At 36.7% G+C, this 72089-nt stretch overlaps 3 protein-coding genes and 1 long non-coding RNA gene across 5 annotated transcripts; 3 read left to right on the top strand and 1 right to left on the bottom strand.

Moving 5' to 3' along the window:
- Window positions 1–20322: 20322 nt before the first annotated feature.
- Window positions 20323–27910, top strand: SPON2 (spondin 2). Of its 2 annotated transcripts, none has more exons than XM_027662722.1 (6): window positions 20323–20685; window positions 21475–21707; window positions 22075–22298; window positions 22566–22757; window positions 23771–23945; window positions 25959–27910. In XM_027662722.1, the coding sequence occupies exons 1-6, from the start codon at window positions 20525–20527 to the stop codon at window positions 26135–26137; spliced, it is 1164 nt and encodes a 387-aa protein (XP_027518523.1). In that variant the 5' UTR covers window positions 20323–20524; the 3' UTR covers window positions 26138–27910. The 2 variants fall into 2 exon arrangements, with proteins under 2 accessions (XP_027518523.1, XP_027518522.1); XM_027662721.1 differs by having other exon boundaries at window positions 20385–20691; window positions 21482–21707.
- Window positions 27911–31307: 3397 nt separating this feature from the next.
- Window positions 31308–36880, top strand: LOC113956319 (transmembrane emp24 domain-containing protein 11-like). The gene is made up of 5 exons (XM_027662724.1): window positions 31308–31517; window positions 32404–32504; window positions 33254–33379; window positions 35571–35717; window positions 36598–36880. Exons 1-5 carry the CDS (start codon window positions 31388–31390, stop codon window positions 36745–36747), a joined length of 654 nt encoding a protein of 217 aa, XP_027518525.1. The 5' UTR covers window positions 31308–31387; the 3' UTR covers window positions 36748–36880.
- A 729-nt stretch (window positions 36881–37609) lies between these two features.
- On the bottom strand, window positions 37610–40836 carry LOC113956320. Its single transcript, XR_003530806.1, has 3 exons — window positions 40421–40836; window positions 39776–39880; window positions 37610–39274 (listed from the first exon to the last, which is right to left on the bottom strand). It is a non-coding gene; the product is annotated as an uncharacterized LOC113956320 (long non-coding RNA).
- On the top strand, window positions 40149–59758 carry RNF212 (ring finger protein 212). Its single transcript, XM_027662723.1, has 12 exons — window positions 40149–40374; window positions 42090–42151; window positions 46120–46194; window positions 48821–48877; window positions 51843–51901; window positions 52593–52657; window positions 52747–52816; window positions 53672–53717; window positions 54964–55027; window positions 56590–56662; window positions 57327–57514; window positions 59599–59758. The coding sequence occupies exons 1-12, from the start codon at window positions 40263–40265 to the stop codon at window positions 59634–59636; spliced, it is 909 nt and encodes a 302-aa protein (XP_027518524.1). The 5' UTR covers window positions 40149–40262; the 3' UTR covers window positions 59637–59758.
- Window positions 59759–72089: the final 12331 nt, after the last annotated feature.

Genomic DNA, 72089 nt, shown 5'->3' with positions numbered 1-72089 from the left:
ACAGTGAGGAGTGTGACAGGGTGGTTTCTTCTGTGTGTTTTTAAACAGGGAGGTTTTGGAAGTGTCACTGTCTGTGGAGACAGCCCCTTTGACTGAGGCAGGCCAGATGCTTTGCTGTCAGACAGCTAAAGTTAGACAAGAAGAACGCCAAAGTTGGCATTTACTCATAGCACTCCATGTAACATCTCCTTTTCAATCATTTAGAGAATGACATCAATGATTATAAAGGGAACATCTGCTGATGGCTTTAGGAGGTATTAAGTTTGGAATGACTAATTCAGTCATATAATTAACAGAAATGCGGTTTGTTTGGCAGAATAGGAAAAACACACTATAGAGATACTGATGATAATTGTAAAGGCCAGTAATAGAAATCAAAATGTATCACTTCAGTACATTACATCTCTGAGTCTGTCATTCCAAAGTAAGTGCCTCTTAAAACCAGATGCTCCCCCTGCAATATTTGATGTGTGTTTATAATGGATGGACAAAGAAGATATATCTTTTGTTATCACTAAGCACCAAGGTCAAATTTGGTAAGCAAGCCAGTGTTTTCAGAGTTTTAATTATATACAAAATAACTCTGTTTAATTTCTGCAGAAATGTATCTGCCTTTGAGGGTTGTTCTAGAAGGGAGCATTTTAAAATTGGCCATCTTTTTTCATTTGTCAGGAGATATAAATTTTAAAGTATACCTTTTTTTTTCTTAACCTTGTAAATATTAGGAACATAATTCAGATCTCCCCTCTTTTGGCTGATGAAGGGCAATGCATGTGGCTAGTTTTCACACTATAACACAATGAAACTAACAAAGATGTATTTTCTCTGGAATATTAATCACTGAAATTATAAGATGTATTAATACAGGACAAAATGTGATTTTACTCTATCGAAATATCTTTCATATTTTATCTTTTAAAATTTTTGTTTCTAGAGTCTTCAGAATGTCTTATTTACCAGTGGTTCATTTATTATTTGATGTATGATTTCATTCCATTCCATTCAAATTTATAAACTAAACTTGTAACACCGAACAATTTCCGGTACACAGCTAAGAGCTGTGATTAAGGCTGTTTATCTGTGGCTCATTCTTTTCCATTCTCCACCCCATCATTTGTAGCATTTTGTTTTGCCAAACTTTTAAAATTTATTTTACTTCATGTGTTCTAATTAGGCAAAAATGCTAAGAAATTGATCTTGCATTTGGAAAAAGAATGGCAGAAGTCTTTCTTTCCCTTACTTTTCAGAACTTCCCTATAGAAAAATTTTTGTTTTGGGCCAGTTTTTTTGACTTTGCAAATCAACTTTTCGTTCAGTCTCATAGAACTCCTGCTTTTGGCAGATTTCTGAGAGTCTGGTGCTGTTCCACTCATCCCAGGAGGAATGGATTCATGAGCAGAGCAAAGGTGAGGAGTTGAAAGTTCACAATAGTTGAAAGTTCACAATAAATGAATGTTCTTGTATTATTCAATAATTCATCCTGCAGATATTACTTCTATCTAGATGGAATCTTTTGGTACACATGTAGATGTTCAAAAGAATTACATGGAGGATTTTTTCCTCTGTGGGATCTGAACTTCTGCTCATATAGCTCTTTATCAGGCAGGTTTTCCTGATGCAAAGGAGATTGAGCAGAAAAGCACATTACAAAGGGAGAAAGAGGAAATTGGACATTCTCAAAATTACTGAAAAATAGTTATTTTCTTTTCTAGAATTTGGTTCACTGGCAATGATTTAACTATATAAGTTAATGTGGGTTTGTTTTGGTTTTGTTTTTAGTGAAAGTTTTTTACTAGAAGGGAAACCGAGTCTAATTTTCTTCCTGTCTAAATTTTCCATTTGTATTTAGGAGGTGATAAGTTTGGGGTCATAGTGGCTATTACTGTTCTTTCTATGGCCTTTGAGATTTCTAACTATGAAATGGAGCCAAAGCTGCAGCTGCAGCAGCAAACATGCACTTTTTTTAATGAGAAACATCTTGCTGTTTTCCCCTTCCCCACCATAAAATTTTGCGTAAGACGAAAAATAAAACATCGTGTTGCAATTAGGCCACAATCTATTAACATTTAATTTGGTAGAGATAAAATTAAATGCAGGTATAGCAGACATTTTCATGGATTTTGGGTTTTGCACGTATTAGCAGACACGAACCATTGTGTGTGGTACAGTGCATTCAGAAAAAAAAAAAAAACCACTTTCTGTCTTTTCTGTAAGTTAACCTCTCATTCTTCAGTTTTACATGAATATTCTCTATTGGTAGCAGTTTTACAGACAAACATAATCCTGATATAAAATTTTGGTTCTATTTCATGTAAGACTTTTATATAAACAAAGATTAGATTCAGTGTGCTGAATCTAAGCATTTTTCAATGTGTGATGTCAGCTCCATGTACTTCTTCAGCTTTATTAATTCGAACATTTGTTCTTTGAAGGGGTAATGATTTATTGTGTGTGGAAATTCCACAATACCCTATTTTGCTTTGACAGCTGTATTTATTCCAGTGAGTTAATTAATGGGAATCCCAGTTGTTAAGATGGTTTTCTGATGTGTCGACAAAACCCAAAGAAACAGCTGACAACTACACACTTTGGTTTCAAGAATTAAAACTGGCTAATTTCCTTTCCTTCCCTGCTCTTCAGATATAGAATACAGGGATTGTCCTTTGGAAAGAAAAATTAATCCAGGCAGATATTTGAGTTTCACTTTAAAATGCATTTTTTGTAATAGTTCCTTTTTCAGATACATCTGTAATATTGCTAAATTAAAAAGGAAAACAAAACAATTGAAGTGAAAATAATTCTATTGTTTTCTTAGCTATCTCAACTACTTTCCACAGTGACTTAAGTGATGTGATTAAAGTGATTAATTTTCTTTCCCAGTCTCCTTTATACAGCAATCTATGATCTGAGATGTAGAAATCTTTAATCTAGCAGTTAAAGGCATAACAAGATATTACTGTGGCTGAAAGTAGAACTCAGAAACATTTAAACTGGCAATTAAATGCAACTTTTAAAAACATAATGAATCTGACCTTATTTTCCAGCATCTTACTACATTGAGGGCAATTAATAACTGACATTTCTTCCCACGTAAAGTGACAGATTCATCATCATTTGGAATCTTGAAGTCAAAATTAAATGTTTGAAAAGAATGTTCTTTAGACCAATAAAAAAAATAAGATTGTTAATGCTAATTTATTGTAAGAAGAGAAAATAATAATTTCCCAATATGAAATAGCAAGAAAAAAGTTTTTGGTCCTTGTTATTTAGAAGTCAGATAATATGATGATAGTGGATTCTTATTGTCTTAACAGTCTGTGGGTCTACAAAAAACTGTTCAAATAATACACGATAAGAGTATAAGGAGGAGATAGAACATTTTGAAATGAAGGATGACATTAGGGAGGCAGTCTGGTTTAGCAATTAGTGCACGGATTCACAAGTCAGAAATTCTACATTCTATTCCCATACCTGACATTGATTAGCAAGTCACATTAGGACTTATTATCAAAAGTCAGATATGCAGCTGATCATCTAATTAAGATCATCATGCTATTAGCATAACTGCATTTGCAAATCATGCATGCAGAGCTTTAGCCTTTGTTTAACCTTGATCTGTGATACGAAAGCAATCTATGTTTCTACTATCTTATTCCATAATTTGAACAGCTCACAATTTTAAATATATTTATCCTCATCAGATTCTGTCAAACTGGGTATTATTATTTATTTTAAGAAAGTGGAACTGCAGCACAGAAATAGCAGGTCTTGATTTTCAAAGATACTTAGGCATTTAAAGATGCACATAACCAATTAATGAAATTTTCATAAGTCCCACAGATGATCACATCCTTAAGCCCTATATACATTTTAATGACATTTTAGGTGCCTAAATGATATTTGAATCTGGTTCTATGTCTTGTGAGGGTCTATGGAATCAAAGTCCAGGAGGAAACTGTGTCCACATTAGCAAGTAGCACAGACCAACATAAGCAAATTAATAAAATTAAATAGTTTGTACTAAGGATCTGGCTGTCACACATATAAGGAGGCTTTAATACTGGGCTAGGTCTACTTGTGCTGTGGACAGAATGCTTGCCAAAATTCACCTTCTACTTACTTTCACTCTAGTTTGTGTGGGGATCCAAAACCAGTTTGTAATATGACTGAAAGCATCATTGAATGAGAATGATCAGGGAATTTGCTTCAAAAGATGACAACTGAGTCGAAATGTTGAATTAAGCTCATTCTGTGATTCTTAGAAACAAAATCATCGAAGAAGTGTATAAGTAATTGAATTTGTCTCTGAAAAGGTAGAGGATATTGATGCCCTTGCTTGAAAAGTTAATATTAGTAAGCAGATTTGGTCATCTGAAAAGTATGGTAAGATTTTTTGAAGTAGTTCAGTGAAAAGCTGGACAGAAACTGTTAAAACTAACTTTGGAAGAGATACACTTGATTTACGGAGGGTTAGCCAACCTAACAAAACAAAACACTTAGCACCTGTCCAACTTTGAAAATATTGCTGTATTCTGGGATTATTTTAGTAAGTATCCTGAATCTCTTGGCCAAGTTTATGAAAGAAAGCAATAATTTTCCATCCACTGCACTGCTCTCACATTTTCATGAATTTTCCATATAATGAGAAAATGGAAGAAGAAATGTCTCATTTCAATGTCATCAAGTATATAAACAACATGAAAAAAAGTTTACGAAATTAAATAAATTTACATGCAATAAGGCTAAAGGAGATTAAAATTTCAAAGAACAAATATGATTGAGAGTTTCAGTGTGTCATTCTTTTGAATAAATTAATTTTTTCACTCTTACATTTCCCACAGAAATATCATGACCATATCAGAGGTGCTCTGTAAACTGATACTTCTAACCTAAATATTTTAATTTTTCCAAAAGATGAAATGCCATCACTGTATATATGAAAAAAAACTCCATAGGAAGCAGTTCTTTTGACAACTGCATGTGAACAAGATTTCCTAAGCTATATAGATTTTGTCCCTTTTTTTCTTGCACTTTGGTAATGCTGACATACTTCAATAATAAATACACATGAGCATTACTCAAGAGAGGTCAGCAAAAGAATGCTGGAAAAAAAGAAAGGTCCCCTGTTACCATAATAGCCTTTTCATGCTCTGAAATATTACATCAGAGTTAAAAATGCAGGGCATAAACAACAGCTATTGAAAACACCCAAGTGAACTGAATAGAGTCAAATGTTAGTAACACAACATGAAAAATCTATACGGATTCTAGAAAGGAAAAAACCACTTCTTTGAATCTGAATCTTATGTATTTATGTATGCATTTAATTATTTAATTTCTGGGGCCTCAGTTATGAGGTCACTACAGTAGGTTTCTAGATTTTCCTTGCCATGTTCCTGAGTAAAAAGATGTCTTAATCCACATCCTTTCCCTACCTTTACGTTTGAGTGAAACCTTGGAACCCTCATGACTTGTACCAAATACTGTGGATGACTCAAGAGAGTCTTTTTTCAGTCTAGAAAATGAAGCAACTTCTAGAGATTTTCCAGATGTTACTGCCAAAAGGATTTGTGATATGTCCCTTCAGACTCTTCTAGTCTGATGCATAAACTGAAGGAGGTAGCCTTATAAAAATATTCTCCTTTGATTTCAGTATTGTATATGCAGAACACCTCAGCTGTCTTTTTAGTATAAACATGACTGTGCTTATAAGTATTCTCATTTAGATTATTAGTATAACTTGTCATGTAATTTACAAAGTCCAAACCTAACACCCCACATCACCCTGTCTAAGAAAATATTTTTAGCTGACATGTATATATAGTTTTCTTTTATAATTAGTGAGAATACTCACTAATTTGCTAATTAATTAGCTAAGTTTATAACATTTCCTAGAAATTATTTTCATGGTGTCTCTTTCCCACCTGTTTAAAATCTGTGAGGACTTTCAAACTTGGAGGCAAGTTTAGTATATTTTTAATCACGGTTGTTCAATTTCTTAGCCACATTGCCTCTTCTGCCACACAGTAAAGAGGAACTCTAAGCATCTTGGAAATGACTACTTATAAAGCATAAAGCTTCCTAGTATGCTTATCTATCTACCTGTTATCTTGGAAGCTATTTAAAAATTTAAAATTTAAAACAGAAAACAGAATTTTTTGTGTTCTTTCAGCACAGACTTCCACTGTACTTTCTCTAGAGAAAGGTTGTCTCCCTTTTCTGAATACTAACAATAAAAGGGAGGACATGTTCTATGTCCTGCAGTCTGATCTCTGAAGCATCTGTCTGGGATTTCCCTTGTGAAATGGGAAGAGTGGGAAGTGAAATGAATTCATTTCCTAGTGAAGTGAATTCACTAGGAATCTAGTCTACAAATCTTGGAAACATCTACCTATGAGGAATTTATTTTAATTTTTTAAAACATGGTCTTTATCCCCTCAGGAATTTATGGAGTTTATGAATGGCTGTTATAAAGCAAAAGTTTGAGTTGGAAATCTGTTTCATTATGGGCTGATACAACCTGACATATATCCTTAATGCTATCAATGGCTTTATAATGGCAGTACCATAGTGGGTTTTAGTGCAAAAGCACTGTCAATGAAGAGCCTAAAACCAGTGAGGGATGGTTATGGGAAAGCCTTTCATAAATTACCAAAAGAGTTCAACTCCTAGTTCTTGTTTATATTCTCCCACAACATCTGACAGTGGCACACCCCAAAGACTGTTGCTGCTTCAGAAGAGAACTTCAGCTCATACTAATGTCACATTCCTACAAAACCTACATTCGGTAGTGGCCAGCTCTTTCACTGAGCTTTGCTGAAGTAGAAACTTTCTAATGTTATGCTTTTTTTCCCCCATACGCACATATTGGAGTTAATCTTGTATGTTATTACTTTAGGAGTCAGTCAGATGCCATGACAACAGGTAACAGTGTTATAAGCCAGACAGGCAATTATTCAACAATTTTGAGAGGTGACTAGAGAGTCAAAACAAAGAGTCAAAACATTTTGCAAGATCTATCCATCTGCTCTTTTCTCTACTGCCTAATACAAATACATTCATATCATCCTTGTTCCAGACTATGTTAGTGTAATCCAGACTCTGAAAGATGAGGATGATCATAAGCCTGAACCATTCTGGCTCATATATTTGCATCTTCTCTCCTCAGAAACCAGGGCCTAAGGAGAGTCGATTAATCCAGATCTTACTTGAGGTAGAAAAATGAAAAGGCTGCACATCTGAGCCTGAAAACTGGGAAAGGCTTTGCAGTTTAGATGGAGGCACTACAGAGCGTCTCCAGTTTCAACTGCTTTTTACCTTTATGGCAGATGACAAAGCTGATTTTTCCCTTTATGATTTAGTCTCTATTTTATAGTTGTTGGGTTTTCTTTTTCTTCTTGTTTGGTTTAAAAGGGTGTGACCGAAGGGCTGCCTCTGCTTTTCCTGGCTGTGGCAGTCTGTGTCAGGTGGATGGGGGGAGAGGAAAAGGAGGAGATTGCAATGTCTGCATGCAGATGGAAAGACTCCTGACAAAGCACATGGCTTGGTTGTTGCAAAGGAGCAGATCTATGGCCAAGCCTCAGAGGTCAAGGAGAGGATACATTCCTAGAGACCCAGAGGGAGACTGACTGCAACCCAGGAAGGAGTGCAAATTGCTGGACTCCAGAGCATCTGGAAGGAGAGGCTCATTCTGAAAGGAAATCGCATAAAAGGGGAAGATTTGTTCTCCAAACTTTTGTTTATCTGCATCATCTGCAAGATGTGCATTTGGTGTATTTTAATGGGTTGTCTGTGCTCTAACAAAGCACAGAAGTTAGAATGACTTTGGTGTTTCGGGGGGCTTGGGGGGTTGTGTTCATACTGCAGATAAAGTCGGTTAGTACTACCTCAAGGCTCAGACCTCCTCAGAATCACACTGAAACACCACAAAGGCAAATGTTTTCATATAATCTTTCTGGGATGGAGGGCCTCTCTTCCTTATTTGGCAATTACTACAGCAACATTAGTAAATTATGTCTAGTGTAATTTATTTGGCCATTTGGCTGGTAGAAGAAGACAAACAGCTACCATAATGGACTAGAAACCATGGAAAAATAAGCTTTGTGTTTAATCTGTTGAAGTTGATCTAATTAGTGATGACAACTTGTCTTTAGTTAGTACAAGAGATTTAAGAGCACACTCTAATGCCAGTTTCTGTTTCCCTCAATTTTTGCCTGCTTTTCTACCTCTAGGTGCTAAAATCAAACATTTCAGTCTTCCAAGAAAGCAGTTATCATATAATACAGACTGCAAATAAATTATACTTTCTATTCTGTTTAAAACATCATTTATCTACAAAATATGTGGCTTGACATTAAAAATTCATGGATATGTGGGCTCCCATACAGTCAGCCAAACTCTGCTGTCCTATATCCTCAAGCTATCCCAGGACAATCCAGGAAAATAAATGCATAAGCTATAGGACCTAACTATCAACAAAAGATATTGATCCCTCTGTAAACTGAACATAAAGCATTATGCATTTTTTTATATTGGCACTGTCACTGAACATGAACAGAAATCCAAATATCACATGCTTTGTAGAAGTGTTGTAACCTAAATAATATCCACATAATATTGAACAAGTCTGCACCATGCTTTGCTTTGTTAATGTGTTTTATTACACTAGCTAGCTGAGATGCTAATGGAGTGGTGTAAGAGATTAATGGTTGGCCATAGATACAAATCTGATCATCTGATTTACTGTATTTGATGGGACTTTGTTGACATATACAACAAAGCAAGTATGTAAAAAGTTTGATACCATGAAGTGATGGGATTCCTGTTAATAGTTTGATAACAACTGGTAAAAGTTTGAGGTTTGTGATATAACATATGCATATAACATAACATTACCTTCAGAAATTGCTATGAATTGCACAGTAGATTTTACAAACTGCTGTTATCAGAAATGTGTTATTTTATTATCATGGGGAAAAAGGCAGGTCAGGAAATACTGTCACCATTGGTAGCATCTGTAAAGGTAGCATCTCATGCTAAGAATCAGGAAAGACATACTTACCTGTAGATGCAATGAAATGACTGCTTGTATTTCTATGATGTTTTATAACATTGTGATAGTTATTAAAGGAAAAAATATTTATATTGTTGCAGAGGATGATCAAGTTTGACAGCTAGATGCTTCTGACAATTCTCTCACTGTTGGAATCATTGTATCTCTGACTATTTTACTCACAAGTTGTAAGCTGCTTCCACACCTAATTCGCCAAAAGTTGGGTAACCAAGAGAAGAGTCAAAATCACTCTTAAGATAAAGACATCTGCTTCTGCATTAGAACAGCAGGGATAGAAAATGCTGATGTAGTTTTCAAATTTGTGACCATGAAAATAAGGAGATGCCTGTTAAAAGAAGTTCCAGAAAAAGACTTCAGGAAAAGGCAGAGGATCCACACTTGAAAAAAGATAAAAGTCTTTTCTTTATATCATACTACTGTGTGCTATAAACACATAGCACTTGATGAAACAAAGAACTGTTGGCAAATTTATGACAATTCTAAATCAACAGAGTGACCAACAAGGCAAACAATGAATCTGCTCTTCAGGCGAGTCTTCACAACCTTGAGGAGGCAGCCAAAACTTCAACAAGGAATACATAGTTCTTCCTCTGGGGCAAAATAACCCCAAGCATCAACTCAGGATGGGAACTGACTGGTTGAATAGCAGCAGTACTGAAAAGAATCTGGGAACTGTTGTGAATACCAAGTTCTATGAGAGCAATTGGTGTGTCCTCATCGTGAGTAAAGCAAAATGCATATGGGGCTGCACAGGAGCTGCAAGGCCAGCACACTGAGGGGAGTTCTTTTCTTATACCCAGGACTCACCACTGGTGAGGCCCCACTGAACACTGTATTCAGTTCCAGGATTCCCAAATCAAGAGGGATATTGAGAGACTGGAGAGGGTCCAGTGGAGGGCTATTGAGACAAACTAGACTAAAGGATATTATTACATGTGAGGAGAGGTTGATAGACCTAAGCTCACTTAGTTTAGTGAAAGGAGGTCAAGGGTAACCTAAGGGCAGCCTGCAATCCCTCAAAGCATGTTTTCTGTCAAAGACAGCAAATCCAGAACCCCACTTGGTAATGGCAGATGATGTAGTAAGGGACAAGAGCCATATATTGCACCTTGAGAGGTTCAGTCTGATAAAGAGGAAAATTTCCACATGGAGAGTGGTGTGGCACCTGAACTGATTACCCATGGAGGTGGTGGGAATCTCCCCCCTGTGCTTTTCATGACTCAGCCAGACAAAGGCAGAACTGGCCTGCCTTAGTTAGGTGATAGCTCTGCTTTAGATAAGAGGCTGAACAAGAGATCTCCAAAGGTCCCTCCTAACTGGTGTTTCTATTAATCTAGAAAGTAAATTGATATATATTATTGAATATATAGTGAATGTAATTGAATACTGTTCACAAAACACCTAGGAATAAATTCACTCATTACAGAATATTATTGACATGAATAAATCAATGCTTTTTAATTTCTGGTTTTGATTGTTCTGGCTTTTCCTATTATAGCAATTCTAGAGACAGTTAGAAATGTGCCATGTCATAATGATCATGTAGGGCTATTATTGCTGATATAGTGAACTAAATGCAGGGACAACGAAAGAAAAGTATGTAAATGATTACTGAGGTCTTTCCCCAGTTCTGTGCTTACGTATCCTTAAAGGTAACTGTAACATGCTAATGTAAATTCCCTTTTTTTCCCGTTCTTCTAATCATGCATTTTATTCATAATTAAGAAAGGTTATTCAAACAACTGCTAGAATAGTTTCTCAGGACCCATAACTTATAATATATTCAGTAAACTGCACTGTAACTTTGAAGAACAGGTTAGGACAAGAAGTGAAGAACATCTTTCCTTAAATGAATCTGCAAACAGAATTTAGAGTAGTTAATTAAAATGTGATCTGGGAAAAGGTTTTTCTATTGACAAAAGGAATTACAATATGAGCTTTACATCTTTCAAAAGAATAGGTGAGATTTCGATTATGTTCACATTGACATAATTGTAGAGTGTTTCTATTGGTGCTAATCCATATTTATACCAGTGCTTCAGAATTAAAAATCTGTTCAAGCATTTCTAGCAGTACAGTGTGTCCCAGCATGATGCTTGACACTGATACAGTTTTAGAAGTAAAAGAAGTAAATGAGCAGCATAACTTCCTGAGATATAAACTGATATCAATTTATCCTTAATTTGTAGTTAGCGCAGAATATAATGGAGAAAAATTAAATTTTTCATCTCTTTGTAGAGTTCACTTTTTCACTGTAATAATTGATAAATAAAATTCGCACTCGGGTACTTATATTTATTAATAATGCAGAGATTTGAAATATCAATAAAAATTGCAAGAAATTATATAACCCATTATTTAACCAGCAGTTTTCTTCAATTTCAAAACAGAAAACTCATTTTTTTAACATAATGTCACTTTCTTCATGTTGGCAAAAATACTAACTTAGAAAATATTTGTTCTTACAGTTCGCATTCCCCTGAGTTTTGTTGAGAACCAAAGGGTGAATAGAGCATTTTATTTCATTCATTATTTCTGGAGAAGACCAAGTTTTTTGTTGTAGACAAGTGATATTGGCCAGTGGTCAGAAACAATAATGTCTTACATAATAACACTTGTTTCTTGTGCTCAATACTACTTTTAAAATCTTCTGTGCTCTCGGGTATGTGTGTCATGAAAGATACTTTTTTTCTGCTGTCAGGGTGGGTAATTCTGTTGAAAGTTTCTTTCTGTGCACTGGGGCATAGATGTACAGACAAACAATAAAACGAATATTTCTATATGCAACACAATATATCTATGATAACCTTCCAAATGGTTTAAATGAGGATGGCTGACAGCATAATGATTGGAGTATTGTTAATTAAGATTACTCATTTGATGGGTGTTGATTTCATGACATTTATAAAAGACTGTAAAAAAAAAAAGGCCTGGTTGCTTATTGTGAGGAGGTCATAAAAGACTTGAAAGTTCCCATAATAAACTCTCTCTGGGCATGAATTTAGTGTTATTTGTGTTTCAACCAGAGATCCTCTACAAGCACACCAACACTTCTGTGGAAGCTGCTGTCATTGAACAATGTGCAGATGATGAAAGGGCTTTCCTCAGAACCCAAAAGAAACATAACTATGTTTGTGACCCTCTGCTTTTGAATCTATAGATCCCATCTCTCAGTCAGATCCATATTCTCCATGTTCATTTAACTGTAGTATCTTGAGTTTTGGAGAGAGATTGGTTCATGCTAACTCAAGCAATTCTGCACTGAATTCCATTGTATGGCACAGACGTATTCATGTCATCAGCTCTACGTTCCCCTCCTCTGCAAACCTTAATTTTGCAATTATATTTCCTTTATTACTTATGAAACAGAAATCCCATATGTGGGCAGGGCCTATGAGATTATTAGACAGGTGAGAATTTCTTGCCATTACCCGAAGCATTGAAATACTATCAGAAACAAATTTTCTTCATTATATAAGATCACAGGATAGTTGAGGTTACGAGGGACGTCAGGAGATCTCTCTTCCAGGGTCAGCTTTGAGATTCAATCAGTCTGCTCATGGCTTTATCCAATCTCATCTTAAAGCCTCCAAGGAGGGAGACTGCTCTGCATCTTTGGGCCAACTATCCCACTATTTGACTGTTATGATGGTGAAAACATTTTTCCTTATATCCAGTTTGAACCTCTCTTACCTCACTGTATACCCACTGCCACTTATCCTCCCAGTGTCTGCCACTGTGCAGAATCAATCTTCATTCTGGTGATCTCCTTACAGGCACTGGAAGGCTCCTATCAGGTTCCTTTGATCACCTTCCCTTCTCCAGGCTGAACAAAACTTTGCTCACTATCCAATGAGCTCACTCAAGTTTATCAGTGTCTTTCTTGCATGGATTTTAAGTGGGGTTGGAATACTGGAGACAAAATTCTAGATGAGGTCTAACAAATGCTGGAGGCAACACTGCCAGTGCTTGAGGTCTGTACTATAAGATCTTCTTATGCCCTTGAACGACATAACCTATTATTTATCATCTGTCATTAAATTGGAAATTCCTAGTTTTTCTTAGTGTCATTAGATCCTATTTATAACCAACCTTAGGAATGATGACAGAATTATATCTATAAACAGGAAAGTTTTACTGATTTTCCTATATAATTTCCATGGTAGAAGGTAAAAAATTGTATCTTGTTCTCAAAAATGTGGTACCACTCTGCCAGTGGACCACAACTCTTCATTCCAATGTCACCTCTATTCTGCATTGACTCCTCACCAGTCTTGGGGTGGGAAAAAGATAATGTGCTATGGTGGCAATTAATAGATCTTTTACTGAATTAGAGCTATGTGTAAACTGTGATATATGGATGACTTCCCAGAAAAGACCAATTCATTTTTTCAGTACCTCATTATTCACATGAATTAAAGATGCAACTCTAACAATTCCACAGCAAGCATTTAATAAATTTAAGACCTCTGAAAAAAAAATACAAGATAAATCAACAAAACTGACTGTGAAGCAGGACATAATATAAGCAAAGAGAGGCCTTGATGGCGACTATTTTAGAAATATAATTTGGTGCCCTTCTGCAGTGTTGCCACAGAGATAAAGGACTGACATTTCTACAAGGCAAACAAAGCATCAAATTTGTCAACACTTTGAAAAGTAACTTTGTAGTGTTTAAATCTTTTTCCAGTGGAAATTCAGTGGCAAACAAGAGTACAAATGTTAATGCCATTCATTTCATTCACTTCATTTCACTTTAGAAATGAAGTGAATGACATAATAGGAAGATTGGACTTGTTGGAAGATGCAATCCATATTTTTCACAACAGCGAGAATTAATTTTTATTCTTTTAATTATACTGCTTAGTTTTGTTCCTTGTTTCCATAGTCAGTTTTCAGCTCTCTTCTTAAACCTTTGTATAGACAGCTATATTAAATATTCTCTATGATATAATAGAAAACTATTGAATTTATTAACAACTGAGGTTTAGAAGTAATGACAATTCCACTAGCAACAAAAACATGTGAAAAGAATGAAGCCCAATCAAAAAATCCTACAATCCTTTACATTAGAAACAGAGGAATAAGAAACTAAAACTGGTAAAATGCCATGTTGAAATAACCACAGGGATTTCTACACAGGCTGTCTACTCAAACTTACTGAAGAATGATGGAATGAAATACTATGGAAAACAAAACATTTTTCTTTTTTTTTTACATTGTGTGTGTGTGTGAAATTTCATAAAAATATTCTGCCTTCTACTCTGATGAAACTATAGTGCAATACACACTAGATTCTTTATTTCAGACAGAGGTTTTCCTGCAAATATCTGAAGCAAATTTAAAAGCAGAGATTCCTTCAAGTGTCCAGCTCAGGTCTGTAAGGTTTGCCTGCAGGATCTTATAAACATTCAGCTTGTTTCAGAGTTTTGTGAAATCATGCAGGCTCTACAGTCCAGTGAGCAAAAACTGCTGGTGCAGGCATGCCACAGGTTAGCAGAGTGCTCTGAAAGCTGACCCTCATCCACAACTCAGAATATGTGATGAACAAGTCAAAGAAGCTGGTTTTTTTCCCTCAGATCTGTGGAGTTTTGGTGGATTAAAAGATAGCATGAATTCCTTCTCCAGTATCCTGCTGCAAAACCCTCTGGAAACAAGAAGAAGCAGTGGCACTACCAGCTGGCTGTTGCAGGTATGCAGTGAAGGATGATGAAGTCCAGCATAAAGGAGCTGCCTGAGTGTGTAATCCTTGTGAGTTTGCTTCAAACCTATTCTAAGCATTAGCCATAGTATAGGCATGAGGTTCCCAATTTGTGATTTAGCTGCCGAGCTGGCAGAGAGGATTTAAATTACTTGTTTCCAGATGAGTTCATTGCTGCCAAGATAGCTCTTACTTACACATAAAGGAGCTTACAAGATTTCATGGTTTCTGCTACAGATGAATTGGATAGATAACCTTGATGGTTAGGGCATAAGGATGCATTTGTGAGAGCCAAGAATGACCAGCTTTACATATTATGCCTGGAAGACTGTTGTGAAACAGGAGAAAATGGCTCTGTAGTTGATTTCTGAAGGATACTGATACAGTGGAAGACAACTTCTGTATTCATATGTGATATGGTTTGAAGCTGGCTCCCTGCCAAGTCTCCAAACCTTACCACCAGAAGTCCGTCCCCCCCCCCCCAAACCTCAGGGAGAAGAGGGAGAAAAAAAACAACCAGCTAAGAAAACCCGAAACGAGAGAGACAGCTAAAGTGATATATATAAATATATTTACACTTATGTTACAACTGAAATATATACAATGTAATATATATATACAATTTCACAAGGGAAGGGGAAGGGGAAAGGGGAAGGGAACAAAACCAAAATAAAATATATATATATATTTCCCAATCAGTAGCCCGAGATCTAGTAACTAAAGAGTTAGCAAAGAAAAATATCCCACCACTCTCCTTGGGACAACCGAGAGTCGCTCCGGGACAATCGCCGGCAACCTCCGCCTCCCAAGGTTGACAAGGCCTTACCAGGCCTCGCTCCCCAACACGGCAGACTCAACAGCAGGGAACCTGCACCTCCAAGTCGCCGGAAGGAAAGAGAGCGAAGGCCTCTCCTCCTTTCTTCTTATAATCTGGTTTACGTAAAAATCATAGGGAATACTGGGTAAATCTGGACCCTTCCTTGGTTACAAACTGGTCACCAAGGAAGGCCTAGCCCAAACCACCACAATATGATAAATGATATATTAGGAAACCAAAAGTGCTGGTGAAGGTGACTATCCAGAGAAGTCAAACACATTGGGTACTAGAGAGCTCAGCAACCTGCAGTAGCCAAAGAACCCTCAGGTTATGGATGCACTGACAGATCCTTAGTCTCACTGACAGATGCAATCCCAAGTCTCACTAACTAATGTATAAATCACATTTTCATGTGTGAAACACTTTCATGTCAATTGAAACCCATATCATGGGAGCTCTCATCTTCTTTTCTGTTGGGAGCTACTTGTTCTAGTCTCTTCCTTGTGTCTAACAGTGAGTCAAGTGAAGGAACCAATTTGGCTGAAAGCTAAGTTAGAGAAATTTGCTATTAACTGGGTCAGTTCTACAGTTTGTCTCACTGTATGGACAACTTTTACTGGTGTAAAGGAGGAGAAAATAAGAAGCTGCGATGCAGAAAAGGGTGATATTCCAGGATCTTCCTGAAAAATGTTTTCGAAAGCAGAAAAGATGATATGTTTGCTATTTTTGCACACGTTGGGTGAACCTAAGATGTGGGTAGGGGAAGAAGCGGAAAGAGAAGCATAATCTCTGGTCCTTGTCATAGGGAATCTTGACTTGGTTAGCTAGGACTGGCCTAAGTTTTTTAGTACAAGAAGTTACTCAAATACAACTGACAGAAGAATGCAGAGAATGACCAAAGGGCTTTTTGTTGCTGATCAGTGTCATTGTGGTCAAGAAGACTGGTACTTTTCCTTGTCCTTTTCCTTATCTTGGCTTGAATTCTCAGCGAGCCCTGAATAGAGATGCCTGAATCTGTTACTTAGGTGCAGATGCTTTCATGAGAGCTGGGATCAATGGAGACCTTATCAATATAGTTATTGGAGACCAGAGAACTACTCATGAGCTATTAATTTGGTCAAGTATTTATATGGATTAAAGGGTGAGCTGAACAGTTCTCTAGATTCTATCAACTAAAATGACCGGACCTCCATTATCTATACTGGCAGTTTACATATCTAGTTTGCATGTTTGTACTTACTTTAGGTGCCTTAATCTGCAAACTAAATTTTTATTCCAAAAGGGTAATCAAAATTAAAGCTGCCCTCACTACTGTTGTACAATCCAATATCAGGAATACTTTATTCCCCTATGTAAAATTCATTATTTTATAAACACTTCCAAACCAGCACCACAATTTCTCCATCATAAAATATTCTGCTGTTTGCCACTCTGGTGCTAAGATTTTACAACTTAGTGCTCAGAGGATTTTGACTGAATGTAAACCTTTGGCATTGCCATGGTAACTACAAGAGAGGAAGTATGGCTGTATAATCCTTCTTAAGTAATACAATGTTGTGTTTTTCTTGGTAGACAAAGAGATTCTAGGTAGTCATAAGCATATTAAACAGCCTGTGAATATCAAAGTTGCACATATACTCCTTTTCAGAAAAATGGAAATTGTTTTAGCAAAATTGTAATGTGTGGTAATACCTCAGGAATATATATACAAATTTTCTGGAGCTTCTATTTTGAGTAAAGGTGGGCAAACTAACTTCAGAACAATCACTTTGGTAAAATTTCCTTTGCCTTAGTCCTACTGTTTAATAGAAAAGTAACAAGTAATCATGTCAATCTGGTTGCTTACCAGAAAAAGGGCTAAATTATTCTCTGACTAATCAAAGTGGAATTTACACCTTTTAATGTGATATATTCCTGTGTGATAACCTAAACATGTTCATGTAAGTGTTTTTGTACAGTGCAAATGATACCAGAGCCAACCTGATATTGATGATACTACTGTATTTTTAAGTAGATTTTTTTCTCTAGTTTTCTCGTTTCTTTAATTATTTTTGTTAGAAAAATACAGAATATTGTAGACAAGGTTATGACTGTTATTTAAAAACCAAAAATATCTGGACATCCTTTTTGTTTTATGCTTTCCAGCTTTCATCCTCTGAATCTTGGTAAAGACTGCAGGAACTGTAAAACTGTTGTCTTATTGACAGGAAACAGCAGAAGTTGCACACTTCTGCAAGCAAAACTAAGCCCAAGGTACATTTTGGCACAGTTGCTTACATAAAACAAGCTTTATATACCTAATCCCTGTAGCATCCGGGGTCTGTAGAGGTACATACGTGGATAGAAAATACCTATACCTGAAGAGACACAAACTTGAAAAACAAAAGCTATTTTCTGTAAAAGAGAAAGAAAAAATATGTTCTGAATGGAAAGGGTTTTTTTCCAGTTTTCCACGAGTTTTCAGCAGCTTCCTAATGGGACATACAAACTGAAGAAGGAATGCAAGCATAGGTTCTGATCCCACAGCAATTTTTTTCTCTAACTGCTGGCCCACAGAAATTTGGCATTTGTGGTTCTCAGTCATGAAAGTAACCCATTAGGTGGAAATTTTTTTCTGTTTTTTTTTTTTCCTTCCCATCTATGAGATACATTTGGTGTTTTGATGTCCTTCACAATGTCAGAGACTGATTACACTTAGCACAGTTTCTATTTAAAGAAACAAGACTGTGAATCCTCAAATTAGTATTTTCTGACAACATTACTCTGCATGTTGTTTATTTTTTTCTCTTCTTTCCTCTCTCCCTCACCCATGGGAGGTAGGGAGAGAAGATAATTAAATAAATTTACAGTATTTTGTCCAACAATTTCATTAGAAATCCCACAAAGATAAGAGTAGGGCTCTAGGTCCTGAAGAATTTAATCCTGAGAAATCTGTCATAGTAAACCCCTCACTGTAAACAAGGAAAAGTCCGGTGCCAAATCATACAGCCTGCATGTATTGTCCTGTTCCTGGGTACATTCATAACACATAGCCATGGAACCAGAATAATCTAGTTTGGTGATGTGCCTTTTGCCAGTAATTTATCTTCGAAAGGAAAAGGCCAGTCTGATATATTACATAATTCTGTGCCAGATCCAGAGCCAGTTGCTTTGTTCCCATTTTAAGTGCCGTCCTGGCAGTGCCACAGTATGTTTCAACATGAGAACTTCACTGGCTCAGTAACTGTGATGATAAACAACAAAGCCTACTGAAGTTTACAGCTGCTTAGTAATATATATGCAAGCCTTAAGTACTTCTAATAGTGCTCTGAGCAATGTACTTTTATACCTTCGTATAATTCTCCTAGAGACTGCATGGGCTGGAAAGATCACCCCCTTCTGATGTTATTAAATTAAAATCTCTAAGAAACCTGTGAATCTGGAATTCTGTGCGTAGGAGGGAGTGAGATGGACGTGATTCAATATCATCCTTCAAAAAACACTCAAAGAACTTGTATAAAAGTATGCATGAAGGCTCTTTGCTCTTTTTCTTAGTGGAGTCTGGCTCCTGGAACAGAAATCAATTATGGAAAGCATAGCATTAACATAGGATGGAGGAAGAGACCTTGGAAATAAGGGCATGTCCCTTCCTAGATGGCTTAATGTCCTACAGGATTCCCATAAGCTATCCAGATACAGAGGAATTGTGGCTACAGGTGCTGTCTCCATCTATGTTGAAACTTGCAAGAGATTCCATTTTGTCAGCAGAATAATCAATGGAAATTCCATTCAGGCATCCCAGTTTATTCACCTCCTGGCTTGGATTTACCACGGGTGAGGGGCAGCAGGGAAGTTTCCAGTTAAAGTGCCACAAAGCTCTAACATGTTTGGTAACTCCCTCCTGCTGGACAAATGTGTGTCACTTCATCTATATGCTGTGTGCTTAACCTGTCATGGCCTGGGGGTTTCATCTGAAAAATAACTGGTCTTATTTGCTTTTTTCCCATGTGCTGTACCATCATGTTAGAGATCTGTGGAAATACTTAAGTGACATTCCTCACAATTTCTAAAACAAACTCTATGCAATATTATCTTCATGGTTCACTGTAAAATTTTGAACTTAACTGCCTTTGCTGATCAGCCAAGGACCTTATAGGGATGGCACAAAGCCCTTGTTTTCTCTTATTTGAAAGGTGATGGGGAAAATAACTTAAAATAAAGATTAAACATTATTTTTAATTGGGTCACTATATAATGCATATTTTTTCATAGACAATTTAAATAGTTTTAGTGATGTAAGTATTCGTACTGTGCTACAGAGGATGTATAATTTAACTGTAATAATAAGATTTTTATTTGGGGTTTTCACTCTGAAGACAGCTAAGAAAAATCTCCAAGCTTCCCAAAACCACTCTTTCCAAAGAAACCACAACGTTACAGAGCCCTTTCATCATCCAGCACACGGTCCTGTACAACACAAAAATGTACACTGTACTACTTTAAATTAATTCATATTTGCAGGAGACACAGTCTGTGTCAGTATGTGCAATTATGAAATGTAACTTTTTTTTCTCTTGACATTTTTAGCTGCCTCACCCCTTTTATTTGAACACATACATATGGTGTGTGAGAGTGAGCAAGCTCTCTGTAAATGTTTGGAAGGAGCATCTGTCAGACAACAAAACTTACAAGAAAACATGTTTCTCATTTAAAGTGTATTCACCAGAACTATTTCAGTGTTGGAATCAGTTCATTTGTATAGCTTGGAGGCATTAATAAGAGCAGAGAACTGTAAAGGCACCAGAAAACTCGAACTGTTACTAAGAATCCAAGGTATTTTTTAAAAGCATTTTGTCTTTTCGGCACCCCAGTCTTCTGATAAGGAACCTGAACCAGTTGACAGACAGGAAACCTCTGCTAGTCCTTCCAAAGAGATTGCAAACAAGAAGATGGCATGATTTTTGCAAACCTGGAAAGTCTAAAGATTGCAATAATTGTTGGACCAAAGGGACCCTCTTCAGGCATAAATAGCAAGACTCCTACTGTCTTCTCTTGCAGACCAACTCAGCTGCCAGCAAAAGCAGGTGCTCTCCCACTACCAGTGCTCCAGAGGAATATTTAGTGAGTATTCGCAGCTATTCTTACAAATTAATATATTATTAGAAATTTAGTTATGTTTGTATAGTTTTCTCAAAGGATAGAAACATTTAAAAATCATTTTTAAAGGCTGTTATTTTAAACAATTGCTGGAGTTCAACAGTCTGATGCAATTACCATGTTAATTTAAAAACAAAATTTGCACAAGCTATGACAGTAACTTTTAAAAAATATTAGTTTTTAGAACTGTGTAGTTTAGACAATCTAAAGGAATTACAACCTATTTTTAATCCACATTATGACAGCTAAGTAAATTTATATAAATATGAAATGTATTTGATTTTAAATGTTATGCTATAAAACAGCCTTTGTAGAACACAAATTTAAAATAAATCATTTCTTTTGGCAAAGTAACCTGCAATTTAATCTTTAGAAGAATAAATACACCACTAATGTTTTCCACAGAAACAGTTGCTACTCTAATTAAATCAAGATGTGACTCTAATCAGATTTCAAAAGAAAATCAGAAACAGATTTTTCTCAGAGGTAGTACTATGGCCAAGGATAAGATATTTCTATTTTCATTAGAAACACTTGTCCCAGGTAAAGTTACAGATTTGTTCTATATAGCATGGAAATTACAAATCTGAAAGCATTATAGCAATGCTTTTAGAAGCATAAAAATTTTTATTGTTTCAGATATCTGCTTTCTTTTAGGTTATAACTGATGCTACATTAGATTTTATTAGGTAACTGTTATTAATTTTGAGTGACTAATATGGCTAACAGATTTTTTTTTCTTTTTGTGTGGAAGGGAATGGAAAACCTGATGTTTGTCTACTGCTCCTGTAAAGTTATCTGGACAGTACTTGTAACTATACTAGGTTATGCCAGCAGCTTGCCTGTGGGGGATGATTCTATTTGCACAGCAGAGGAACTTGCTAAGTACAGGATAATCTTCATAGGGAAATGGAGTCAGACTGCTTTCCCTAAGCAGTATCCACTCTACAGGCCCCCAGCACAGTGGTCATCCCTGCTAGGTAAGTCAAGTATGCACAGTTTTAACAGCAGGTAAATCTCTGGACCTCTGTGGTGTTTTTTTTTTTTATTTCTTAATAGTCAAATTTAAGATAACTAATGGAAAAGGAAAAAAATGCCAAAGTTATTAAGAATGAAATTCATAAAATGAAGTATCCACAATATTTTCCAAAAATCTGCAACTGTTTTCAATTGACTTCTGTTTTCAATTGGCCACAGCTGAAACAAACAGTGATAAGCCAAATGTTTTAGTGTTCACTCAATTTTATGCACATTTTTTTTTAACCTCAGAAATAAAACAGAGAAAATGAAGAAATAGGCACATTGTAAATCAGACTTTTATGTCATGCCATGTATTCACTCAAATAGGTGTTACTCATAGTTCTGACTACAGCATGTGGAAAAAAAATGAATATGCCAGCAATGGTGTACGTGATTTTGCTGAAAAGGGTGAAGCATGGGCATTAATGAAAGAAATAGAAGAAGCTGGAGAGAAAATTCAGAGTGTACATGGAATCTTCTCTGCTCCTGCAATTACCAGTGGTACAGGACAAACCTCCACTGAATTAGAAGTGCATCCAAGACATCCCTTAGTAAGTAAACATACATATTAATTTCAAAAGTTTATTTTATGTCACCAGCACCCAAAATTAAATATTTGACTTCTCACTTGTAGGAACAATATAATGCAAAGAGTTATGAAAAAGCATGTCACATTGCAGGGAGCACTGTACAGTTTCTATAAAGTAGAAGAACATAATGAAATTATTCCAAAATTTTCGAGTTAAAATTACTGTAAGCAGGACCGAAGCATTCCAAAACGAGTGATGCAATCCTGATGGATAATTTTGTTTCACTAGGTTTCATTTGTTGTACGAATTGTTCCAAGCCCTGACTGGTTTGTGGGTATTGACAGCCTAAATCTCTGTGAAGGAGACCGCTGGATGGATGAAGTGTCAGTAGATCTATATCCATATGATGCTGGAACTGATAGTGGTTTCACATTTTCCTCACCAAACTTTGCCACTATTCCACAGGAGACAGTTCAAGAGGTATGTACAGAGTTTAGCACTCCATACTGATATGTTTTGAGATTTCCCTTTAAAAGATAACTGTTCTATAATTGTGAAACTGATTTTAGTATTTGGGAGTGCTGATGCTCTCTACACATGGATTTATTACACAGCTGATAAACTCACCGGTTTTGTTTATTTTCTGTGTCTTTGAAATTTATTAGGTAGGATGCAGACGGTTCACGAAAACTTGTCTCTGCATTTTAATTATTTTATAGAAAAGCTGACAGGTTTTAGATGACATTAAACAATCCTTAAAGCACCAGGAAAATAAAAATACTTGCAAGAGTCCTGACATTATGAAATATGTATCTAAACAGTAAAATTCTTAGTAGTGAATACTGATGTGAGGAGGAGTTTAGTTGAAAGCACTGCTGAAACCTGAAACTTGCATCTGAGGGAAAGGACTTAAAGGAAAGCAAAGAACTTCACTGTTATTGCAATGCCCCCAATCTCTTTTGCTCATTTGATCCTCTATATGCCTCAAACTTTGCTTTTGCCATTTAAAAATGGTGGGGAACAGAGGATTTTGATTAAAATGTTTTGAATACTATAAGTATTCAGTTAATCTCTTCTTAAAGGTCAGTTTTCCTTGAGACAAATCCTGTGCTAATGAGTAATGAGAAAAGGTACAGAGAACCTGGAAAACAATGCATTTGGCCTCCTATATCCATATGACAGCATACTTAATATTATTATTTAATATTCAGCCAGTTTTTTCCATCAAACCTTCCATACATTACTGTGTTTTCAGTACCTCCCAGCACAGTCTGCTATCCAAAGTTGATGAAATTCATTGTTCCCTGCCTCAAAGCATTCTCCATAAAAATTCTGGGACTACCAGCACAGTTAGGAGAACTGAGGTTCACAGAAACTGGTTCTACTCAATTAACTTGCCAAAAAGTATTAGCATGATGTATAAACATGATTTTACAGTTATCTTCTTACCAATATCATGTCATTTGGTTAATATTCCCCTTTTAATTTTGCAGATCACTTGCTCCTCTCCAAGTCACCCAGCAAACTCATTTTATTATCCAAAACTCAAAATTTTGCCACCTATTGCTCAAGTAACAATGGTGAAATTAAAGAAAAGCCAGCTGGGTCTTTCTGCACCTTATATTAATCTTCCAGCCAAAAGCAACGAAATAATAGACTCTGTCTCAGGTAAGTGATTAGTTCATTGATGTTCTCAATTCTGTTATTTTCATTCACTCAGAAATATGTGGAAATCTGGCAGGTGATGTGGATGAAACAGGTGATCAGGCAGAATATTCTCCTATCTGCATAGGAATAGTTTCCAGACTCACACATGGGAAATAAAACAAGCCAGTTGACATAAAAGAGAATTCCTGAAAGAATAAGGGAGGGATTGCATATTTGAGCTGTGGTTCAAAGGATTGGGTTGCATCCACAGTAAGAGCTACTCAAGCCTTTGTATCAGTGTAGATCAGTGAATTTTATGAGAAACAAATGACACTTGATCAGAATCAGAGTTCCCAAACTCTTTGCAACTTTAAAGTAAATATTCATCCTTAAGTTTTTACATGATGATGAAGCCAAGAACTATTATTGTTGTCTCTTTCTGGGTCACAAGGCTTGACAGTTATGTGCAATAAAAATTGATATAATTCAATTGTTCTAGATTTATTTGCAATAGAAACATAAATCATGACAACAAAAATCAGGTTCTCATTTTTATTTTCTTAAAAATATTAGCTAATAACCTTGACCAGGTAGGAAGATATGCAAACTACTGACTCAAGTCAGTCTTAAGGATGATTTCCAAATCCCTGAATTAAAAAAGGGAGCAATGCACTCCCAGAAGAGTTGCCATGCTCCAAGAGCTTCTCTATAATGTCTGAGTATTGCATGGGTCTGTGCTGGACACCTCACAGCCACTAAAATAAAGCTCATTCTCTACACAACTAATGTGTGATTTTTACTTTAATAAAGGTATTTATCAATTTATAGTGGTTTAATGTACTTCTGTTAGTAAACAAGACACATTCAAAGTGACTGTTACATACCTCATTTGCAGTTATGTCTGTCCCACAGCATTCAAAATGAACATTTGGCCCTCTTTAGGGCATAAATTTAAAACAATGCATTTAAAGTATGGTATTTCAAAATTAATTTTTAATCACAAATCCCCACTTGCTCACCAGTAAATCAGTCTGCTTAAAAACATATTCCAGAATCAAAAGGACAGATTTAATTACCAGAGGTCAAGCTGTGTCCCTCATTCCTTCTAGAAACAGGAATGAGTGATGACAGCAGAAGTGGTGAGGTTATTGTAATGCCAGAAATTTATACCAGGTGTCACACACTTAGTGTGGCATTTAAAGATGGTTTTGTGCACACCTATTTTACCTGCAAATGCTGTAACAGGAAGTGTTGATGCAACTTCCTGTGACAAGCAATATTTTAATGTAACCTGCTAAGGAATACTCAGCCATGCTTTTATGAGAGATATTTTCACCAGAAGCATACATTGTGCAAAGTACTTTAGAGTTTCTAATTTCTTTTCCTGAGGCAAATTATACTGAAACCCCTTTTAGTATTAGAAAGCTTACAGTGACAGAACATCTTTATTGGCAAAAGGGGGAGTAGTATACACACCAAACAATAGTAAGATGATTTAATGTAAGAAATGAGACTTTTCTTTATTTCTGAAGAAAAATTGTAATAAAATTAAAATGGAATTCGATATGACCAACTATAGGAACAATAGCTAAGAAATATAAATATACCCAAACAAACCAGAGAAAAGCTTTAGTCTCAGCGTTTCTAGTAAGCCGTGAAAAGGCAAATGAGTTATAAAATTGACAGTAAATGTTTTTTAATTCAGTCTTTGGGGTGCAATTATTTCAAGCATAGTTTTCTTTTAAAGGAATTCTGTATTTTCAATTCAATAGATAATATGCTGCACTACTGATATAATATCTCAGACATGCTCTAGATTGCAATAACAATAATATCATTGTTCACGAGCTTAGGAGATGAAACCAGATCTTTTTTTTAATTTAAGAGACAACATATGGATTTTATTATTATCACATGGATTTTTTGTATAAGAAAGGATGCTATTTGATCATAATTCCTTAATGCTTTTCCAACTGTGTATTTGATTCAAGTACAGCTTCATGTAGAATTACGTTTTTATTGTGTGTATTGCAGAAACACCCCTGGACTGTGAGGTTTCCCAATGGTCTTCCTGGGGTCTCTGCAGAGGTGTTTGCAGAGAAACAGGGACCAAGATCAGAACTCGTTTTGTGCTTCTTCAGCCTGCCAATAATGGAATGCCTTGTCCAAACCTGGATGAAGAGACACCATGTGAACCAGAAAACTGTGTCTGAAATAAAGAAAAGATAATAACCTAGATAATTTAAAAGTAGGATAAGTTTAAATCTAAACTACATGTCAATCAGTGTTCTTTAGAATTTGGATATGCTGCACTAGTTTGATGAAAAGGTGTATAAGAGTGGTTTTGAAAGTTGCTATTTAATGTCAAGATTTTAGGGGGTTAAATTTCTAAGGTTTAGTATGACAACAATACTCGATCACTTACAGACCAAAAACCCCCAAATAAATCCTTCCTTCAATACACTGTAAGTTCTTGGAGTACCCTCTAGTGGCAGAAAAGAAGACATTTGGAAACATTGTAGTTCACATGAATAAAAATCAATTACAACATCTAAACTAATAGCCTTCTTAAATACTGTAATTTGATTATCTACAGATATTTATACCTAGAAATTAATTTTTCATCTAAATTATGTTTTTATAATTTATTGGCATTTTTCTTGTCTTTCTAAATATGCTTAACGTGCATTTCTTCAGAAACTACTTACATAAGTCAGAGTGACCAGATGTTTGCAGCATGGTTAAGACAATAGTGAAAGTGAGTAAACTTGTCTTGAGACTCACGAATATATGAAAATGTCTTTTTCTTTTTTTTTTTCTCAAAAGCGAGAAGAATAACTGCCATGAGGACACTCAGCCAACAAAATTACTAGAAAAATATAGAAGTGTGGATACTACTAGAAAACTTCTGAACTGAATTAAATGTGTTGGTTGAGATTCAAAAACTGATTGTTGGTGTGTGTCACTCATGAGACAACTATCTCAAAATAAATGCTGTTGACCATAACATAAATTATATCATTACCTTTATATAAGCAGTAAATATTGTCCATGTTTCTTTAAATGTGTTGCTGCTATTTATTTGCTCTTTTTCCACTTTTTACAGAGAAAATTTAGCAATTTTTAATAGTATCTAAAATTCAGGTATACACAATGACAACAAAACACAACATGTCAGAAAGTGTTCCTGACTGCAAGTTTTAATGCTCGAATAACTGTTATAAAATGAATGTAACATATGGCTTATGAAGAGTTGTGGCTACCAACCAGGAAAAGGATTTTGGAATAACACTTACTCAACAGAGTAAGTCTGCAGTCAGCTCACAAAGCTTTTACAGCACACCACAATTTCACAAATATACAGTGCAGATATTGAACAGGAGAGTTGATTTGAAAAGGTTGTTTTAGGAATATGCCAAATACAAGAAAATTTCTCGTGTCCTTAAACGAGTACACTGTATTCTCCATAGGGCTGAAACATTCAAAAGGTTCTCTGTATTTCTTTCCAGGAGATAAATCTTGTAAAGACCTAAATAAATTTGAAACTTTATCAGATTAGAATTAGTTTCTCCTCCAAATGCTGTTAAACACAGTTTTTAGAGCTCATTGTAGGAATCTCTGCATCTCTTATTCTTCAGATTCTCACTCTTGCCCATTCTTCAAAATTTTTTCACTTACTCTTTTTATCATGTCTGGTTGTTTTTTTTTCAGGTTCCCCTGTTTCCACTCTATAATGGGAATAGTGTAACTCACTATTTTGTGTTTAGTTAACTATCAATATTTTTCTTTCTTCTTTTTATATTAATGTTAGTCATTCTGTGTTTTCTGTTACACTCATCTACTATATTTTTACAGATTTACCATCATCTCAGAAAACCTATGCATACATCGAAGTATATATTTAAATACTCTCTGAGGACAGGAACTAATTTCAAATTTATTGATTGTTGAGTGACAAATTAGGCTCAATAAAGGCTTTGGGCAGATCTCAGATTCAAGTCTAAATCATGCCTTAGGAAAAACAAACCCACAAACCACAAGGTATCCTTGGAGGTACATTCCTGGAAGTTCTATTAACATTAGAGTTTTGCTTCTTCATATGCCCAGAGCAAATAGAGGGCCAGGTTCAGTAAAAGAATATCTGCATTTGCAATTGTATATATGACCTGAATCTGGGGTTTCAGTCCTACAAGAAAAGAACTGTGAGTGGAGTAGTCCCAGTGTTTACTCGAACTCCTGGAGCCAAAAGTTTCCCAAAGGAAACTTGGGGAGTGGTGGAGTAGAAAGGGAAGCGAATATACAACAAGCCAACACATTTCAGGAAACTCCAGTCAGTGATATATAACTTTGCTACTTTAGACTGTTTACATACGTGAATATTCACTGCAGCTTCCTTCAAAAGCAGAACTTTTCTATCCAGCCAGTTACCTGGATATGGGATTTTTTTGTAAGCCGTGACTTCAGGAGACCTTGATACACATGACATTCTTTAAGGATGCCCTTGTAGTTATGTAATGTTTGGCCATAGATCATTCCAGGTATTCCCTTTGCAAAATCCCAGGCATGGAGTCATTACTTGGGGCAAGACTACGGATACAGCGAGTGAAGCACATTCTAATGATGGAGCGTATTTCTCATAATATATCATTATTAAACTGATTAGTGAGGTACATTATCCCTGTGTGGATACTGCTAGGACCTTGTAGCTTTTACTTTCTGCAGTCTTGGAATTCTCTTAAAAGTCTGAGGACTGGGAAGAAGTGCAGAGAAGCTCTTCCTTCCTTTTCCTTTACAACTAGTGTTACAGATGGCTGGCAGCCAAGATGCTGTGGTCCTAAACACATGAGATTTAGGGAAGGAAATGGGCAAATTAACTCCTGGGTTAAGCTAATCTCAGAAAGCACTTTGGAAGGAAGCTTGAAATGGATTTGTAAAGACAATTTTTTTCAAGAGTGTTTTATAGGAAGGATCAGCTTTGATGCCTTGGTAGATATTATTGCAGAATGGAAGACATGGTTAAAGGTAAGTGTAGTAGTCAAAAAGTCACCACAGAATTAAACTGTGGTCCTACAGAAATAATCAACACCAAACTAAATTCCTATAATGGAATAAGGTACCTCATTACTGAGAACAATTTTTTCCAATACCTTAAGGAATTTAAAGATGGTGAACTGTGAACACGTGAAAGATTGGAGGATAACTTCTCGAGCCAGGGAATAGACAGCCCTACCAGAGGGGATGTGATACCAGACCAGATGGCCACCAGCTTAAGTGAGTTAATTGGGGACATCAACATTGGAGGCAGCCCGGGCTGCAAGGATCATGCAGCATTGGAGATTGCAGACCTGAGGGGTATGGGTCAGATAAGGAGTAAAGTTTGGCCCCTGAACTTTTTAGGAGAGTGAACTTCCAGCTCATCAAGGAGATAGTCAACAGGATCCCCTGGGAAACTGCCCTCGGGGACAAGCGAGCAGAACGGAGTTGGTAGATCCTTAAGGAAGTCTTCCATAGAGTGCAAAAGCTAGCAATCCCCAGGAGCAGGAAATCAGGCAAGGAAGGCAAGAGACCGGCATGGCTGTGTAGGGACCTGCTGATCAAACAAAAGGGAAAGAAGCAAATGCACAGACAGTGGAAACAAGGACAGGTAACCTGGGAAGAGTATAGAGATTAAGTTCACTTGTATAGGGACGGGACGTGGAAGGCCAAGATGAAGCTGGAACTGAATCTGACAAAGGACATAAAGAATAACAGGAAGAGCTTCTACATGTATGTTAGCTAGAAAAAAAAAGGTCAAAGAAGGTGTACCCACCCAATACACAGTGCTGGAAAATGGGTTACAATGGATGAGGAGAAGGCTGAGGTACTCAGCAACTTTTTTTCCTCAGTCTTCAACGGCAATGTCTCTTCCAGGAAAGGCTGAGAGGATTGGGATTGTTCAGCCTGGAGAAGAGAAGATTTCAGGGTGACCTAATTGAGCATTCCAGTACCTGAAGAAAGCCTATAAAAAAGATGGAAAGGGACTTTTTACAAGGATATGTAGTGATAGAAAAAGGTGGAATGGGCTCAAACAGAAAGAAAGTAGGTTTAGATTACATATTTGGAAAAAAATTCTTTACTGTAAGCATGGTGTGGCACTTGACCAGGTTTCCTAGAGAAGTTGTGGATGCCCAATGCCTGGAAGTGTTCAAAGCCAGGCTGGCTGGGGCTCTGAACAACCTGGTCTATACAAAAATAAAACATAAAATAAAATCCAAATTCCACCTTTTCAAGCAAAATAAATGTTGGTAACATTCCATCAAGGAATGTTTTCTATCTGTGGCACTGTGTCCCACATTTATGGCCTGTATGTGTGCAGTTGAGGTAGCATCATCCCATACCCTGAAGTCAAGATGACAGAACTCAGAAGTCAAGCGAGAGGTTCATCAAAGATGCTTCAAGAGCATCACTCTTTGAACCATTGCCCTGCAAATGCCAGGTGCTGCTGAGGACAATGGTAGGGCTGGGCAGTCTGTGATCAAACTACAGACCCTTCAACAGGAGCTTCTGAAACAAAAAATGAGTTCCTTACTGGAAATGATCCCACAGGTGGGTCCTCCCCGCTGGAAAACAACCACATATCCTCTGACATTGAGGCCAACCTTTCAGACACAGCGATCTCAGTTTATAAGACAAAGAACATTTGAGTGATAGATGAGTTTGTCATTAAGCAAACATATTGGTCTATATTAGTACCACAGATAAAAATAAAAACCTCAATCTTTGTTCAAGTTACTCTGTAGCTTTCTCTAGAGAATTTATTAGGCAGTGTCTAAGAAATAGACATTCTTATATAAAAAAAATCTTATTCTGAAAGTGTTAATATTGTTATTTTTTCCCTGAAGTATCATATTCATTAATGTTTCAGATTCTTTTACTGTTCAAGTTCTTTTGACTTCTTTAAATTTCTTCCACACCTTTTATGTAGTCCCTGTGGTTTTATGCAGGTGCATACATTTGTCCAGTGATTTTCCAGGATGGAAATTACAAGACTTCTTAATAAAAGAGGAGTGAAGTTCTGAAATAATCACCCAGAATAAATAGGAAATACAACTTAATAACTTCATTTAAACTGAAAATTGAGCAGTTTTTGGAAAGAGATAGCCAGTGTGGTTACTCACAGTAATCTAGGGAACTGAGAGGCCCTTTCAGTTTCATGCTCTTATAAGTGTATAAAATAAAATTTTAATCTAGATGCTGGGAAAGAAAAAAGATTTTACAAGGTGTCCTTTTCATGTTATCTCATTCTCCAGAACATATTGCAGTTATTTATAAACGTGTAACCACCAGCTGCCTTTTCTCACAGTTTTTTCCTCTCTCAAAAATACGCTGATAAGAAGCAAACAAGGAACAACTACAGGACTACAGGCATTTGTATGTAACTATTTCTCTTCAATAGCAGTACAGTAGGGATATATAAAAAAACCATGAAAAAACAACTAATAGGATTATTTATGAACTTCTGGATTTCTTTTTCACTTGCTTTGTATTTTCACACTGGAGAAAGAGAAGAGAAATGTATAATTGAAGATCTTCCCAGTGACACGTTGGTATTTGGTAGGTACCTGTCAGTGCTCTATGATTATCTAACCTATGCAATAATAAAGATAACTTTTAATGTAACAGGAAATTCTGTGACTGATGAATATACTAAAACATTAGTGCTAAGGAAAAGGCACACTGAAAATTACTCCCCACAGCAGGGAGTAGGAATAAAGTCCTCACGCATTGTGTGTGTCCATCACTCAAAAAGAAGTGCAGTTTTTCAGAGTGCTTTACTGACTAAACAATGTCTTTTAATTCTACAGCTGCAGAACTGCTGCTTCCATATGTGTTTCTATACATTCTGACTGATGTACTCATTCACAACAGAATTTCTGTAACACGGTTTTCCCCATATGAATGAGAGAGTTACTTTTTTGATTAATGCCGGTCTGGAAAGAGACAATTCAAGATGTACTAAAGTTTCATTTCACCTGGGATACCACAAGCACATTAAATTAATCTACAAGACTGTACATGCAAGATTTCAAGGGGATAGCAAAAAAATAATACAGATTATTCTTTTTCTTTAATAAATAATGTGATAAATATGAAAAACAATCCGAAAAATGGAATTTGACTACAGCACATTATGCTTTTGGGGGTCTCAGCATGCCTTCTGGAGGTTAATCTTGCCAGAGTTTTAGGAGTAATCAGAAAGTACTTCTTGTTAATTAACCATTATTTGTAGTACTACAGAATATTTTCTGGTGTAGTAAAAATTTATTGCATTTCACAGTAATGTAAAGTACCCCTGAGCACTTTTAATCATAAACACATGAAATACATATATTGTCTTAATGTTAATCATTTATCTTTATATTTTTTCCCGAAAAAGCAATGAAGATGTTTAATGTGAAGCTATGTTTTATTTAATGGATTTATCCATGTTCTTATTCAGGGAATTACAAAGTACAACGCTGGGATATACATAAACACGATTTTCTTGAATCTGCTCCTGGTTTGGGAATGTATGTGACTGTCTCAACTCCTTCTGGTGAGGTAAATATGCTCTATGAATGTTTCTGTAGGATTTATATGTTGACTTCTGGCACTGGCAGGCAGCAATATCTAAAAATAAAAGACACTTCTGGAGAAAAAGTAAATCTACAGTTTACCAGCTAGTTTGGTATTTTGATGCTAAAAGGTTTAAGAACCTCGTGATTTCTATCAAAGTAAACAGAAATTACGATATTTGATAATTATGTGCATGCTCAATTTTTGCATTACTATCAGATTTGGGAAAGTGTGTCATTAAGAACAGTAAGTGACAAATGAGAAAAGAAATTAAATTAAAGAAAAAAAAGAAAATTCACTAATGAAGTAAAATGGTACAGAACGTACTTGAGCAGCAGAAAGGAAGGCTGATGATAAACAGAACTGCAAAAGTTGAGATCTTCCTGAGGCTGGGTGTGGCCCTCATGCAGAGCAGCTGCCTGTGTTGCCATGAGGTCCTGAGCCTTTCCAGCAACGGATAATATATTTCCGTGTCTAGATGAGGTCCTAGTTTTCAAACTTTGCATGCTTTACAGAGCATTGGCTTTGTACACTGCAGAATTCTATAACATTTCAGTGTTCACTGTGAACTAAAATAGTTTAATTTTCTCTAAATCTGCCCTGAAATTCAGATAAATTTAATGATGTCAGGAGGCTAATTGATTCCTTTTTGCATCCAATTCACATTACTGTCTTGATAGTTTTATTGGTATTTACAATTTACAAACCCAACACATATAAAATTTAAATTGCAGGTACTATTGTCAAAACTGTATGGGCCACAAGGAACATTTTCTTTTACATCCTATCTCTCTGGGGAGCACATTATCTGTTTCCAGTCAAACTCGACAAGACTTCTGGCAATTGCAGGAAGTAAACTGGTAGGTATATTTCTTAAGTATTCTTTGTTGCAGCTGTAAATTGTTTACAAACCACAGAGATTACAAACTAGTTTAGAAGTTGGACTAATTTCTAGCAGATAATCTGACATTTCCTAGTGATTAAAGAAGACAAAACCAGAATTATGTAGATCAAGAGATAAAAAGACTATTCTATTTAAGAAGTTGGCTTTCAAGAGGCAAGGCTAATAATGATAGAGAGATTTAATATTTTTAAAGTGTTTTGAATGTGATTCTGATCAACAAGAATGACTAATTTGGTTCGAAAAGACTGATATGAATGATTGACTAACACAAACTAACTTTTGACTAACATTCACTAACTTAGACTGAATTCCTAATGAAAATGTACATTTCAATTTTTGAGAGATATTCAAAGAAGAATATATTAGCATTCTTGTTATTGTCCACTACCAGCAAAGCTGGTCTTTACACAGATTTTGGGAAGAAAAGAAAAAACCCATCAGAGGTGGTATCATGGCTCTAATCTATTCCAGCAAAAAAATTTATAAATTCTGTTTTGAAAATATATGCCTTAGCCCAAAAGATAGTTGAACAGGTGAGAATTACTCTCTAGAGTGTTTGTTTGTTTGTTTGTTAACTAAGTTGACTGCAAAAGAGTTAGATAACCAGCTAAAGGTAATCATCTTGTAAATGTGTTGAGGTAGGTCAAATTTCATACAAGCTGTGTACTTTGGGAACATGTAGATGACACAGAAATGAGAAGAACTAACAGTACAGAAGTGGGATTATTATACTGGAATAACTAAGTGTTCTTACAGACTGATTGATAGAAATGAATGGAAATTTAAGCATACACATTGCAAAAGCACTCAGGTTCTAATAATAAAAAAAATTGGTGGAGCTTATCAACTAGAAAGGGTAAGGGTGATAAAACTTTGGTTGATCATAGTTAACTACACACCATAAATGTGATTCTGAGGATATGCAGGTGATTTTTGTCTGGTATAGATGGAGCTGCATTAATATGATTTTACATGATACATGCACCATGTAGAGTTCTGGTCATCCTATTTAAAAGAAGTGAAAAGATGTAGGGAAGGAGAATATTAATATCACAAATATTAAATGAGGTGGTTTGTTTAGCTTGAGAACACAGAAATTAAAAAGGAAAATACTGCTCTTATAATTATACTTGCGGGAACAAAGGTCACAAAAGAAAAACATTCTTTAGCTAAGTTAAATTTTTCAGTGGTCTTCTGTAAGAATCAGATGGTTATCTGAACTCCTTCAAACCAAAATAAATTAATTAATGGATGATAAGACTGTGAGATGGATTTCTAGCTATACAGTTAGCTAACTCCAAGACAGCTGAAAAATTTGCTCTTCATTTGTGGTTGATGTCTGAGTAGATCCAACTTCTACCATGGTAATATCAAGTTCTAGGTTTTGGCAGATTATTTGCTTGGCTAAAACCTTTTTATTTTCTCTTAGGCACAAATCGGCTTCTAGGAGAAATTCCTCCTATTAGTTTTAGCAAAATTTTTAATTCATGACAAAATAAGTTGCATAATATTGCATGTTCTGTTCTTCGCTCTTCTTTCTACAGTTCTGTTGCTGGGCTGGGTTCAGGCATTTTTGCAATAGATAATACAAAGCTTACAGGATATTGGGAGATACTTCATACTGGATAAACAGTGTGGAGAAAGAAAAAGATACCCTATGGATACCCATGTTAAATGGCAAAGAGTGATTCAGCTCGTCTCCTTCCAGTCTTACAGTCCCAACAGTTACATGAGGAAACCCAGAAAGGCATCTACAAAAAACTTCCTGTAGTGCTATTGAAGAATGTAATTCCTGCAATATTAGTATGGAATGTGAAATATAATGACCATGCCTTATGGTGTCTATTTTTTTAAGTATTTTGGACAAAGAAAACATTTTCATGGTGGTTGAACCAATACTACCATAAAATAATGCCCTAACATTAGTGAAGTTTGTAAATTTGTATAACTAATTTAAAAATAAAATTAAGGAGCACTTTAAATTTACCACCTGATTCTAATTTTAGGAAGGATTTTTATAAGAAATTAAAACTATTTTCCTGTAATGAGCTTAAAGGGAAATTATCCATTGGTTCATTTTTAATTTGAATTTAGGAATTTTGAAAAAGCAGAAGACACAGAAATGAGCATATATTTTCTGTTTTCAGCGTATCCATTTGGACATTAGAGTTGGAGAGCATTTTATTGATGAATCTGCTGTTCAAGCCAAAGAAAAGGTGGATGAAGTTAATATCAGACTAGAACATCTAATTGAGCAAATTCATCATGTATCCAAAGAACAAGACTATGAAAGAGTACGTATGTTCCCTAATGGAAAAGCTGAAAAATATTGTACATAGGCTTATTGATTTATAAAGTATTATGAGGTTTATTATTCAATTGCAGTGTTATTTTTAACTAACACATAAAAATCTATTGGTATTTAACCAAAGTTGTCTCTATTGCCTTGCAAAATATTTTTAAGCAGTAACCTAAAAACTAATTAATGACTGAGAACTCACGCTTATAGCAACAGGTGTTATTTTATAGCAGCAGGTGTTATTTTAAAGCAGAGTTTTCCAAATAAGAGTGTTCTTGGCCAGAGTCAGCCCCAGCAGCTGAGCAGGTGGCAGGTACCGCTGTGGGTGATGTCTCCAGCTGTTGTTTCCATGCTGGTCCTATGTGCATAAACTTTATTGGAGTGGGGAAGGAAATGACTGAGTGTATATTTAAAATCTCCATGCAGTTAGAAATAAAGCCCTCCTTCAAACAAGTGAACACCCGTTCTCTTCACTTTTCCATTCGTACGCAGGCAGTCAGACTGTGTTTGAAATATATCGACTAGTTACCTAAAAACAGAAACTTGGCTGCAAAAGGGTTCTTGACAGCAATATGTGACTGCAAACCTAAAAAGGTTAAAGCCTGTACTAATGGAACATATTTAGCACAATATATTTTCTGTGAATAAGGGAAGTTCTGTTTGCCTTTCTGCTTGGGGATACAGTGTGTCTGCTTCTCAGTTTTGATTTGTAAAGATACCCATCATATGGATAAATACAAACTTCCATTTTTATCAACACGAAAAGAAGTGTTCACCACTACGCAGAAGAGGGATGCCTGTCTGGTTACCTGGACAGAAGCACGAAACATGTAGATGCCAAAAAGTAATAATTATGCTTTTCTTTTATTCTTCAGGAACGTGAAGAAAAATTTCGGAAGACAAGTGAAGAAACCAACAGCAATATTTTGTGGTGGGCTATAGTACAAACACTGATCCTCGTCTCCGTTGGAATCTGGCAAATCAAATCTCTCAGAGATTTCTTTATAGCTAAGAAGCTTGTTTAAATTCTGTAAAGTAAATGCACAGATTCAGAAATTGCACATCATGTAACACTGAACATCATAAGAAACCCTGTAACTAAAAGAAAATTGGTTGCATAGAACTCTCAAGATTCTCTCATCTTCTACTCTGATTCTAACTCTGTTTTCTCCATCTATGTCACAACCTCTTATGCTCCCTTACATTTTATTCCTTTAATCCAATTTTTTATCAGGTTTTTTTCCCCTATACAGATGTAAAGCTAAATCTAGAAAAAAGATTCAGTGACTAAGGCAGCATTTAAGTTCAGCTCAGGATTGTTACATCTAAAATAGAAACCTAAAAAAAAAAAGTTTCCTAGGATTTAAAATTTATCTACTTGCTTAGTGATGTTACTTGGTACTACCACAAAGAGTTCAGCACTTCAGACTGACCATGATTCAGACAGTAGGTAGAGAAATAACCCATATCCCCTGTGGTGATTAATTTGGTGAGAGTGTCTTGAACTCAATCTATATATGGGTAACACCTAAATGTAATTGTGACTGCTTTCTTTCAAAATATTCAAAGTTTTAACTGATCAGTGGCGGCAGCAATTATCATGGAAGAGAGAGACCCAGACAAGCAATTTGGAGTTGTACTTACTTTTCATTTCCAGATTAGGCTATAGAATTGTGATCAGACATCTCCCACAGTTGCTAATGTAAATTATAGTCTTTATGAAGTATGCCAAAATAAACCAAATTACAGGGGTTTTTTGTAAACAATGCCTACACATTTTGTTTTAATTCATTCCTGCAGAAAATTCTTCAGTCTCTGTTGAGAATTTTTATTACTTTAATTATTCAGCAACTGTAATATGACAGCCTAAGGAACTTACCAGTTTTTGACTTAATTTTCCATTTCACTTATTGTAGCTTGGTTGCATACATCTTTATAACTTAATTTACCTAGTTTATGTACAACTAGCAGTGTAACTACAGTATCATACAATGAGAAGTCAAAATCTCTGGTTAAAAATCCAGATAATTAGCCTTACAAAGCAGCAGTAGTGTAAGGAAGAGCTGGAGGTAGTTACATACAAAAACATGAAACTTGAAGAAGTTTCTAGAGCACTGTGATAGTAGAATATTATGGTTTGGTTTCCTACTTCTCTTTCCAGACCCTTTGCTTATCTAAAAGGTAGTGAAAGCTGGAATATCTGTAAACAATTACTGTTTCAAAGGCGCTGCTTTCTTTCTTTTTTTCTATCTTCTCACTTGTTGTTTTCATCAGCAAGGAAATGACACTGCCCTATGAGTTCACTTACATTTCCAGTACAGTAATGAAAATACAGCTGTGAGAATCCATAAAATTGATACAAGGTAGAGACAAAAAGCAATGTTCTACAGACCAAATCAATCAAAATAAAATCTTGTAAAGCTACTCACTGAGGTGTGTCCTACATTAAAAATTTTGAGACTTTAGAGCTGTCACTTGGAATAACCAGTAAATAAGTTTTATTAACTTTACTTTCATACATCAGTCATTCACAATCTGTCTTCTAAAAGTATCTTTGGTGGCGGGAAAGAAGGAAATATATGTTACAACCATATGGCATATGAAGTCCAAGAAAAAAGTTTAATAAAGTGTTGCTACAAGCTTGTGTTTCAGACATTAGCTGATATTTAGTGTAAGGCTTCTAACCACATCCCAATGCCAAACTTAACTCATCTCACAATACACTTAGGCTTTTAAACCAGGACAGCCACTACATCAGAATTTATAAAGGGGCTGATTGTATTTCTCTCTATTAATTAGGTCTATATTCAAACTCGCACTGAGACTCAGAGCCTTGGATACAGCTTCAGAGTGCTTCATTCTTTATCTATAATAATAATAGTCATTAAATATCTTTGCTTTGATGAAATGTTTTCAGTCTCCTTTAAGATTTTTAATTAACTCTATAAAGCAGAAGGTGAATTGCAACTCTTTTGGGAAGCACTTTGGGGGCAGTAGCCTTCGTGAAATTAAAAGACAGAGGTTCCTCCTCTGCAGTTTGTGGCTCTGCCATACCCAGAGCTACAGCCTGCACTGCAGCTAGGTCTGTAAGGGAATTTTTTCCTAAAAATTTCATCAAGGGAAACTAGCAAACTATGGGTTTGGGTTTTGGGGTTTTTTTGTCTAAGAACTGAAAATCAAAACTCCTTGTTTTGCTCTTTTTCCTCTTTGAAAGATGCCATAGCAAAGCTGTGACAGCAAATTAACAACCTTCCTGGATTCCTGCATTTAAGGGAGTGGAACCCACAACCTTTTTCCACACACTTGCTGGTCCAGGAGGAATGAGGAGGATGGGGCTCCTGCTGCAGCTCTTGCCTGGAGCACTGAAATCCCAGGTCACTTCCCTACGTTTGGGAAAGGGAGAGGGAATCTCTCAGAGGACCCTCTGCATGGGCACTGCTCCACTTTGGTAGTGAGAGGTGAGAAAAACAACTTCTTTTAAAGCAATGAGAATCAAGCTCAGATTCAAAAACTGCCCACCATGTAACATTGAACAGCTGAAGAAACCCTCACCTGTGAGAAAATTGTCTGTATATAACTCTCTAGCTTCTCTCATCTACTCGGATTCTAACCTGGTTTCTCTATGTCACAACCTCTGTCTTCCCCTTACATTTTTACCCCTTGAATCCCATCTTTTATCAATCCCTGCCCCCCCAATGTAAAGCTAAATCTAGAAGAAGGACTCAGTAGTGAGGCAGCATTTTAAGTTGAAGTCAGGATTGGGATGATTGAATACCCACAGGGGGTTGTGAGCAGGCGAATGTGAGATGCTAAAAGAGTTACTAGGAGGAAAGCAGGAGCTGGGTGGTGGGGAAGAAGATAAAAGATGGAAAGGCTAATGGGGAGAAGAGAATTTATAATATCTCATAAAACTAATCTGGAGTCCTTGATTTTCCATATTTATGAATTTTTTTGTTCCCAGGCTCATGTTTATAAGGGAACTTTTTAGATTTGCCTTGAGCATGTAGGCTGAGAGATGAGAGGTGGAGGGACTGATTTGTGAGAAGTGTTCACCTGCTGCCAGCTGGGTCATATTCCTGTGAGTTCATGCTGGCAGGAGTAGCTGCTCTGTTTCTCCTAGGTAGGTCCCACTTAGGGACCTAAATCTAAAACAGAAATCTAAAAAAAAAAAAAAAAAAAAAAAGGAGTTTCCTAAGATTTTAAATTTCTGTATATTAAAAATGCTGAGACTTTAGGGTAAGATTATTGCTTTTAGTACAAATCTTTGGGGAAAGGAAGGGGAATCTCGCAGAGGATCCTCTGCGTGGCTCCAGTTTGGTAGCGAGAGGCCGGAAAACACAACTTTTTTGGGGAGGGGTTTGTGAGGGTCGAACTCTGCCGCCCCTCAGGCCCCGCGGCGGGGCGGGCGGTTCCCCCTCACCCGCGGCCGCCTTAGGTGGCCGGGTAATGGCGGAGCGGCGCCCGCGGAGCTCACCCTGAGGAGGGTCCTCCTCTGCCCCGGCCCCCAGCTGGCTGCCGGGCCCTCCTGCCCCTCCGGCCCATGGCTCTCCCGGTGTTCTGCAACTCCTGCTCCTGTGAGCCCCGCAAGCCCACGCCGCGGTTCTGCCTCACCAGCTGCGGCCACGTTTTCTGTGAGATTTGCCTCCAGAAAGGTAATGGCTGCTGGAGCGGCCAGTGCTGGCGTGCACACCCTCTCACCTTATCCTTCGTATTTCTGACTCGTTGTGGAAAAAAAAGAAGGACCTGAGCATTCCTAAGTGTCTGTCGAATGTTGTTGATAAACCTTTTCAATCCTGGCTATTGATTTTCTTTAAATACTGAAGCCCGCCAGTGTCCACCTCCAGGTGAGCCTGGCTTTGAGAGCAAGCCTTGGGCACGGGAAACTGGAGGCCTTAATAAAACTATCCTGGATACTTATGATTCATAAGGTAGTTAAACAAACAAACAAAGGCATTCTCTTCTGGCAAATTTGGAAAAGGAGTTGCTTTTTCATCCTAAGAATGGGCAATTTACTCAGCGTAGGATTTGTTTAGTGCAGGCTTTGCAAGTATTTCTAAGATGTTTTAAAGGTCAGTATTGTTCCTGGAAACTTTTCAGCTGCGTGAGGGAGTGTTGGAGGTGATGTTTTGAAGCTCTCCCGTCATGGACAATTCCAGAGTCATATTCTGTGATATTTGTTATCAACCTACGCTGGCTGCAAGTTTTGTTATTAATTTCAGTCAATGAATATGTTGTCAGGGACCTCTGGATGTCATCTTGTCCAACACCTTGCTCAAAACAAAGCTAATTTTAAAGTGAGATCAGTCTTAAATTGCAGTATTTCAACAGAACTTGACGTGCTCAGACGAAGATATGTGGAAAAGACAGAGGAATAATGAAGTTGTTTTTCAAAAGAAAAGAGCAGCAGACAAATACCAATGTTTTTCCCTTTGAGATCTTGCTAAATGTCCTGTGGGGTTTTTTTTAAGGGCACACAGAAGAAATGATGAATCTTTATTTCAGAATTAAAAACTTTTGACTAGATTGGTTCACAGGGTTGCTTTTAAGGAGGAGGATCGTAAAATGCAGCCTCTAAATCCAGTTTGCTGGCTCCCAGAACCTGAGCGTCTTTCCTTTCTGCTCTTAATATTGGTTGGCAGAAAAATGCCTGAGAGATTATATATCTTTTTGCTGGGAATCCAATAATAATCATAATACCAGGTTTAAAATGTATTTACTCTTAAACGATGTTTATAAACATTGATCCACAGAATCCTCAGAAAGGAAGTAGCTAGTAAAATTACCGGTGATAAATATTGTAATAATATGCATTTGCTATAAATATTTTCTAGTATGTTTGCAGATAATCAAAGTCACAGTTTAAAAATGATAAAGTTTTTAAAATTACTTTCTCACTGGAAGAATTCACAAGGTAAAATTATTAATTCTTTGATGTTAAGGTCTTATATATTTTATTGAGAGAACCATACTGGGCCCCAGTCTAAAAAGCCATATATCTGGTTGACTGTAAGTCATTAGTGCACTTAAGCATACATTTAATTAAACCAGGCAAGTAGTCCTATTTAAATCAACGGAACTAAAAGTCACCTGCATTCTGTGACACTAATGATATTCATAAAATCATTTACATGAATGCTTATTTGTGGGAGTAAGACCCGATGACATTCACACACATATTCCCTGTGCAACTCTGTGTAATGGTTATTAAAGAATCAAATTCTTTATTCATGTTTATTCACATTTCTCGTATAACCTGCAGATTTCTTCCACAAGGTCCACACAAAGGTTTAGGCATAGAGTTCTATTTACAAGGTATTCAGTATCTACTCAGTTTGATGTATATTTTAAATGTGTCTTTACCTTACAGGCAAAAAAGATGAATGTTTGATCTGTAAAACTGCTTGTCAGACGTTAGTTCTTTCAAAACAGGTAAATGAAGCTTTGGTATTGTTGCATGACTTTAATCTGTGGTTTGCTGAACAGTTAAATTATTTGCATTACAAAATGCTTCCCCTTTTTTTTGCCAACGGTGACATGAATATTTACTGATAAAATGTTATTAGTCTTAGATACTTATGCACTAGACAGCTTTTAGTTGTGTGTACTTCTTCAAATTAAAGCCTGAGGAGACTTTTTAGGTTTTCAGGTTCTGCTGGACTGTAAATGATTCTAAACTTTTCAAGAAATGTGACTGGCTACTACTGTGTAACATCAGTGACTGCTTTCAAAATGTGGGAAAATGTTTATTGGTTTTGGCATTTGTACATCAGAGAAAATGAACTGTAATGAATTATTTTGTGTAATGGACTGAATAGAAGATCTGCATGATGGCACAGCAATGTTTTCAAGTAGTTTTTTTTCTCTTAAGCTTAATGATTTTCCTCATGGCCATGTGATTAAGAGAGGATCTGAAATGTTGTTGGGAATTCTTGTTATTCACTAGAGAAATAAGAGCTTTTAATTCCCTTTCTTGATAAATCATTAGAAATATATAAGTTTTCCCTTTCTCCCAGGAACCGTCTTCTCCTTAGCTGATTTCATAAATAGGTTGTGAAAACATTTATATTTTCCCAGACCGATGCCTACCTAAGAGACAAGAGCCTGCCTTACCAGGATAGAGGAAAAACACTAAAAATATTCACTAAAATTCAATACAGCTAATACATAAAGTCCTCCTAGGCTGTAAGGCAGTCATGTATAGGAAATAGAGGACAGTTTGGGACTAACCCTGGAGAGATGACCTTGAAGAATGGCATGATTTCTTTAGTTATGTTTAAAACTGAGCTGATGTATCTCTAAATACAGAAATTTCTACTCCTACATGCTGTATATAAAAAAGTAAAAAAACTGTTGCACTGTATTTCATATTTTTAAACACAGAGTCTTGCAGAACTGAATTAGAGTGAAGAAGACAATGATACCAAAAATAAAAAATTACAACAAAACGACAAAATGCAATCATAATACAAGGGAACAATGCACACAGTAATCAAATATTAAAAAAAAATATGAAAAAGCCCCTCTTAAAAATTCTAGAAGACATATTTTAATATGCTTTCATTTTCAACCTACTCTGGCTTGCAAGTTTTGTTATTAATTTCAGTCAATAATTTAAGTTGTTGGGTGCCTCTGGAGGTCATCTTGTCCAACATGTTGCTCAAAACAATGCTAATTTTAAAGTTAGATCAGTCTTAAATTGCAGTATTTCAACAGAACTTAATAATTTACTTCAAAAATACCAAAGGAATTAAAAAAATGCAATGATTGGGATACTAACAAAACTATTAGATGTTTCATTAGAAGCTGCCACTGCTCTGGAGGGCTGAAAGGAAGCAAATTACCATATTCTTTAAAAAAGACATTAATGATGATTGCTTATCCTTGATTAAGAACAGATAAAATGATTGGAATGATAATTAAAGATGCATATAAAAAAGTCATGGCTCTATAATTCAGGAACCTGAGTGGAAATATACCTGGTAAGCTTTATGAGCTTGATGCTGTGGGAGAATTCCCAATGAGGAGGAGGTCCTATAAATGTGTTAGAACTCCTAATTAAATTGTACGTTGGGGCAATCACCATCTACACATTAAATATTCTCATCTTTACCAGAATGCATTCTTGTCACCTTTATATCTTCCTTGTGTGTCCCGTGATCCCACTTGCTTTTCCCCAGAGGATGGTGAAGTGTTATGGCAAATCAGAATCTCGCTGTTCATTATTGTAGAATATCATATTAACATCTGCTACTCCTCCATGCAACAGATGAAATTTAAACAGTGTTATAGGAACCTTTGTTTTAAAGAGTTTTTACATCAGCATGAAGCTGGTTGGGTTTTATTTTTTTAAAATCTGATAGGTACTTAAACCAAGGTCATTGCTTTGACAGAATCCTAAATAGTTTGCAAGAGCTTGGCTCTTATGAATATGTTTTATTTAAAGATGCTAAATGTACTTTTATGAATATATTAATTTTCTAGATGAAATCTTATCGCCTTGTTTGTATTTTCTTTACTTAAATACCACGGATAGATTAGACTGTGCTGTCTGTCTGTCTGCTTTTCTCTTTCTCCATCTGTCACTTCACCCCATGGAAATTTTTGAACACTTTGGCTTTTGTCAACCAAACTCAGAAGAGCAGAGGAAGTCTCAAATACAGTTAATTACCTCCCGTGAGTTCTGTAAAAATGAGCAGCTGGGGAAAGCAAGGCAAAGCAGCTTCCCTTGCTCTGCCCTGGTGAGGGGAGTGCAGGTACAGCCCAGCAATAATCAGATGTGCTCTGCAGTGAGGAAACAGTGCAGGGCACCAGGTGAATTGAGTACAGGACACCAGAGCAGCTGATGTCAGAATATGGAGAACAGAAGGTACAAATCTATTGCAAATCCAGGTTTATTAATTTAGCTCCTCACACAATTATTTCTCGTACGTTAGAGACTCAATTTCCCTTTATTATTAAAAAGATATAATTTAAGCACACGTTGAAAATAGGTTTGGCAAATACAGCTGTTATTTAGTCTTGGATTTTTGACTTTATACCAGTGTTAAAATATTTTTGGTGTAGGTAAAAATACTGTCTCTATCTCTCTAGATGTTTGTGCATTTCTAAGTGGAGCAAAGCCTAACTCTTTGATTTCAATGCACTGTTTTTAATTTTAGTAACAGCACTCATCTCTGGTTTCTTAGGCTCCCAGAAAACTTATGCTTCATTCACAGGTGGCTTGCTTCTTATTTCTTTCAATAATTCATCTTTTGAAATTTTTCTATTTTTTGAGCTTTTCAAGATTCTTTAATGCTTCTGGGATTAATTTACCTTTTGTCTACAACATCTTCAGTTCTTTTTGAATGGATTTTGAAAGGTGATTCTGTACATGAAGGATGCCTTCCTTTTTTATCTGAGTATGCTGGCATTGTTTTTGGATTTTTATTCAATTTTTGGCTAGTTGTAAACCTACCTTCTATTATTTAATCACAATACATCAAAGAGAACTTTCCAGGTAGATTGTTTTCTCCTAGATTCATTACATTTGAAAGCTGTTTAACTATTTTAACTTAGTGCTATAACTAGTGTAACTATTTTAGAGTTGTATTTTCTTTGGTTTTCATACAAACTAATTAAGAACACATGTATTCTGGATTAAAGTAACATTTAAGTTATCTACACCACTTTGTAGTTTTGGATAGATGTCCAAATGTCAGTGTCATTCTGAAATTCACTTTATATTTTGCAGCATTTTTTTCTCACCATAAATAATAACTATATCTTTATTACAGTGATGGGTTAGGTGCAGAGCACTTACTGAGAATTTTCTAAAAGCACAGAAGGCCATTTGTGAAGCCACATCATGATCTCTGATTAAAACTCTCAAGTCATAAAATACTTGAAAAATTCAGCTATGATTTAAAGGCTCTTTTCTTATTCCACAATGGCATTGTGCTGCCCAGTGGGCAGGAGAGACAGAGGGATCCCAGTCAGCATTGGAACTATTCTGAAAAAGGACTTTGAAGCAAAACTGATTATAAGGTGCACCCATGTGGCTGGGAATGGTGAGAACCAAAAAGGCTGAAGAGGGGCTGCCAGAAACCTGGCTGTTGGTCTGGAGGCATTGCCTCTTCCAGGAGCCACAACATCTTCCTTGAATGTCCTCTGGAAATTGTTACTGTCTTAGAATAAGTATATACCTGTGTAATATATTTAAACAAACCCCTTCCAGATGGTTGATAAGGGCATTAGAGAAAATTGGGCTTGTTTTCAATTTCTGTATTATCCTACTCATGGTTTGTCTGGTTTTTTGTTTGTGTACATCAACCAATTTAAGCAACACTTTAGACAATGCTTTATTTAATATAACTTGCAAATAAAAATGCTAACCTTGGCATACTTTCTTTTCTTTGTAGATAAATCCTGATATTCAGGCACTGTTCATGGGAGTGGATGTGTTATGCAATAAATACTCAAAAGAAATAACACAGGTGAATCTGCCTTAAACTTTTTAGCTCTGTAAAATAATCAGCAGCTCCTACTGATTTTTATGTGAATGGGAAAAGTGTATGAGTGAATGCTTGAAAATGAATGTATGCCCAATACCATCTTTACTTCCTTAATTCCACAGTTTCAAAGTTCTTAAAAAGGCATAAATTATGGTCACTGCTTATTTTTTTAAACTCTCTGTAAGGAGCACTAGTCTGGTTATTTTAATGGTGTAAAATCACTTTCAGTGCCATGCAATGAAAAATTAGATCTGCCCTAAGCTTAAACGTGCCCAGATATTGTGCCCTTATTATAACAATAAAAAGTTACACAGTGAAAACCTGAGCGAGCTACAGTTCTGAGCTGACTGTGCTCTCTCTCCCTTTTTATTTTTTTGTTTTTAAGTCAAAGCAGGTCTCCTTTTTGTTCAGATAGATGCATTAAATGATTCCAAGGTAAATTTCCTCCTTGTCTTCCCCAAACTCCACGTAGGACTCCTTCCTTCAGGCTTAGTTTCCAGTCAAGAACTTTAAGAGCTGTGTGGGTAAAATGAATGCATCCAAACTCTCATTGCCTCCTCATTTTCTTTGTCTCTTCTTGTACATTCTCCCTGAACCCAGCTGCAAACAAGTTTGATCTTTCTGTGAGTTTCATCTTTTGGTGAGTTCCCTGATCTGCAGAAAAGTAACCCAGGGAAGATCACCTGTTTTCTTCAGCGGTGATCATGGATTCATGTTTACTCTACTCTGTGCTTCACAAACTTCTCCAAAGCTGAGCTTGTTCCCTTTCCCCAGCAGGGCTCCTCCTCAGGTGTCTAGGTGACACAAGGTAAACGTGAAGCCTTCCTCTCTCTTTACAAACCCACTTTTTAACAGCATGATCAGCAGTTATTCTGTAAACTGAACAAATGCAGGCAACCACAACATCAATCACATCCAAATATAAATCTCCATAATTATTAAATGAAGGAAATAGAGGACACAATCTGAAAATACTAAGGTGGGTTTTCTGTAGCCTGAGATAAGCTATTGGGAACTCATTGAAGTGTAGTGAAGGCATTGAGGTATGGTCAGAATTTCTCTCAGTGTCAAAAGACATAAGAGCAGTTTGTGCTCTGTTGGGACAAAGGTTTATCTAATCTAATATCCTGTCACAGCAGTGGGTGCTTAGGAAAGGGCGTGAGAGCAAGGTTGGTGTGCAGTGATACATCTTCAGAACAGCCTCCCAGCTTTCAACAGCTTGTGGCACAGGGATTTCTCAAGGTGGGGTTGGTGCCTTTGCTTTCAGAAGCTTGTGGCAGATATTTTTCCCCACATAATTGTCAAGTTGTTTTCTGAATTTTAGCATCTCTCTCATACTGTTGAAGGGAGGTGCACATGTTGTTCACTGCGTGATAAGGGTTTCCTTTTCCAGGTTTTAACCTGCTAGATTCGTTTGATACTCTTGAATCCCATTCTGGAGGAAAGTGCACTCCATCTGTGCTAATCATTAGTTTCAGACTGCTAATGCATCCCTTCTTCAACTGTCTTTTTTCAGCTGTGAAGCTTCATTTTCCATGTGGTCATTCTTTTACTGAAGCTCTTACTTACCTCTTATTAATCTTGAACTATTCCCAGACTTGCTGTATCCTTTCTGAGATGTTAAGCAGACTCAGGATATAGCAATAGGCATTTTTAAAGGGAAATAATGATGTCCCCTATACCTTTTTAAACCACTGCTAAGATCTGATTTTCTTTTTGACTGGTACTGAGCTCTAAATTGACATATTCACAGATTCCTCCTAGACCCAAGAACACATTTCTGAGTGAGGGGAGGCAGCTCTGAGCCATCACTTTCTGAGGGGATCTTTCTTCCATCAGTTCTTCTGAAGACACTTCTGATTCTTTGATGAGTATTCAATGGGAACCCCCAGGCTCTTCCACAGTGAATAAAAAGTAACCTTTTCAGTTGGATACTCCACTTCGGGTTTATATTCTTAGATTGTTTCTTCTTGGTTGTCTCTATTCCTACACATTTTCTGGCACTTTTGTAACACGTGAGAAGATTTATTAGAAGTTATTGCCTGTGGTAATTTGTTCCTCAAGCTCTTGTCTTGCCTTGTCTGTTTTTACTTTTAACCTGTCATGGTTTATGATCCTCATTTGGATGCCAGAAGTGCTTACACATCACCAGACAGTGTGTCTAACAATTATTTTTTAATTAAGAGGATATTTTTACAAGGCATGTTATAATTGCCAGTAAGACAGATTACTTTTTATGTTGGCATTAATTTTATGTGTTTGCTTAGCACTAATGAATAAGAAACACTGCAGCTAAACTGCCTTTCTAATGTCTTTGCCTTTTTATTGAACATAGTGTTAAAATATGAATCCAGTGAAATAAATCTACCAACTCTAGGGTAGGTCATATTAGATTTAAATAAACTTTATGAGACTTTATCAATGACAATAAATTAAAATGTTTTTGGTTTTTTTTTTTTTTTTGGAGAGGACTGAAAGAAGATATGGTAGCTACTTATTAAAATATAGAAGACCTTGAATACTGTGGAATAGTTCTCTTCCATCACTTCTTTGCTGAGGTATATAAATGTAATTATATGAAGCTTAATGTAACTGTACTTGTTTTCAGATTTCAGAATTTCAAGAAAAACACCGTAAGCATTTATTAGCATACTACAAACAAAAGGTAACTCTAATTGTGATTTTCTTACTTTTTCTTATGTTTGCCTTGTTACTTTGGTTTATTTTTAGAAACTATATTAATCTTTTATTGGAATGCTTAGAATAATTAATCAGGATTGACTCATTTCTGTCATTATAAATACTAGTTTTTAATTGTATACATTTTGTGAGGACTTCGTTAATTGTAATTACTGTTATTTAATAAAATATTTTAGTTGTGGGGTGACCAAGATTAAATGGAGAATCAAAGGACAGGAAAGGAAGAAACCAATTCGCTGTACAGAGGGGGAAGTGGAAGAGATGGGGAGAAAGTGGTGCTAGAAGATAAGCCTAGAGGGAAGGAAGACTTAGGGACATGAGAAGCTTGAGCTTGACATGAGAACAAGACTGAGGGCTAGTACCCTGAACTCAGGATAGCTCAGTGGGAATAAGGATAGGATTAATTATTCTGTGGAGAACAGGTGCTGAGTTTGTGACTGTGCTTCTTCCTTTGTGAAGTGGAAGTTTGTTTTTCCTTTTTCAGCTATTTCTAAACATTTGATAAAATAGTTGGCTGTTTCCTTCGTGTCTAAGGACATGGACAGGGGTATCCCTGAAAGCTGCTTGGCAGTGTTGGTGACTCGACCCATCAGGAGGTGTGTGAAGTGACAGAGGCCAACCCATATAGCTGATCAGTTGGCCATTCTGTGTGTAAGGACAGCTTCTGGTGTGGTTGTCATGGATAGAACAGCTTGGAAACTTAAATGCTCTATGGCTCATTCCTCCCTGTTTTCTTTGCATTTTGGGATCAGTCCTAGAACACTGTGGAATGTGTAGTTTTTTTCAAGGTCCTGTCCTTCTGCTTTCAAAACCAGGCCATGGAGGAACCCTGATTTCATTCCCCGTCTAATCTCTTGTGCTGACTCCAGGTGGTAAAACTGAAACCTTTAGACAAAGTAAAATAAATCTCTTAATAGAATTTAGCATAAATAAAGATGTTATCTCCAAAGAAGAGAGTTTTGATACCTTTTGATGGTAAGTTTCTAAGTTATTTACTGTTGAGACATGAATTTAACAGTGGTTTTAAAGTACTCAAGGATGCTGCTTGACCTAAGGAAGGTGCTTAGGTGACAGTACTGGAACAGTTGAAAATATAGTTTGTTGCTGCTTCAGTGAGCACACTGTTTTGGGTGGTTTTGTTGTTTTATCCATTTTATGCATTTGTTAGTATGTTAAAACTGCTTGCATTGGATCAGGGTCAGGAGAGACTGTTTGTTTTAAACACCCTGCGAGCAGCTGTGAGTAACACTGGTGAGGCTGTTTTGGTGGAGAAATGGTTTTTCAGTGAGGCTGAGGTGAACAAGGAAGAGAAGAGTGTCCCTGTGTAATGATAGAGCCATCCCCTCCCTGTGAGTGTTGCTTAGCAATGCTCCCCCTTCCAGAGCTACTGGGAGACAGTCTGAAGGAGCTGGGGAAGTCCTCCTGCCGCTGGCTTTGAGATGAAGGTGGGTGGGAAAAGGGTGGAGCAAGAATGCTTTACAGTATAAGTAGTTTGGCAGATGCAGTGATGCCTGGGGAGGTGACAAAGGACAAATCTGCCCTTTGACAGAAGTGCCTCTTCCACTCTCCACTCTGTGGGTCTTGGCCTTTGGGAAGGGTGCAGTACTGCATGAGGAAATTCCATTTTCTCCTGCTTTGGCTGTCTTGTTTATGGTCCCCTTCCTTATTTCTAGTGTGTGATCCTTGTCACTGTCAACCAGCAGGCTCTCATGACCTTCATAAAAGTTGCTTTGTTGCTGATCTGGGGAGTTGTGCAGATACCAGTGTGCAGGTGATAGTGTGTGGTGTGGGAACTTGTGTCCATATTCCTGGCAAGTCTAGACCTTGTGTTGTGCCAGGACCCCAAAATACTGAAAAGCAAATAGTCCTTCACCTTCTTTAAGGCATTTTGATCTTAAAATTATCCAGTCCTACAGAGTGTACATTCTTCCTGACATCTGTACTGGCCACTTTCTTAATCAAACCCAGCTCTCATTAGGAAAAAGAAAAAAGAATACTGAAAAACAGATCTTAGGTAAATTACATTTTGCTTTTAATCTGTTCTGCAGAGTTTTACATCTGCAAAAAGAGCATAATATCTCCCACAAACGATATGATTTTATAAAGGTATATCAGGTAACGTTATTAAAGGACTCAAAATAATGTTATGAGGAGAAGAATGAGAAGTTAAGCAAATTCATAATTTGCCTTCAAATCAAAATGCGAATAGTGTGAAGAATTAAGGTCACATAATGGAAATTAAGGATAAAATATAGATGCAGTTTTGAGGCTCCTGAGTAAATTTTTACATCCTTCATAAAATATAAGATATGATCGTGTCATGAAAGACTGTAGAATATACCCATAATAGGGAACTGACCTAATGTTTTTGATCTTAATATTCTTCAATTTTGCAAGCTCGTAACATTCTTTAATGGAGATATTTTTGGTTGTGTCTGTAACATAATAGGAGATACTTTTCACTTAAGCTTATTACAAATAGATGCTTCCATGAACTGAGTACATTTTAAATCTTAAATGAGAAATATGGGAACGTCATATTTGGTGTTTTATACAGTTATTGGTAGCTTTTTCAGATAATTCCATATTAAACATAACTTAGCTGTTATATCAGATATGGAAAAGAGGAAGAAAAAGAAAACAAAACTATTTTTAAGCACTTTTCTTAGTATTCATTTATCCAGTATTACCAGCACACTTAACAGAAGGTAATCAAACTAAGTCTGTAACTGCCAAAACCAAGCATATCTCTTCCAGACTGACTGTTTATTACAGCTGTAACAGCTCCAATAAATCTAGAATAGCAATTATGTCTTAAGATTAAAACCAATAGAAAGCAGCCTTTCAACACTTTAGAAGACTAGTTGGATGAAAATGAAGTTGTATATCACGACAAATAGATTTTGTTTAAATCTATGATTATCTCACAGGCAGCAAAGCTGGAAGAATCCCTCAAGAAAGCAACACAACAAATACAACAGATACAATGGTAAGTGGTTTAATGCAGCAAAAGTAAATGTAATCAGCCAACAGAAAGGTTAATTGTTAAAAAAATAAAGAAGTCGTGTTTTGTTTGCCTTTCTCATCTATTTGTACATAGTTTTACAGAAATACATGAATAGCGATTTCTGACACCAGAACCATTTTATTCACACTAATCAATCCTGTCAGGAAGAAATCCTTTTGTTTTAAAATTCAACTCAGTGGTTATTCTAAAAATGAACTTTCAGTAAAGTCTATGACATAGATAATCAGTTTTAAATTTTTATTTGCAGTTACATAACCATTCTGTGTATTTTGCAATGGGCTTTCTAGCATCAACCTGGAAAGTACTATAATACCTTTCCTTTTACAAAATTACCAGGGTTTTGTAACATGGTTCACATCTTTTCTATTTCTAGTAAAAATTGACTTCTGTTTGGATATTGTTGGGTATGTAGTGAGTGCTGCAGACATTATGGCAAAGTACTTTAGGGAACAAACATTATGATCTGGAGAAGAAGTTAGCTTATCAAATAAATTCTGAATTTGCTTCATGGCAGTTAGTTAATTTGCTTCGTGTTAAAACCAGCTATTGATGGATAAAATGCTTTGATTTTATACTTCAATGATCAACTAGGCACTTAAACTAATCCAACCAACTCTCAATTTATATCTGTTTTTTCTTGTTTCTCCTCTAGTATGAAACCGCCTGAAAAAACTGCACAACTGCCTTTTTCCAGTACAAGCCGAAATCTATTTTCCAGTAAGAAGTGTTGGGTTAAGATCTTAACTATGGAACACCTGTCACTGGATATAGCTATGTTCTAATATTAAATTTCTTAATGACTTCAGTTCCTTCAAGAAAACAGAGTGGTTATTCTCCATATCCTCTTCATTCTAGTCATCCTTCCACTTCTGAAATGTAGGTACAAATTAGTTAATTTTCAACGAAAATCTTAACTGATGTTTTATACAGAAAGTCATTTTTTCTGTAATGAGTTTAAAATATTTTCTGATTTTGTGTTTTATTTCTGCAAACTGTTTATATATGAAAGAACTGAGGAATGTCTTATCTATCCAAGTTACTTAATAGTTACTATCTATCCAACTACTTAATAGTTACTTGTATAGTTTGTCTTCGTAGTCACTGGAAAAAAATCTAAGACATGGTGGACCTTATTCTAAAGAATTTCTAAATGGATGGATAGATAGACATAGACCAGAGAGATAGATTAATTAGTAGATACATTAATTAGTGAGAAATTTTCCATTTACTATAGGAGAAAACTAAATTACTTGTCTGCCTGTATGTACACTGTAGTTGTCTAAAGTTAGATGGGATGAACTCTAGTAAGGCTCATGTAATTTTAATTTTAAATAAAATGAACATACAGCTTGCTCAAATGAAACTGTTTCTGTACCTATGATTGTGAATATCTTTTTCATTAAAAAATAAAATTTCAGAATCCTCCTTGTTGTGTAGACAAGTGACAAATATATAAATATGCATATTTATTCAGACTTAAATACAAGAATAGCAGGGCTGATCATAAAATAACTTTCTCTGTAAATGTCTAAATCAAAGCTCAGAATCAATTAATAGATTTTTCTACTGCTGGTGGGTTTTGGAATAAGTCCTAAATACTCATATGTGTTATGCATTATGCTTTTTCATTATTAGTCAAATTTAACATCAGAATCTAACATAAGTTTAGTTGTTATAATGAAAACGTTATTTTTATTACAATGTCATACTTATTTTGACCTTTCTTGCAAGGGTGGAGTCAATGGAGATTGATCCTGTGCCTTCACCGATGAGAAAAGTAAGTGTTTTTTTAATGTATGTTTACATATGTATGTAAACACACATACATGCTTTTGATTTGTCCTACTCTTTTAATGCTGCAAAAAATAGGATTCTCCCCCCATCCTCTTCAAAACATTTCTAATGTACGTGCTGGTTTCAGATATGCTGAACTTGTGATGCCAAATTAAATGGAAAATTCTTAAAATCTCAGTACGTTTGTATTACAAAAATACATCTGTTTAAAAAATAAATGTTGCTAATCCATGCAACTGAGAGTTGCAGTTAAAGTTCTAACATATTAAGGAATGGAAATATAAGTAAGATTTTCACCTTTACCAGACCTCATGTGGGTGGCTACAGTGCAGATTTGTGCTAGCATCTCAGGGTTTCCTTTGTAACCTATGGATAAGTTATATCCATAGGTAGGTCTATATCCATGGTTAGGCCCATGGGCATAACCTATGGATTATAATATGTGTGATTCATCTCTTTCTAAAGGAAGCTTTCTGGCCTCATTCCTGTTTCTCTTCCATGACCATAAAGGGAATTTGTGGGGATCAGGATGTAAATACTGTCATTGCAGATGTCTGGAGTTACAAGAGGTGAATCACTTGGCACTCTTAACTTCACATCACAGTGACTCTCAAAACATTTGTGAAACTTCATTTATGATAGATAAAAGGTTTTTTTTTTAATCCAAAAATAAAATGAGTCTTTATCTTTCACTTTTTGTGAATGGTTCTGTTTGCTGCTTGACCATGTGATCTTGCTTCTATCTATGCTCAGGGGCATCAAAGTGTGTGTAGTATCTTCCCTTGGTAAGAAAAAGCCAGGTGTGGAGCCAGTGGTCTGAAATCACTGTTAAACTTTGATATTTGAGTAGGGAATTGCAAACTTTGAGTGACGTTGCTAACATGAGAATGAAAGCAGGAGCTTTTCACTGTATTAGTGTCCCGATTAGGAGAGGGAACATCCAGGAACAGATGCTGGCTTAGGAATGGAATCTCAGCATAGGAAACAATGGGAGTGTCTGATATGTTTCTTATCTGAATGTGACAGATAAGAATAAAACTAAAATATGTGTACTTCCTCCTTGCCCATAGATCTCTAAAAATAGTAACTTAATTCTTAGGTTTTGCATTTTAGTGATATGAATAAAACTGATAGTGGAGAGTTACAGAAATCTGTAACACTATTGCTTAAAATGCCTTTATAATTAGTGTACTTATTACACTGTGGTTAATGACTTACCATTCATTTAGCTCGAGACACCATCTGGTCCCACAAGGTTATCAGTAATAACTCCACCACAGGATGGACGTATGGGTGAGTAAAAGTAAAGTTTGCAGCTGAATAACATTTCTGTTACATTAAAAGGATGAATAAATTAAAATCTGTACATTAGCAATTTACTGAAAAAACCTTGTGAATTGTGTTAAGGTAAGGAACTTGCCAAGTAGACATTGGTCCAGCAGATGGGAAATGCTTAAAATGAAGTATGAAGTGTCTTCCTAGTACTTACCTCTTCTGTTCTGTAAATTATTACTTGTAGCCAAAAGGATTTTTGCCCAAGTCAACAGCTGCAAGGAAAATACTGTAACAGTGTGTATGGTCGAAGAGAACAGGAATACTTGCAATGTACATTGTTGACCCTCTTTTAACCTTCATAATTGTATTTGTTTCTAGTTAACAGAGATTAACATTGTCCATAATGTCATATGAAAAATCACATGAGGAAAAGGGGGGAAACTAAATGGAAGTTAAAAAAGTATTTAATAACAGAAGTAAGGTAGTTGAGTTGAGATCAGGAATTTATTTAGAAAAGTGATTCTTTGTTTCACTCTATCACTGTAATTGGGTCTAAGACCTTTTACCTGCCAGTACTTTCTTTCATTCTTGGGCTGTTGCAGAGCTCAGATGCAAATAAGACATGAGTAACAACCTACTAAAATCAGTGCAGCCTCTTGAGAACTGTTTGTGAGGAGTTTCCCAGAATTCCTGATGCTTTGCAGGTCTGCTATTCATGTGTCCCTCTCATTCTTGGTTTTACATTCAACATATTTCTGTAACAGTGCATTCCCAGGCAGGCTTTTACTTGGCTTCAGCAGTTCATAGAATCCATCTCCAGCCACATAAGGAGCTTTTAGCACTCCTGTGTTTTTACATGGTGTAAATGTCCCGAAACAAAGACAAATGCAATTGCAATGCAATTTCAATGAAGGAGGAAAAATTGCTTTTTCTATGTTATGTGTGATTTATGTGCTCAGATCCTCCCTAAATACATGCTTGCCTATAAATTTATGGATAACAAGATAAAGGGAGCTCAGGTTAACTGGGGTTTTTTTTGTTGTGTCTAAAAATAAATAGATATTTATTAGACAGTAAAATTATATGTAGAGCAGTCATGTGTTCAGCACATTTCAGAACCAGCCCATAAAGTTTGGCAGTGGACAAAGCTGAATGAATCAAAATGTACGTGCAAAAGGAAGGGCAAGTGGAAACAAGGATTTAATGAGGCACTAAAGAAAATTTCCTTCTCAGAGGTGGGTGGGGCAAAAAAGGATTAGCTGAAGAACTGGAGCACCTCAGCACAGCTATCTTGATAGTCTAGTAATAGTCTAATAAATGAAAGAAGGTGAAAGAAACCAACATGTGTGTTTAACTCAGAACAAGATTTGCAGGATGATGCAGTAGGATGTTTTTTTTGTGACATCTAATCTCTTTCATTGACTACTGTAATTGTGCACTATTTTTAACTCTTCAATAAACCAACCATGAATTTATCTCAAATCATACAATTAAAGTACTAATCTTTGTTTCCAAAGATGTCTCTTAAGGAAAATGGGTAATTCACTTTGGTCCTGTTTTCATAAATCTGATTCTTACAGGTAGTGTAGCCTACAAAAGTTCTCAGTCATCTCTAATAATGTCAAGTCAAAATACTGGAGCAGGATCTACAAGGTAATTAATCTGTACATTTAAATGTTATATTCTGTGCCTGAAGAAATGTTATTGTGCAGTCTGGCTATCATCTACATGAATGTGTTTGTTCTTGGTGGAAGGTTTTATTTAGAAATCACTATTTTCAAAAATACACAGAGATAGTCTGAGTTTCTGTAGCTGTGGACATCTGCAGTCATGATACTTCTATATAAAGTGTAGTAATTTTATAGTAAGAAAGTGTAACAGTGTCTCTGCTTTATCGTTCTTATAAAAATCAGAGCTGACAGCACAGTATTTACTCAAGAGCTATTCTCTGAGTAACCCAAACTTTTCAGTGGCCTGGAGCAGGTGTTTCAGGCTTTTCATTTAAAAATTGAAAATATCTCAAACTGTGAGAATTATTAACATGAAGAAATAACTTCAAATGGTTCCAGAAAAAGCAAATTTTCCTTGTAATCATTAAACCAAATGTATCTTCCTAGGTATTTGCAAAGACAAATTTAAAATATATGTAACAAAGTATCTATTTTTTTCCATCTTTGATTCTCATATAATTTTTTATGTCATTCTGGTAATATTTCCTTTTAAAATATTAGCACTGCGAATTTAGGTAATCTTGAAATCTCTGGTATTATTATGACACCAACCTCAAATCACATGCAGGAATTCATTTCATCAACAGATCCACACCTATAGGATTATCACTTAATGGATGTCCATCATCATCTGGATCACAGAGTAGTAGAAGGGGATCATGGGCTAATTCTGATTTAAGAACCCCTCAGCTGTATCCACTTACATCACCTTCCCCACAGCTTTCTGCAAGACATCCAATCACCATCTCTGGACTTCTGCAAAGGCAACAGTTAGGCAAGTATATTTATAAGATAACATTTAACACTTCCTGAAAAATTTTCAGCATAATGGCTAATTTTTTATTTACAGGAGACAGTAGATTAGAAATAAATTAAGCAACATTAAGATGATATTTCAAAATTGGAAGTAGGCTATCAGCAAAATATGAAAAGTGCTGATCTTTATGATTGCATTTTGCCTTAGTCTTATTTCCAGTAGAGTATTTGCTGTCAAAATGTGTTATTGCTTCACCTCAGAATATTTTAACAGAGATTTAAATCTGATAATGTCCATAAATGTTTTCTAGAAAATAACTCCACAACTTCCAAAGAATACAAAAGATACAATAATTTGTCAAAAACTAATTGTGCAACGAATCTCAGGTTAAGGAGTAGAGAAAAGAAAAATGTGAGTGGAGGAAGTGCAGTGGGAGTCATAGCAAGACTGGGATATTCAACAGGAGTCCTTTGATAAAGCAGAATAGTTTAGTTGACACATGGGAAAGGAGTAAAAAAATGTCTGTAATGAAAAAGATGAATGTTCCTGCATGACTGAAGAGCACATTGAGAACGTGGGTGAGAGCTGCCACCTCACTGCATCCAGCAGGGAAAAAAAGGAAATAGAAGGAAACTGCAGTACTCTGAGAGTAAGAAGTGAAGTATTAGTCATCCAGTTACTAGGAATTAGGGAGTGTTAATGGAAATGAACAAATCAGTGAACTCATTCTGAAAATGAGCAATGAATAGGGAATGAGCAGAGCATGAGACAGAGAAGAGGAAGGAAGATGTGTTAAGGAATAGGGAAAAAGGTGAGAATGTTAAAGTGGTTGGGAGTGGAAAAGGAGAACAGAACAGTGCATGGGACAGAGCAAAGGCTATAGAGGAAGCAGAGTAAATAATTTATGAAGAATTGGGATAAGACTGCAAAATACTAGTGTAAAAGAGGAAGCAGGATGGACCAAAGGAGAAAGGTGAGAGGACAGTAAAGGCTATTTCTCCTGCAAAGCAAGAGAAGTAGAAAGATGATGTTCTGCATAGTTACAACAAAAAGACTAAAAAAAACAAAGGATAAGGAAATGATGGGAAGAAAATTAAGGCAAAAACATTTCCTAATATTTTATTTTTATGTTTTATAAATAATATTGTTCATTATGTGTTACTTCTCTGTCATGTGATCTGTATCTTCAGTTTAGGAGGGAAAGGCTTAGATATTAATTATGAACATTTGTTGCTAGTGTTCTCCCCCATATTCTGTGATATTAACTTTATTTCTTTTATAATTACCTACTGTCCCATCAGAGACTTCAGTAGTAATTTTCTCAATCCTGTGATTTTTTCAGTCCTGGTTCTGAGAAAGTACCTAGATGAGGTTATTTAGCACCCTGACCAGTTGCATCTTGCACACCTAATCCTCTGTATTGCAGAATTTGCATCACAAGTTAAAACTTTTTTCATCCCTAAAGCACTTTTTTAGTCCATATTAATAAACGGGATCTTTCTATTCCAAGAGTAACCCATCCACAGCAGTTTTGAGTTCATGAAACTTCATGAAAACAAAATAAGAATATTATAAGAAATTCACTCCTGGTCAGTTATGAAGGCTCACAGCTTGTGGAAGCTCACCTCGTAATTGTTTTACTTGCCAAATTTCTGGGCAGTGTTACAGCATATGAAATAATGCCTGAACCTGATAGAATCTCTAAATAATGTAGGAGAAATACTACATTAGGAGAAATTAAAGTTTAAAAAGCTGTATTGAACTTAAGGATTAATTTTCATTGAGCTATATGTTTGCAAGTTAATTGCAGTTCATATACAGAACAATGGCTTTGGAAATTGCCTTGCATAGCTGAAATTGGAACATGACAAAAATGCTGCTATGGAAAGAGAAACCTGATTTTTTATATAAATACAAAGGAGCATATTTACATTCATGAAAATAGCTATAGAAAAGTTGTCATCAAATTATGTAGGTTGTATTTTTAATTTTTTATAATTTTCTTTTCCTTGTATAAAGTTCCCGAAATAAGTTACATGAATAAAGTTTTCCTTTAGTCTCACCAAGTTTTTTTTCCATTTGTACTTGTATTCTTATTCTAGGATCAACTAATTTTGGAGGACATTCAGCAGAAAGATAAGCAAACATCTGTGAATTCTTTTGGTTAATAAGCATCTGGAGAAGCACTACACAGTCTTTGGATATCAAAGTATTTGTAACTTCAATAAAATGTCAAATTGGCATAAACCAGCTAATTGTTCAGCATGAATACTGTATTTAAACATCACTGATCTTTCTGATTAACATCTACAGTAGCTTTGAACAGAAGCAAAAAATCTTCATGTTTTTACAAATTCTGGCTTCAATTATATCATACAAATAAACAGCCTTTATTACCTAAGTGTAAGACAAAAATTGATTATGTACTAAATGAGCATTTTCTGCTGTGAGTGCATTGAGCTGCAGCAGAACTTTGTAAATGGTTGTGCCTGTGTGGTATTAGAGATGGACTGCAGTCCTAGAAAAAACATTAATTTATGAATTTTTCACTTCAGAATTCCAAAGTTTGGTTCTTAATTGGAAAAGGACTTGGCAAAACAGTTTGCACTGTTAGAAGGGGATGAGGTTTGAGGGATATCACATTCTAGAGGGCTCTGCCAAGCTCATAACACAGTATCTATTCTACACTTCCAGAAGTTTACCATTTTATTTAGGTAGCAATGATTCCTTCCTGAAGTGGAGTGAAATGGGAGGAGTGGGATGAAGAGACACAACCCAGTGAAGATTACCTGTACTCATGCACAGGGACAGTAACTGGAGACTCTGAATGAAGGGGGCCAGAAGGTAACATTTTCCTTCTGAGAATAACTCTTAAATTCACATTTCCACCATTACTGTGCATGTCTGGCAAAATTTTGGTATGACTGAGTCATCAAATACCTTTGTTTTGACCCTAACTTTATCTGGGATCACTCACCAATTACCATCACTGCTAAAACAGGGGAATCTCACAGTAGATTTCCTTTCAAGCAAGCTTTCATTCAAAAGATTTAATTTTACAATGCCACAGACATATACAAATAAAGATGTGCAGTGTAACTCTTGATCTGCTCTCCTTTAGTTCCAGATGAGCTAGAATAGCTTGAAAAATGAGGCTAGTAAAATATGATTGCACTCTTTGTGGTTCGGGTAATCATCAGTTTACCTTTTCTGGTAAGCAGACCGTGCTTTTGGCTGTAGGTAGAGAAGAGAATTTGGAACATCACATCCATAAAGAAAAGTGTATATGTGTATTTACATTATTTTACTTCTGCTTTGAACTACTTTATAGTATCTAGTAGCAGCTTCTACTTAACCTATATTGCTTAATCTATTTGAGCCTGCAGTCCAATCCTGAAGAAAAAAAAATCCAGCAACCTCATCTTCAGCGATGTTATAGCTTTTTAGTGCATTTTGAAGAGGAGCCAGAATTTAATTTGTGTAAAGCAAAGGCATGGGAGCTGCCCATGCTGAGCAGAAATGCTTTTGAGTGACACCCTCTTGCTTTCCAGTTCAGAAAAAACGAAAATTTTAAAAGCAATTAATGCACTAAATATAATGTGAAAGTTTTCAAAACTTGCATCTGAGTGGCTCTTGCATAATGCAAAATAATTGCTAGGAAAAAATAATTTAAAAAAGCTGTTTAAGGAATGTCATTTGCCGAGTTCAATGCTTTTAGCATTTGTTCAACAAAAGTTGAAAATACTAAATTCGGTATTTTATTCTTTAAGAGGAGAAGAAGGAAAAAAAGCAAGGTTTCTTCTATCTTCCAATAAGCCCAGAAGTTTGCATGTTACTCTCTTAGGCATCTGTCTTCACAGAATTTTTCTTGGTTTTGTGAGGAATTAGTCCTTTTATCTGTAAGGAAATTTGCAGTACACTAACGAAACACCAGAGGGTGCTGACTTACCTCTAAACAAATTAGTCACACCACTCTTCTGGGCAAGGGGAGTAAAATCGGTACTACTCTGGCTTTTTCACTTTGGAATTTGTATAGAAAGGCTACAGACATTAAAAAGAAGAGCAACGATGTGATGTACAGTCTGAATGTAAAACATCAGAAAAGCACCTGAAGATGAACAACGAGTGTGGGGAATGAATGAGCTGACCTGGAACTTAAAACAGTATTTCAGGTACAGTAGTACACAAGTACATGAGAGGTAAAAATGGAAGCAGGGGTTAGTCATGCTGATGGGGTAAACAGTAGTGATCTGAAGGAAGGCATTATGTAGGCTTGATTTTGAGAGACAACTTTAGCAACACTTTCGTCTCTCAGGATGGGGGCAATGCACCATCCCAGTGGATATTCAATGCCTCATCATTAAAAAGTGGTTGCTAAAGCTGTGCTGTATAACTTTGAGAGACAGAGACTGAACTGACCTCCAGTTCTTTTCAGTGTTTCTGTCTGCAGGTTTCTGGCTTTAAGTCATGAGAGGGCTCTAATTTATCTTCTGCAGTTTTCTCGGAGAGAACACGAGTATGTATTTCACTACAAGGGTGTTTTATGCACACACAAACAATAGCAAAGGATTTTATTACAAGTCAGAATCATGCTATTCATGCAGTGGGGTCACCACTCATGCTGAAGGTATCCTCTTGTTTGCATTATTGTTGCCAACTTCAGCTTCATTTCACAGTCATCACTTATCTCTCTCACAAGGTGACGCTTAGGCCATATAAGGTAGCATCATGTCTATTTATTCCTTTGTCACACAAAGGAAGTCTGTTGCAGACAAATGCTTGGTCTGTTAGACATAATACCTGATACTTGCCAAGGAGCATTTTCTACAATTGTGCCAATTAAAATGTGAAATTGCTACCACTTATTTTTGAACTCTCTTGTCCTGGCAGTCAGGAAAGAATGCGGTAACTCATCAAGATGTGGCACTGTGGGCTTATGGATGATGGTCCTTTTTTCCCCTCTAGAATTTAACCTGCTCACGACCTGAGGGAATGCAATTTGATAATTCTCTCCTTCTGTGGTCTCTTTGTCAAAAATGCCAACATATTTCAGTCTCTAGATCAGCTTTGTATGCCTTTGGAGCACATGCTGTTTCTGGTGGTCAGATGTGTGCCGTCGTGCCACTCTTCCTGCAAATCTTCCGTGCAGATAGGAAGACACTTCTCATGTCCATGCTGTAGTGTTTGGGGTTCTTTCATATTGCACCTTTAGGATTGCTGGGTATCCCATCAGCTCCAGAAAGCTTTAGCACTATGCAGTCACTAAATCATCTGCATCACAATAACCTGTGACTGCTACAACACTTTGTAGGGAAAACTGCCTTTCCTAGCAAAAGGATTGGCTTGCTGGGTGTCTCTATGGAGAAGATTAGTGATGTCCTGCCCCGCTGATCCTTTGACTGGTGTGCCCTATGGGCTCTGGGCAGCTCTCCCATTGATTATGTCTACAGCCCTGATACTTTGTCCCTTGGAATGATATTAAATATTTGTCCTGGACTCGTGAGAGTACAGTATTACCAGGGACTGGGGTGCCAGCTGGGCACCTGGTGTCTGCATGAGATAGGGAAAGAACTTTCTGGGGACAAAGTGGTATTTATGTGGTGACGAGGTGGGGAAGGACGTGACTGTGTGTGTGAAAGAAAAGCTTTTCAGTGTCAGGAGCGAGTGAACAAGCTTTGTTATTGAGTTACTCAGTTTACCACTAACAAAAGAGGAACAATCTTTCTATTCTGCAAATAGAGAGTGTTGCTTTCCTTCTCGATGCAGGACATGGGAAAGGTCCCTCACAGTCCTGCCCACAGCAACCAGCAGTCCCCTGACCTTGCTGCCATAGAGCAGTCCAGAAGCCACCAAATCGAGAAAAGTGGCTGTTCTATGTCCTGATCCACCTTGCAATAGTCTGAAACAGGCACTGTCCCCAGCTGTGCTGCCAAGACTCACAACCGAAAAACCTCTGCAGGGAATGGACAATGCTGAGAGATTCCACTTCGATTCTGGCACTCCAGAGAATCACCCCACACACGTGGTGTTCTGTCCTGACCAACCTGGGGCCTCTCAAATAGAGGCACACAACACATTTCCTATCAGGGCAGTCTCCATCACAAGATCAAGGGCTGTCTATCCCCATATTAAGGTATCTGGAAGAAACAACACCAAAGAGAGGAAGAAATCAGTCCCACTAGACATTCCTAAAGGCTTTTTCTGGCCCCTGCCTTAACCGAGCACACATTTTAGCCATGTTTGACATCCTTGCCCAGCTCAGTGTTGAGCCAAACAGAAGCTGACTTTGGAGATGGTCTAAGTACATCTGCGTCTTTATGCATTTGGCTGTGCAGAATGTGTTAAAAAGTACATATATCTCAGCCATCTCCAGCTCCTCTGAGCTCAAATGATTTGAAACAGGCAGGCTAGAGCTCCAAGAGTCACTGTGGGTGATGACGGGCAAGGCTTGGTGCGATGGGAGTGAGGAACAGATGGGCCATTTTCAATTATGGTCCAGTTCCAACTGTGTTTTTGACCTCCATTTTCACACAGGACTCAGACTGGGAGGGGGGCAGCTGTCAGGGGGTTATGTTATGCTAGGGATAACATTCAGGCATTGGAATGGGCTGCCCAGAGAGGTGGTGGATTCACCATCCCTGGAGATTTTTAAACGCAGATTGGACGTGGCACTGAGTGCCATGATCTAGTAAATGGACTGGATTTGGACCAAGGGTTGGACTCGATGATCTCGGAGGTCTTTTCCAACCCAATCGATTCTATGATTCTATGATTCTATGAGTCACCTGGAACATGGGAACATTGTAAATCAGGACGGTGCAAGAGAGGGAGAGAAAAGCCTAGCTGGGAGATAGAGGGTGGAATAAAGGGAGAAAGAGCAAAAGCAGCCAGGTGCATCAAGGAATGTTTTCAACACCAACTACCTCCCAGTCTTGCTCAGCTTTTCTCCTTGTGTGTACTCAGATGTTCATGCATGTTCTCCTTTCTGCTGTTGCCCACACAATGTTAGCTGTAGATTGATCCTGGAAGGCTTTTAAAGCAAGGAGAGACAGGAATAGCAAAATGAGAGCTATTTAAATGGCCCTGATCAAGACTTCTGCTGTTCTGTGCTCTGATATTCCTCTTTTTGGAATAGATGTGGAGATATGGATTCCTTATTTATTTGTTCCATTGTAAGCTCTGAAATTTCCAGCTTTCTATTAGAATCTCTGCAGTTCTTAGTAATGGCAGGCCATTTGCAAATTATGCAGCTTTTCTAACTAAGTAATAAATATATAAAGGAATAAGAATCAAGGCAAATAACCTTCATAATGCAGAGGACTTGCGCTTTCCACAAGGGCAGTGCAGTTGCTGTTTCTTCTGACAGCATTTCACAGTTTAACCAATAGAACCTATAGAGTGTGTGGGTAAAAATAACACAGCCTAGCAATGTTTCAGTCCCATACATTAAATCTTTGCTGGAACATAAAAATAGAGCTCTAGTTTGCCTATGTGAAATTACCAAGTTTGCAGATTATTAGCTTGAATGTAAAAAGCTTCCAGCACAGCATACGGTAAATGCATTAGTGCTATATTCAGGAAATCATCATTTTCCCAAGCTATAGGTCTTGCTGACATATGTGGTGGAAAGGCTAGTTCTGCCAATTGTCTGCTCCCTTCATATCCTCTGATTTTGGTGCAAGTTTAAACCAATATGCTTAATAGCCTCAGTCTAGTATTTTGAAAAGTTACAATCCTGTCTATCTGTGTGGAAAGTCACATATCAGTGACATTTGGTTGGCAGAGTGGGTTTGGAGAAAAATGGCAACGGAAACAGTTGGCACTGAGTTTTTAGAAAAAAAGAGTCAGAAAATGTGAGTCTGTATGCAGTAAACTCAAATCTTATTTGCTCATATATCACTTTGTCAGGGTTTTCAATAGTTCTTGTGAAAAATGTGTAGATGAAATATAAATCAGTTTCCACCTATAGTAAGGATTTTTCCTTTAACCCAATTGGTGTTCTCCCAACCTATGCCATGCACAGTATACTGGGTAGTACAACACTGTCCTCCCAAAAGAATGACATGAGCTCCCAAAGTCATTTCTTTGAGAGAAAGAGCGCATCCATTCACATTTTGCAGGACATGTGTGAGGCAGGAGGGTGTGTGTATGCATTGGCAGAACAACTGATACCCTGCCATGGAGGCACAGGGACATGATAGATCTGTATCTTCACATGCTCATGTAAATATTTAATACCATGGTTGTAGATTTAGAGGAAAACTGCCTTATATTTCTGGTTCAACTCCAATTGGAAACCAGCAAGCCACACTCCAGCCCTGGTCCTTCTCCTTCACACTGTAAATCACAGACAGCTAATAACAGTAATAATGCTAAGGCATCAGTCTGCTGAAGCATTTTTGCACACTGGGTGAGGCAGCAGCCTCTTGGGGTTCAGAAATAAGGAGTTCAGAGTCTCATTGGTGGGTTGGAATTGGCAGCTTTTGGCAGTGTTTGCAGGAGTGTGTGGAGGGGACAGAAAGCTGACTCTGTTTTAGCATAGAGAAGCTCCTTTGGAGTCCTTTCATGGTGGTGCCCCTGCAGTTCTCCTCCCTTAACATTCAGAGTGACTTTCCTACAGCATGTGATTAATTGTTTTAACACTTCAGCAGTGAAATCTGCTCCACCCATCCTGGCTCTGCAACTCAGACCGAGGGGTGACTTCATAGGCATTTTTCATATGTGCAAACATTTTATTACATTGCAACTCAAGCCCTCTTTCTTGGAGGCAATCTTTGTTCCAAACTGCTGTTCCCTTAAAACTCTTACCTTGGTTGTTGATGATGGAGCTACAAATATTGCCACTAAAGATACAAGCTGTAAAATAAATTACACAAATAAACATACACTGTATATAAACTACACACACATTGAAAGCCTTCTTGTTGTTTCCTGGGGTTAATTCCTACACTATTCCTTGAGAGTCGGTTGAGAAAGATATAAATCAGAAGATAGCTCCCAACAATATGCTGTTGGGGTAAGGGCAAATTTTTGACATTGATTGTTAATATGGCAACAGAGTATTTGAAGGGACAAAAAAAGAGTTGGAGAGAAGGGAATAGCTCTTTTAAGACTCAGCTGTACCTGTCAGAACTGTTAAAAGAATAACAGTTTTTGTTAGGCATTAAACTCTGCCGTGCTTTGTTTAGTTTCCAAAATTCATAAATGCAGCCTGTTCCCAAAAAATTAATTACCTTATGAGTAAAAACAAAAAAAAGGCCTGGACGTTTGTGTGGAGTGCTTTAGTGCTTTCTTGTGATGTGCTGATATATGTTTTATTTTACTTAATTGCCATTCAGCAGTACTGAACTTTTTGAATGCACCGTATGTAACGTCACATTACTGCATAGATCACATCTAATGAAATATTGCTGTACTAGCTGTATGTTTTCCCCAATTTTATGTGATGTTTAATCCATGTTCTTCATACCCCAAGACAGTGAAAATTGTGGCTATTCAGAGAGTATGATCTCTTACATTTTCCTTTTAAGCAGTAATAAGCAGATCCTGAAAGAGTACATTAACACAGCACAGCTAAAGCCAAGTCAGTGGTCACAGGCCAGATTTTACCATCACGGAGCCTGTCAACCAGAGGTGAATTTAGTCCAGCAAGGACTGTCAGCAAACAGCTTGTGAGCCAGTGGTGTCCCACTCACACACCAAAAATACAACCAAGTGAGGCAGAAGTGATATGTGAGCCCGACCATCTGAGCAAGTGGGAATTTTGTTATTTGTGAAGCATTTTGGACAGAGGTGCCTTGAATACAACTGTTTGCTGCCAAAAATTACTTTTAAAGTGGAGAAACACATCTCTTTTTATACTGAAGGGTGAGAAACCATTAAGTTGAGCATGGGTGAAACACTAACAGCCACACTCACAGTTCCTACCCACATCCAGGGTTTTGGTGGTGTGAAAAAGGGATACGTGCATGTGTTTCACCACATATTTCCTAAATAACCAAACTTCTCCCAGTCAGATTGTTGTAACTGGAAAGACAACAAATACAAATGTTTGCTCAACAATTAGTTGGGGGTTATGTCTGAGTTCTTTTCTGTAAACCTGATATTGTTGCTTTGGCAATAACAAATATATCTTTAACTTCTGATTGTTTAGCCTAAAAGTGATATTAAAAAAAATAAAATAAAAAAAAGAATGAAAGAAATACAACTCACTTTTGCTTTAGTTTGTTTAGAGAAGTCAGAAAAAAAGTTATATTAAATATGAGGTATTTAGTAAACTACATAAATACATAGTAGCTATGTATATCCATTCTTGAGGTCCCAGTTATGCCTCGTTATGCTGTTCTGTCATAAATATTTATGTGACATGTAACTCTGATATTTTTAACAGAGTTCTCAGTGATTTTCCAGTAAACATTATGTGCAAACTGGGAGGGGAGTGACAACACTTATTAGTTCACCACTTAGGGAAAGCCACCAGCTGGATGCAATAGTGTTCAGGCTTGTGAAAATCCACCCCAGTGCAGCTGAGTTGTATAAGACACACAAGAATCCACTTCGCCATCAAGGTTACTTTGCTGTGAGCAGCCTGGGATGTCTAATTAGCTGTGAACTCTGTCTGAACTTTTCCTTGAGCTTAGTGCTACGTTGTGTAGCCTTCCTAGCATCTAATAAGGGTGAAATCACACTGCAGCACTAATCTAATTCAGGTGAAAACAAACAAAGCCTGAGATAGCGCCTGCTGGAGGCCAGGCTTTCACTAGTTCCTGTGCTCAAAGAGGTGCTTGTCCATTTAACCCAAAATAGCCCTTTTTGTCTAGTACTTGGTTAAAAAACAAGCAGCAAATAATTTGTAGCAGTGATCTGCAGTCAACCAAGGGATATTAGGTATGCAGGCCCTGGTCTTGAGAGGGTTTTCAGCAGCAGAACTGGTTTTCAGTGAAAAGAAGTGAGTTTTCCAAGCTAGATGATCTTTTAAAAATTCATGTTCATTGAAATATATGTAGGTTTTTCATATTTTTCCTCTGTCAACCAAAGAATAAAGATCACAAACTCAAAATGTTTTACATGAAATAGTACATTTTTACTCAGAGGACAGGAAAACAGGTATCCTGGCTGCCTCTTCTCCTATCCCTTTCTTCCTGGGAGAGCAAGTGGAGCCTAAGAAAGCCAGGATGTCACACAACAAAACTTGGGCAAAGAACTCTTCACTCAGCTTGCTACACCTAAGCAGGATCAGTATAAGCACAGCTACTCACCGAGTTTCCGGGGAGCTGAGGTGGCATCTTTTCATTTGGTAATAATCTGTTTTCCTTCAAAGGATGTCCATATAACATAAACAGGGAAATTAATTCAGCCATTTGTTTTCAAAAGCAAAGAAGACCTTTCTGTTGTTGCTTCTACATCCATGAAACCATGGTAGGATGAAATTAAAGCTACATAAATGAAAAATAAAAATAAATTTTGTTATTAACATAAGTCACGTTTCTGGACTAATTTTCCTATATAATCAGATGTTAAACTTATCCAATCCATAGGCCTGTTTTTATGCAGCACAAAGTGAGATCTTAGGGTCTGAAGTGGAATAACCAAGTAATTTACTTCATTTTCATTTCTGTTTAATGAATGCACGAATTAAATTCTGTGAACTTTCCAATACTGAGTACAGCAGAATGGAACTAGTGTGAAACCAGATGAAACCTCTCCCAAATCCTTTACACAACACAAAATATGAATCTGCAGCCTTGTGCAAATCTGAATACAGCTTGGAAACCCTGCAATGAATGGGAACAGCATTTCCTTGTGGCAGTGGTAGAGATAACAGGATTGAGTGGATGTGGAAGCAAAACGCACTCTAAATAATGAACTGCTGAGTAAGAGTGGAGTCAGGATTACAGTACATTCCTTATGGCTATCAGCAAGCAATACAGTGAGTGGAAATGGTCTCTGAAAAACGTATTCAATCAGGGAAATTGCCCCGCCTGTAGCTCATTAACAGGATTAAGTCCTGATACAAAGTGACAGTCAGTATTATTTGTTTAGGCAAAAAGCTCGCTCCCTTTGTAGTTTTTGGCATATCCAGCTGGCTTTAACAATATGGATCTGAGACAGCTAGTGTAGCTTTAATGTTAAATTAGCCAGGGTTAAAAGCTTGCCAAGGCCAGGCAGGAACAAAGTGTTCTTTTTTGCAAAGCTGGCACACGGGGCCAGTTTCATTTCAGTAGCACCCATGTGGTAGGTACTCCATTTCCCGCGTCCGCAGCAGTGTTTTTCCAGGTATTAGATGTCGTTTTGTCACCAGAGCTGCTGACTGTTACAGTGAGATCCTGCTCTCTGGGCCGATCAAACTGTGTAAACACCCCATTCCTTGCTAGGAAAAGGTCCCTGTGCTCAGTGCTCTGAGCACAGGAGGAGAACCCAGAGATCAGCCCTTTGTTCAGAGGAGACTCAACGCTGCCGAAGTCTGAGGTCTGTTCTGAAGTCTGACCTAGAGATAAAGGCTCAAGTCCTCAGCTGGTAAAAATTAGTGCTGCTACTGTGAACTTCTGGAGCTGCTGCAGTTGAGTTTATTGTGAGACAGCTGGAGTGTGGTGTAACTGATTCATTGCTGAGGTGTTCCTGAGGAACTGGCGCTGGAGAGGCAGCTCATGCTTCAGTGCTTCCTAAATATGGATGGTGGTCTAGATTTAGCTTCAAAAAGATAAATATCCAGGCTATTACAACAGTTATTAAACTGCTATTTTAAAATCAAAACAGATTGTGGTTTATCTCCCTTTTTATATTTGGAGGCTGAGGTCTGTATTTGTGGGTGCTGGACAGCAGAGGTTGTGTCAATGTATTTGAGGGAATTACTTGTGTATTCCTGTACAGCAGCATGGCATCCAAAGTGCAGAAATGTGTTTGTTACTAGAAATCAGTACTTTCTTTTCTAGATGCAGCTACTGAATGATGTTCCCTTGCCCCTGTTGCTGCCACCCCACTCCTATGCTGCCCAAGGCCAGCATAAACCTCTTCTTGCACGAAAAAAATAATGTGGAATTAAAACATAAAAAAATACATTTCTCTTTCTCCATAATTATTTGCTATGCTTCTTTTTCAGAGCTTAATCGAATGCCTAGGCCTGGTGGGTCAGGAATAAATTTTCTTTGAAATTTACCCCGAATCTGCTCATTTGTGCCATTTTTTTTCCTCAACAGCTGGTTTAAGAGCCAGGAGTCAGAGCTGAACCAGGCACTGTGCTTCTCTCCAAGAGTGCTGCAGTGCCCATACCCTTGGGGTTATCTGTCCCAGTGATGCTTTAGGTAATCTGGGTTTGAGAACTGCAGTTTATTGTGTTTAAGAGAAAGCAATGCTAGACCCTCTAACATTTTGCAATGTCAGAACATGGTATACTAATATCTTAAATAAAATGTGAAGTAAGCGTAGTGATTTAAAATAATTGAAGCACTGTGAACTTTGGCAGTAAAGGGGCAGAAAATGTTGGAAAAGTTTACTTGTGTCACAGCTTAGGGAAATCTTAATGATTAAGAATCGGGCATGCAAGATAAAAGGAGTGGTGTTGAAAAAAGAAGACTGATGTATTAAAAAAGTTTGATTGAAAAACAGAACTTGTGGATCAAGCTGTACCAAATCTTTATGAAACAGACTTGTTTATGCCTTTTGTTCTAGCACTGAAAGTAAATGGCCAATATAGCTATAAGAGGCACTAGAATCTGTCATCACTTATGGCCAGAATAAGGCCATGGATAACGGACTGTAATGCAATCTAAGTAGCAGTACCATGAAACCAGAGTAATTTAATTTAGATCAGAGTTTGTGTGGTATAGACTTATGAATATAATAATTCTTAGCCATGACAGATTATCCTGCCAGTGTACTACAGCACTCCAGGCTTTTACAGAAATGCCATCTTCAGTTGCACATTTTGTTTTAGTCTGTGCCCTGTGATATGTATTAGATTTGCGGTATATATGAGCCACTAAAGACCAAATTGAAATCCCTAAATCCAGTATAGTCTCAGAGATCATAACATAAGCTGAAAACAACAAGAAAAAATTGCCCCATTAACTCAGAGAATGTAGGTGATCATAAATAGTTTTTTGAACAAGTGAGAAATAAAGTCATGAAAGGCCCAAGGAACTGGGAAGAATTATCCCTATTGCAGGAGCATATCTATATTCAGCCAAGGAAACTAAAATATTGCTTAGAGTAAACCATGTTTAAAAGTGTTGAAGAGTAGTGATACCACACACATTTGTTCTTATCCTTGGGCAACAAGTAGGAAACCAGGAAAAATGAGTTTCTCCATCCAACAGACATGTCCTTTTCCAGATCCTACCGGTCTTAAAAAACTTACAGTTTCTCTTCCTTTGCTTTGCTTATCTATTTGTGTTAACATTTGTTAAACAAGAGGTAGACATCATCTATCCATCTCCTTTTGTGTGAGTCCTGACTCGTAACGATCAAAAATGAGATAAAGAATGCCTCTTTCTGAGCTTTAATGCTCCAGCAGGAAGGATGTGTGTTCCCAACCAAGGAAGATAGTGCTTTTTTGTTCCTCACAAGATTACATCATCCCTATCTGAAAACCTTC

The sequence above is a fragment of the Corapipo altera genome, unplaced genomic scaffold (genome assembly GCF_003945725.1).
Source record: "Corapipo altera isolate COAL_440 unplaced genomic scaffold, ASM394572v1 95, whole genome shotgun sequence".
In the NCBI taxonomy this organism is placed as follows: Eukaryota; Metazoa; Chordata; class Aves; order Passeriformes; family Pipridae; genus Corapipo; species Corapipo altera.
The sequence above is the reverse complement of the archived record's forward strand: the minus strand, read 5'-3'. Positions and strand labels throughout refer to the sequence as shown.

Excerpts from the sequence above, each read along its gene's own strand:
- LOC113956319 (XM_027662724.1), top strand. The coding sequence starts at position 31,388 with ATGAAAAAACAACTAATAGGATTATTTATGAACTTCTGGATTTCTTTT. Across the intron at positions 33,380-35,570 it reads CAATTGCAGGAAGTAAACTG|CGTATCCATTTGGACATTAG; the intron begins GTAGGTATATTT and ends TTCTGTTTTCAG. Across the intron at positions 35,718-36,597 it reads AAGAACAAGACTATGAAAGA|GAACGTGAAGAAAAATTTCG; the intron begins GTACGTATGTTC and ends TTTATTCTTCAG.
- SPON2 (XM_027662722.1), top strand. The coding sequence starts at position 20,525 with ATGATTTTTGCAAACCTGGAAAGTCTAAAGATTGCAATAATTGTTGGA. Across the intron at positions 22,758-23,770 it reads CACAGGAGACAGTTCAAGAG|ATCACTTGCTCCTCTCCAAG; the intron begins GTATGTACAGAG and ends TTAATTTTGCAG. Across the intron at positions 23,946-25,958 it reads AATAATAGACTCTGTCTCAG|AAACACCCCTGGACTGTGAG; the intron begins GTAAGTGATTAG and ends TGTGTATTGCAG.
- RNF212 (XM_027662723.1), top strand. The coding sequence starts at position 40,263 with ATGGCTCTCCCGGTGTTCTGCAACTCCTGCTCCTGTGAGCCCCGCAAG. Across the intron at positions 51,902-52,592 it reads CAAATACAACAGATACAATG|TATGAAACCGCCTGAAAAAA; the intron begins GTAAGTGGTTTA and ends TTTCTCCTCTAG. Across the intron at positions 56,663-57,326 it reads ACTGGAGCAGGATCTACAAG|ATCCACACCTATAGGATTAT; the intron begins GTAATTAATCTG and ends TTTCATCAACAG.